This window comes from Lolium rigidum, chromosome 5, assembly GCF_022539505.1.
Source record: "Lolium rigidum isolate FL_2022 chromosome 5, APGP_CSIRO_Lrig_0.1, whole genome shotgun sequence".
Classification (NCBI taxonomy): domain Eukaryota; kingdom Viridiplantae; phylum Streptophyta; class Magnoliopsida; order Poales; family Poaceae; genus Lolium; species Lolium rigidum.
Genome location: NC_061512.1, coordinates 30,826,113 through 30,898,201, shown reverse-complemented (window position 1 = coordinate 30,898,201; position 72,089 = coordinate 30,826,113). Strand labels below are relative to the sequence as shown.

Genomic DNA, 72,089 nt, shown 5'->3' with positions numbered 1-72,089 from the left:
CATCTCTTTCTTCCTCCACTTGTTCTACTTGCTGTAGCACTTTTGTTTTGCAAAGTTCCTTAGTTAATTAGAAATTTCAAAATCTTTTTCTGCCCAGTAATAATAAATTTTGACACCCAGAAATGTGCATTTTTCAAAGTTTTCAAAAATTCACAAAAATTATACCATTGGTCCTATTTTTCGACGAGGCACCTGGGAACACCTGGGGATGACTAGTGGGGCACCCCAGGGTGGCACCCCACAGGCCGGCACGGCCAGCAAGGGGGGCGCGCCACCCTGTTGTGTGGGTCCCTCCTTGCCCCACCACTTCATCTCTTCCTCCCATTCTCTTCTCTCTCCCGAAAAAACTCGCACCAGGTTCCCCTCACTCGCGTTTCTGCTCAAGAGCTCCAGATTTATCGATCTCTTTGCTCAGCCCAGATTTCTGTCTGAAATTTGGCACATTTGCTCTCCGGTATGTGACTCCTCCGATTATCCAAGTAGAATTTTGTTTGGTGGAGTATATCTTGAATATTTTGCTGTTGTAGGTAACATGTTTAGTGAGCTTGCATGCTTGTTCGAAGTGGTAGAAACTAGTTTTGATGCATGTTTAGTACTCTAGCAAGTTCATATAGTAGTTCCCCTCAATTATATGTCACCAAATCAAATTTTATAATGTTTGTTGAAAAATTTCAGAAAATGGAGTGGAATAAGCACCAACTCAACCAACAAGAATTGGAGGTGCAACAGGTTATGAGAGTTCACCGCGAAGAAGGAGTGTACCCCTCTTACTACCCGTGCGTTGATTTTATGGGAAGTGCAGGAATCTTGCGAGATGTTCAGAATCTAATCTCTCGTGCAGGGTTGGATGATTTTGTTGTTGGTGAACCATGCCAATATGCAAAATTGACTATGTCTGTAGTGCAGGATTTTGAATTCAATTGGTCGCAATCTAACCCCATGGTTCGGTACAAAATTTATAATAAAACTGTCAACTTGCCATTCGATGACTTTTGTGCAGCAATTAGAGTGCCGCAATGGGGATCATGCGAGAAGATAAGGGGATCGCCGCAAGAGCTCTTGAACCTCTTCAAGATGATTTGTCATGGAAGAAGCTACTCAGAGGATGGTGGTAAAATAAATAGTATTCAACTCCCAGCTATTCGTTACTTTGCTTATTTCATCACCAAGTGTGGTCTTGCTAGAAAGAATGCAAGAAGGATTGGTCAGTCACGGAAGGTGAACTGAATGCATACATAGAGGGAGACGGCCATCATGCAAGGGACGAAACGGAGGAGGCCGAGGAACGCCTCGACTCATCCGATGCAGCAAGTTCTTCGCATCAACAAGTTGGGCATGAGGAGCCTTCACCCTTTTCTTCTGCACCGGGACCTTATTATGACTACGCCATGTATGATCCACCGGCGTGGAACCCTGACCCTCGCTGGGGTTGATCTCCACTTAGGCCAAAAGCCTAAGCTTGGGGGGAGGTATACCGTCATCACTCATTCTTTGCATATTATGGTTGCTGGATACTTGTATATACTTGTTTAGTTTCTTGGAGTGGTTTTCTAATAAGAGGAAGATGATATTTGGGGAAGTGCTGATTGAAAACAGATTCTGGACTGTTACCAAAAAAATTCCCAAAAACAGCCAGAGCTTTATTTTGCGAAGCCAATTTTTGTGCATGTTCCCCAGGTTGTTATCTAACTTTCATTAGTTGAACACTTTTCGAGCTGAGCAGCGGAAGAATTTCTTAAAAATCGATTACTGTACTGGTGTCAAGTTTGACGAATTTCTGCTGCTTTGTGTTTATGTGACTCTTTTAGTTTTCATTTTCTTGTTTTTGCTTTGTTTCTTTCCCAAAACACAAAAAGACCAAAAATATTTCTGTTGTTTCTCTTCACCACTTGTTTACTTTAGTTTCTTGCTTTTATTTTGCTTTATTTGCTATCGTTGGTTTGCTATAAGAAAATCCAAAAAGATTCTGCTTTGTTTGCTTGTTTCCTTTTGTTCTTGTTTCCAATTCGAAAACACCAAAAATATTTGCTGTTCTTATTTGGTTTTGTAAAGTTCATTATGAGTTCAATGGTCTTCGGTGGCTGGAGCGTGGTTTTCATTCCATATTATTCAAGCTACACAAGTGAAAAGGCAATAATGACGATCTACGACAATCCGATTGTGGTGAGAGGCTGGTATAAACTCTATTTGTTTTCATTTTTCTACATATACTCATCCATGTGAGCATGCTTAGTTGGTTCATGTGAGGTATATGTCATTTAAGAAAGTCTAGTAGTTCATGATCTCTCATGATTAGCTCCAATTTATTAATATGAGTAGCATGTCATAAATATTTGCTTGCATTGCTTTATTCATAGATAGGCATGACATTGTGGTATCCTCCTCTGAATAATTCTCTTGAATCAACTTGGCACATGCTCACGCATGCATATGACTGAACAAGAAGTCAATTAAGCCTCGATGATCTACTTTACCTCAGAGTTCTTGTATCACTTTTATGCCTCCGTTAATTTATTTTGTCGCAAGCATGATTATGACAAGTCATCGCTCTCTTGATTGTCGCTTCCCGAGCCTATTGCTAGCCTTCACTTGTACTGAGCGGGAACGCTGCTCGTGCTTCCAAACACCTGAAAACCAAGTTATTCCGGAGTGTCCACCATAAATACCTATGCATGGCATTTCAAACCATTCCAAGTAAATTCTCATGTGCTACCATTAAACCTTCAAAATGCTTCTCAATTTGTGTCAATGTTTTATAGCTCATGAGGAAATATGTGGTGTTTATCTTTCAATCTTGTCATTTACTCCTGACGGACTTTCATAATGGACTAGTGGCACATCCGCTTATCCAATAATTTTGCAAAAAGGGCTGGCAACGGGGTTCCCAGCTCCAATTAATCAACTTTCATTAATAATTCTCTTCACATGTTTTGCCCTGATTTATCAGTAAGCAACTTAAATTGCAAATAGACACTCCTCCATGGTATGAGATTGTTGGAAGGCACCCGGGGATTCGGTTAGTCATGGCTTGTGTAAGCAAAGGTTGGGGGGAGTGTCATCCATAATAAAACTAAAGTACGTGTGTAAACAAAAGAGAAGAGGGATGATTTACCTTGCTGGTAGAAATAACGTCCTTCATGGGGAGCCGCTCTTGAAAGTCTGGTTGACGAGGTAGTTAGAGTACCCACTATCATTCGTTGACAACAACAAACACCTCTCAAAATAATTTTACTCCTGTTTTACAAATGAAAAGCTCTAGCACATGTTAATCCCTGCTTCCCTCTGCGAAGGGTCAATCTTTTACTTTTACATTGAGTCTCCATCCTTTCTTCGAGCACTTTCTTGAGAGCATAGCTGTCATTCTTAGTATAATATGCTTGTCCCAAAATGTGATTAACTGTGGTATAACTTTGATGCTTTTATCTTTGATAATCTCTACTTCCAGTTTCCCATGAACTTCAAAGGTGCCCAAGCATTTATGTTTTGCTGTAAAATTACGGGCAAGCGAGATACCACTTTATCATATCATTCTATGAACATTGAATCCTGCTGATAGACATGATTCATGATGCTCATTATTAATTTATTGGTACCTTTTCCATGATTGACATAGCTATTAGATGATTTTATTCGCATGTATCTTATTATGAACTGCTTAAGTACTTGCCATATCATGAGAATATTTACATCATATGAACAAATGTGTTCGTGAAAGTTCTTTTATCGCACTCAGTTGTTAACTGAATTGCTTGAGGACAAGCAATAAGCTAAGCTTGGGGGAGTTGATACGTCCAAAACGTATCTACTTTCCCGAACACTTTTGCTATTGTTTTGCCTCTAATTTGTGTATTTTGGATGCAACTAACACGGACTAACGCTGTTTTCAGCAGAACTGCTCTGGTGTCTCGTTTTTGTGCAGAAATCCAACTTTCAAGAAAATCCTCGGAATTTATGCGAAAGGTCCTATTTTCTCAGAAGATTGACGGAGCCAGAAGGGCAAGCCAGGTGGAGGCCCGAGGGCCCCACACACTAGGCCGGCGCGGCCCAGGAGGGGGGCGCGCCGCCCTGTTGTGTGGCCGCCTCGGCTGGCCCCCGACGCCCTCCTTCGGACTACTTAACGCCTTCGACCTAAAAACGCACGGGGGTTAGAAGAAATCGCCGGAAACCATCCAAGTACGCCGCCACCGTCGCGAAACTCCGTCTCGGGACCCGTAAACTCCGTTCGGCACTCCGCCGGGTCGGGGAATTGGAGGAGATCATCGCCATCATCACCACCGACGCCTCTCCATCGACCAGCCATGTTTCCCCCATCCATGTGTGAGTAATTCCCCCGCTGTAGGCTGAAGGGGATGGTAGGGATTGGATGAGATTGGTCATGTAATAGCATAAGATTGTTAGGGCATAGTGCCTAGTGTCCGTAATTGGTACTTTTATGATATTGTTGCAACTTGTTATGCTTAATGCTTGTCACTAGGGCCCGAGTGCCATGATCTCAGATCTGAACATGTTATCAACTCATGATGATATTCATTGCTTTATGATCTTACATGCAAGTTGTATACACGTATTGTTGTCCGGAACCTAAGGCCCCAAAGTGACAGAAATTGGGACAACCGAAGGGGAAGGCGGTGATATGAGGATCACATGTGTTCACGGAGTGTTAATGCTTTGCTCCGGTGCTCTATTAAAAGGAGCACCTTAATTTCCACTAAATTCCCTAGAGGCCCGGCTGCCACTGGCTGGTAGGACAAAAGATGTTGTGCAAGTTTCTCATTGTGAGCACGTACGACTATATATGGAACACATGCCTATTGATTGATTAGTACTTGGATACCGTTTTATTATTATCTGCAAATGCCCTGCCTTGATTGTTACATGAGTTTCTCTCATCCATGCAACGCCCGTTCATCCATCCCTGTGCCTACATTATTTTAATTCTGCTGTTTACTATAATCACTACTGCTGTCTTTGTTACTCTGCTGCTGTTATTTCACTACTGCTACTGCTATAAAACTGTTACTACTGATAAACTCTTGTGAGCAAGTTTTTTTCCAGGTGCAGCTGAATTGAAAACTCCGCTGTTAAGGCTTACAAGTATTCTTTGTCTCCCCTTGTGTCGAATCAATAAATTGGGTTTTACTTCCCTCGAAGACTGTTGCGATCCCCTATACTTGTGGGTCATCACCGTTGAAATGCTTGCCTTTCTTTCTTACGTTATGATGTCGGTGAAGAAATCGACGATGCCCCAGGTATACGTTCTTCTTACAATTACCCAGATATACACTTTCAGTCTCATGTAAGCAGTGCATGCATGCATTGTATCCCTTATTTGTCTGTCCCGAAAGGTTACTAAGAGCATGCCAATCGTTGATGGTTACGAAAAGCAACGCTCGTAGGTCAAATTCCTCTTCTTTGTGCTCATCCCACACACGTACACCAGGTCTGGCCCACAACTGTAAAAGTTCATCAACTAATGGCCTTAGGTACACATCGATGTCATTGTCGGGTTGCTTCGGACCTTGGATGAGCACTGGCATCATAATGAACTTCCGCTTCATGAACAACCAAGGAGGAAGGTTGTAGATGCATAGAGTCACGGGCCAAGTGATATGGCTGGAGCTCTGCTCGCCAAAAAGATTCATGCCATCTGTACTTAGACCAAATCTTATGTTCCTTGAGTCAGCTGCAAAATCTTTGAACTCTCTGTTGATCTTTCTCCATTGCGTTCCATCAGCAGGGTGTCTCAGCTCCCCGTCCGACTTACGGTCCTCTTTGTGCCATCGCAACAACTTGGCATGCTCTTTGTTCCTGAACAGACGTTTCAACCGTGCTATTATAGGAGCATACCACATCACCTTGGCGGGAACCCTCTTCCTAGACTTCTCGCCCTCAACATCGTCACCAGGGTCATCGCCTCTGATCTTATAACGCAATGCAGTGCATATCGGGCATTCATTCAAATTCTCGTATTCACCGCGGTAGAGGATGCAGTCGTTAATGCATGCATGTATCTTCAGAACCTCTAAACCTAGAGGGCAGACAACCTTCTTTGCTTCGTACATACTGGCGGGCAACTCTTTATTGTTTGGAAACATATTCTTCATCATTTTTAGCAAATTTTTAAATCCCGAGTCAGATAGACCTTCCTGTGCCTTCCATTTCAGCAAATCCAGTGTGCAACCCAGCTTTTTCAAACCATTATCGCATCCTGGGAACAGCGACTTTTTGTGATCCTCTAACATCCGATCCAAATTCTTCCTCTCCTTTTCAGTTTCGCAGCCTCTCCGTGCATCAGCAATGGTCCGACCAAGATCATCAGCAGGCTCATCACGTGCCTCTTCTTCACCTTCCCCTTCACCTTTCCCTTCACCTTCCCCACCTTCAGCATCCTCCATGAAAGTACCACCGAAATGATCAGGATAGTTGTCATCGATGATATCATTCCCTTCTTCATCTTCTTCCATTCTAACCCCTCTTTCTCCAACAATTATAGCTTGGCATGAAATCCTGCCGAAGCAGGTGCTGGTGAACGTCTCTTGAGGAAGAGTAACCCTTCTGATTCTTACAGGCAGCACATGGACATATAACAAAACCCTCATGCTTGTTCGCATTAGCCACTACGAGGAAATCTTTCAAACCCGTAATGAACTCACCGGAGAGTCGGTTACCGTACATCCATTACCGATTCATCTGCATTATTATTATATAAAGTATATAATTAACCATCATGCATTTGTTAAACTAACTAGCTACAAATAATAGAAATTAAACAATGAACTACACACATGCATATTTTATCAATGACACATGAAAGGTTCAAGTTGCTAACCGCGATCGAGGAGGAAAAAATAAATGAGAAAGCTCAAGTGTGGCTCGGACATTTCATATCATGTTTGTTTCATGCTCTCGGACATTTCATCGAACACCTTGTGTGCATAAGAGGAACCAAAAGCAAACCCACCACCCCCTTGTGAAGATTGTGAAGAGAAGTGACACCAAATAACTAAGTGAAGTGTGTTGAGCTGCATTTATAAGGATGGGCCTTTAGTCGCGGTTGGCCTGGCCAACCGCGACTAAAGGCCTTCGAGCCAGGCCTGAGGACCTTTAGTCGCGGTTAGCCTGGCCAACCGCGACTAAAGCCCCTCCCGTCCCCCAGCTGTCAACCGAACCCGCTGGCTCTAGACCTTTGATCGCGGTCGCCTCCCGAACCGCGACTAAAGACCCCTTTAATCGCGGTTCGAATATTTTGGAGACTAATAGAGGTGGATGAAAGCCTCTTTTTCTACTAGTGTTATCTAGGTCAGCTACATGCATGACCCATGCGTGTGATACTCCAGTACTCCACGCAGCCACGCTACAGTTCCATCTTGTCGCTGCTTCGGATGGGATATGCTGCGCTGCAACCATACGTCGTAACTCCAGGATGCGGTGGAGGAAAAGAGGATTTTGGCTCAGCAGCAGTATCAGACAAGGACGGCCCAGAAGAACTGGCCGGTTGGGTTGGTGATGCAGTAGTGCCCGGGACGGCCCAGCCTGGGAGGCCAACCCAGTTGTAATTGTACCGGTAGCAGGCAACGGGGGAGACGGACCGCGCGACAGGGTGTAGATTTACCACGCGAGTCATCCTCATGTGCATGGTTGCTATCCCCAAGGCCATGTTTTTGATTGACGTGAATGTCGCATGTGATCGATCGACGTCAGGAGGAGTTCGAGTCTCGTCCGAAAGGAGCCCTAGATGAGCACCTATGCCCACACCTGCATGGTGATTAGCAAGAAGAGACGGAGTATATGCAACATCAACAAATGACAAATTTGTTGATGTTGTTTCCGTGAAGTGAGCTGTAGTCAAGAAACACAGACTATTTAGAATGTGTGTCATGTCAATTTTTCGTTTAATATATGGACGGAGGTGAGGCCAACACGCACAACAAAAAACTTAAATAATATATAATTAGGAACTTTACCTATGAGACATTCAATGGGAGTTTGCGTCGAGATGACACGACTAGGTAGTCGATTAATAAGAAAGCACACGGCAATGAAGATATTACTCCAAAAATGAAAGGGGACTGAGGCATGTGCTAAAAGCGTTAACCCCGTTTCAACAATGTGGCGATGTTTACGCTCATCAGTACCATTTTTTTGTGTGTCCAATATCAGAAAAGGATTTGTTGAGTCTATGATACTCACCACCCCAGACAGCTTGAACATGGATAATCTTTCTACTAAAGAGACGTTCAACATGTTGTTGAAACTGAAGAAAAACTTGGAACACATCACATTTATGTTAAGGAGGTAAAGCCATGTAAACCGACTAAACATCAACAAAACTCATATAAAATTGTTGTTCATTAATAGAGGTTTGGACAGGACCCCAAACATCACAAATGTCAGTAACACGATTAGAAAGAGACACTGTCAGTTGACGAATCTTGCCTTGGTGACAAGCATCACAAATTACAGCTTCATTAACTCACACCGAGGGAAGCTCATAGCGATGCAAAACATGCTGAACTATTTGGGTAGTTGGATGACCTAGGTGTGAGTGTCACTGCTCATGTGACACCTTGATACTTCTGAAAACTTGCTTGATAGACGAAACATTGAGATTATAAAGACCTCCAAGACATCTAAGAAGAACCACCCTTGAATGCCCATCCTTGACAAGAAAATACTAAGGGTGAAATTCAAAGAACACATTATTTTCATAAGAGATTTTTTTTAACAGAAAGGAGATTGCGTGTGACAAAGGGAACATGGAGAACATTTTTAAGATGCAGTGGATGTGATCGAAGTTAATGTGCACCATCTCTAGATGGCAATCGTCTTCTGTCCTGAAACGATGAATCAAGTTTCATGTCGATGCAACGGAACACCACATCGATGACTTTGGTGATGTGATGGGTAATAAGGATAGTGGAAAGCTGCAATGACAATTTGACATTCACTGGATTCCACTTTCATGTTTTGTGTTCATTTCTTGCTACATTTGGGGCGAGCAACTAGATTTCAGATAGTCGATCATCTATTCATGTGGTTTTTAGATTTAATTGTTTTGTGAGACCAGCTAGATTTTTCATTGTGCAAGCTGTTGAGGTTGTATCAATGATGATGATTTTTTTGCGGGCAAAAGTGGTTTTATATTAAGCAATCGGACTTACAACAAGGTCTTGGTCGAGAAACAGAGACAAAACCTCCATCCCTGAGCCAAACCAAGACAACCGTGCACAATCCTGTCCTTGCAAAGTTTGCTAGACAGTGACCAGCCCTATTTTGCGAGCGATCCACTTTTACAAAAGAAATATGTCTACCACCATTAGCTAAAAATTTAATCTCATCGATCAAATGCGCGAGGGACGAGCGATCTTGGAGCTTCCCATTAATTGCTGAGACCAAACACAAGCAATCCGATTCCACCTCAATTGGTAACTCACTTTGCTGTAAAGCCAAAGTTAAACCTTCTTCGCATGGTCTTGCCTCAACTTCCAAAGGATCAATACATTTAAACAACTGACAACAAGCAGAGAAAATAACTTCGCCATCATCATCTCGAAGCACCATTCCAGCACCCGCTGTGCCATCCTCAAGTTTAAAGGAACCATCAAAATTGAATTTCACCCAGCCAGAGAAGGCTTGAGCCACCACTTGTCCTTTCGGTTTTCTAAGAGTGCCTCTTCAACAAACGCAGGAGCACCCGTTCTCAATATTTGCTTTCCGTGTACATGACTTTGATATTTCTGATTGTATTTAAATAACTCACAAGGAAGCGCTAAGAGCTTTCAATGGATTGCAAAGGTTTGGGTACATGATGATGATTATTGATTGTAAATCTCTACTGCTGAGGTAATAATTCATTCCCTCCTCTGCTCTTTCTTGTTTAATACATGAGCAAGCCCATATGTATTCATATTTTTATTCAGAAGAGGACAAACATGCACACAAGCCATCACGAATAACACACGTTCACACAAGGGACCTTTTATTCATAGGTGGCCACATTTATCTTTCACATGGGCAGGTGATGTATATGTGAAAGTTTCGTGGCCGCTGACAGAGGCTACATCACCAGTAATAGCCAGTAGTAGGACTGGTAGGATGGAAGTCGCACTCGGGGCCCATGTTGCACTTGGTTGGGACGCTCTTCGCCCTCTGTATACGTTTGCCTATATCACCTCTCACAAAGCCCAACAAACCACCTAGCTCGCCCTGGACGGCTCCCCAGATGGCCTTGCAGCGGCACTGCTGTGCCACCTTGTTTAGCTGCTCGCAACACTGCTCCCGGACCTCGTGCTCGCATCCGCCCTTCCACCATTTCGACGGCCATGTCACCGGGAAGTCCTTCATGGTCATGCACCGCTCCATCACGTAGTCCTTGCAAGAGCTTAGCCTCACCTGCTGCTGCTCGCATTCGGCCCCTCCGCCGGCTTGGTCGGAATAGCCACCATATTGTGCGTACTGGTACTGCGCGTAGGCGGTGGTGCTCGCCGCGAGCGCGAGGAGAGCGATGAGCAATAAGGAGGTCTTCATATTGCTGGCCAATGTGGTTTTGGTGAAGGTGGAGATGAGTAGCTGAGATGAGGCCCGCCCTTCATTTATAGGGCATGCGACACAGGGTTTCCGTGTGCCATATATCGTGTGCTGTTGTTGTGGCTAGTTAGTACTAACAAATTTAGTTGGATACTACTAACTAAAGTTACTTTGCAAACGCACAAACGCTATGCTGGGTTGTTGAGATACTGATGCTTTACATGTGTCCTTTTCTTGAGATACACCACACAGAAATGTTTGGAACTTGATGCTTCTCTGTGGGCGCGCGGACATTATAGTGCTGTGCACGTTGTTGTTCGAGAAGAATCCCGACCAAAGTATAACAAATTTTGTTTTACAAGGTAGTAGGGCAAGCAATGTCTAAATGTCGTCCACTTCTAGCCATGGTTCTTTTTGTTTTATGTACAAATCATGTGGTGCTGAGACGGATAATCATTATTATTCTTTAAATATGAGCTGGTGCTGACGACGCATCCCCCTCCACCCCATTTCATGCTTAGTGTTACATATCTCATTGCTCACAAAAGAAACAATAATCTGATTGCTTAATTTGTTCCTTCCAGCCTTTTAACACGCCATCTCTCCTTTCTCCTCTTAAGTTCTTTTTTAGGAAAATCTTCTCTTTAGTTTGGCATCCCGTCCCTCCGGCGCCGCTACCAGGCTAAAGACTAGGCCATATAAGTTTTCTCTCTAATTTTACAAAGCATATAGTAGTATTTGAGCCTCAGTACCAGGCTAAAGCCTGAGCTGCCAGTATCACCTCTCCATGACCATGAATGGCGCTTCAGCCTCCTCATTGGCTGGTGTACTATGGATGCAATGACGATGACGATGATCACCTCATCGATCAACTCTATGGTGTTACACGAACCTGACTATAGCAGCGCCGCTTCCATCATTTCAGGCGTGTTTTTTTTGTGTGGTACACATGTGTTGGTTGTTGTGGCAGATGGTTCATTCATAAACTAGTAGGAAAATGTATATAGGTAGAATCTGACTATAGCAGCGCGGCCTAATAAGCATATGCTGCCCCTAACTGTGGTAGCGTGCCTGCGGCCCACGTGAGGAAGGGACCTTGGACCCGTCTCCTCCCCCGCTACAGTGTCGGAAGCGATTTCTTGGAAACACCTAGTCAATCCACATCGCCGGCGCCGATTCGCTGGTTCCCCTTCCCTCCACCGGCCGCTCCGGCAGCGGGAGGGTGAGGGAACCCCGGATCTCGTCGTGTACATAGTGTAGGCTTGAGTAGGGTGCTTGCCCGAGGCGTCTTGGAGGCGGAGGCGGAGGCGGTCGGTGTTTTGGGGTCGTCTTCTTCCTCTCTGGTGCGGGCGGTCTTCGGAGCTTCGGCATCAAGCAGGCATCTTCCCCCGTGCTCGCGGTCTTGGGTGTTTGCCGTGCGCGCTTGTTCCCCGGCTGGATCCCGGAGCGGCGGATCCAGATCTAGAAACCGGAGCTGCTGGTGTTGGAGTCCGGCGGTGGTGCTGGCTTGGCGAAGGATGGAGGCTCTCTGGAGTTCGAGTTTAGACAACTTCCCGTCCGTAGGGGATCATCTTCGTTCCAAGGTTTGGAAGATGCAGCGGGCGGCGCGTCGTCGATGCGTCTGGTTCCTCGCCGTCGTCACTGTGTTGCAGAAGGACCTGTGTGTTATTTCTATATTTGTGGGGTGTCTTTCTATAATTTCTGGACTTTAATATACGCAAAAAAAAAAAACAATGGTAGCGTGCCCAAACGAAGAGCGCTAGTAGCCTAGAAGTCCTAGGCGCACACTACTAGCTTGTGGGCAAGCTGCCCACGGGGACAGAACTTACCTGTGGCCTGCGCCATTGGACCTACGCTGCCGATAATAACAAACGTCTCAGAATTATGCGTTTCAGCATGTAAGAACAAAACATATGATGCCACATATTTCGACAAACTTGCTAGAGCAGGTGATGATTTGTTCAAGCACGAAAATCATGATAAAAAAAACCTGCTTAATATGCTTTCAAGGTGCTCATAAGTTGGGGTGCTTCTGAATAAGCAAAAAATAAGCTGTTTGGTATTTGGTTAGACTTTAGCTTATATATGAAAAAGAGAAAAAAACACACACACATAATTGCTGGTTTTGAGCTTGTTGGTTCTTATATAGTCCAAAGGATATGTTTTTTTCTCAACCAACTGAGATTTTAATTAAACTGAATTAGTTGACTGATAGTTTTTGACTTCAGAAAATATAGGTCGACCGCATAGGTTCCTAGCTAATAAACCGTAATCCAAGCTCCCAAGAAAAAATGAAATTTATTGCGAAACAAAAGGAGAAAAAATGAAGTTGTAAACAATGATATGGAATCGCTAATCCTTAACTGGTCGTGTGGGAGTAGCTGATCGGAATTCAAACAATTAAATGATTTAATCGGTCTGGTACTAATCGGTGCAACCTATATAAATTAGCTCTGAAAACACGTATATATAAGAAATAAATAGTACATCATGCTCTATTTTCCCGGCCCTACATTTCGAGAACCCAAAAGTTCGTTAAAAACATGTAGCTTCTCCTCCCTAACCTAATCTTCTAGGTTACGAGTGACTGAGGAGCCACCAGCTGCCACAACGTTCCTTTTTTATTCCGCTTCTTCTACTTCTTCTACTCTGGTTTTTCAAGTTTCTTTTCTCCCACCACCTACCCAAAGTACCACCTCACTTGCAACTCAACCACCGACCCTAATGAAGGCGGAATCAAGCACCTGGAGGAGCTTCTTAAGGCGGTCGAGCTCTTGGATCCAAGGTCTGGTGTCCAACAACGAGGAACTGGTCGGCGGTGGTGGGAATCAAGCTCATGGAGGCGGGAATCGAGTGGGAGTTTCACAAACCTACTTAATTTGAGCGGGGTAGCGGTTGGAAGGACGAAATGCATTGAAAATTTAGCAGTTTTTTTTTAAATGTAGTAGTTACTAGGTAACAAACCTAGTAATCGGGGCATTAATTAGAGCGATTAATCGGGCTACACGATTAACACGCCGATTAAAGGTATTCGACACGGGCTATTGTTTGAATAGTTATTGTAAGTAACAGTTACTCCGTTTTATTAAATAAGTCTTTTTTAATTTAGCAAATGTAAAGTTTGACCAAGGTTTTACAACAAATTATTAACCTGTAAAGTCGAAATCAATATCCTTAGATACATCATGAAATGTATTTTCATATGATATCTATATGATATTATAGTTACACTTTTTTCTAAAAGTTTATCAAACTTTTCTCTTTTCAGAAAAGTATATGCCTTAATTACTCATTAAACAGATGGAGTAATTTTTCATGGACATACACCGGTCTAGAAGGAAAGAAAAATCAGTCAACGACTGTTATGTCAAGAAGGAAATAAATAAATAAACAAACCCTAACGTACTTGATATAACCACGGATTCAAGTCCTGCCAGTTGACTATTGGGGACGCAAGTCGTGCAACAGAAAACAAGCAATATCTTGGGGATACGGCACCAAGTCGTCGGAGGGTCTCATGGCTGCACCGCATGGCGGCGGCGGCCCGGTACGCCGGCAAAAGTTCTTCAAGGTCCTCCTCCCCGGCAGCCCCTTCACGTCCACCTTGGTACGTACCACCCTGCATGATCGTCACAAACACCCCATCTGCAGTGTACAGATGAATCGATCTACAAACCGATTACTACCCTGCATGATCGATTGCAGAGCCTGCCGCCCAAGTTCGCGGCGCGCCTGGACATCCCGCCGGGCTTCGCCATGGCCACGCTGCGGGACCCCGCGGGGCGGTCGTGGCACGTGGACCTCGACCGGGACCGGCGCTGCTTCGTGGGCAGGGGGTGGCGCGGCTTCCTCGCCGGCACAGGCGCCGCCGCCGGCCACCTGCTCGTCTTCGAGCACCTCGGCGGCCTCTGCTTCGCCGTCGAGACCTTCGACGCCTCCGGATGCAGCCTCGATGCCCGGGTCGACACCACTGCTTCAAGGAGCCTTCGCGACAATCACGATCACGACGCCGACGTCGAGTCCCACAGCAACAACCGCTGGTCCCCGACGGCGCCAGACTCGCCCGTGACCAAGAAGAGGAAGCCCTCGCCGGCGCCGGCCACGGCATCGGCCGCCTGCTCCTGCGACCAGTCGTCGTCGCCCCAACGTGCCGGCGACGACGCGACGCTCCTGCAGTGCGTCATCGAGAGGCCGTTCCACCTGCAGTACCTGAACCTGACAAAGGCCCTGTGCGACCGCATGGGGTGGACCACGTCGCGCACCGCCGAGCTGGGCGTGGCAGGCGGCGGCGGCGAGCGGCGGTGGGAGGTGCGCGTCAAGGTGGGCGACAAGGGCGGCATGATCATGGCGGGGTGGGCAGGGTTCGCGCACGACAACGGCCTCCGGGTCTCGGACGCCTGCGTCTTCAGGCCGCTCCTCCTAGCCGACGGTACCGGCGATCAGCTGGTGCAAGTCCAAGTGATCAGGGGCACCCAGTGATTGTCATCTCTTGGAGCTAGGATGGTGTCATTGCTTAATTTGTAGGACGATCATCCAAGGCACAACAAGTTTGTTCAACAATAACTGTTTGTGTTACCGTGTTTCATGAAATTTGACAACCCTACTGAATATACGTTGTTTTGTTTGGACGCTTTCAACTATTTGGAATTCAATAATCGCCTAGCTAACAAAATAGGAGAAGTTTACAAGTAGCAAACCAATGTAAAATTAGTATTTTCAATGGTGCCGCATCTTCAAGTTTTCACACACGGTTATATGGACGCATTGCCAATTTGTGTCATGCACCGTGGTTGGGTGGCCTTATGCTTAAAGATATTGCCCAATCCATTTACAATCTTTTTGCCCACAAAAACTTCACGGCCCATAAGAGCACAAGTTTGTTCAGCAAATATCTGTGGTGTTACATGTTTCGCTTGTTTCATGAAATTTGACAACCCATACTGAATATAAGTTGTTTTGTTTGGATGCTTTCATAGGGGAATTTCACAAGTAGGAAACCCATGTAAAATTAGAATTTTCAATGGTGCCACATCTTCAAATTAATTTTCACACACGGTTATATGGGGGCCAATTTTTGTCATGCACTGTGGTTGGGTGGCCTTATGCTTAAAGATAATGCCCCATCCATTTACAATCTTTTAGCCCACAAAAACTTCACGGCCCATAAGAGCATTACCAACAAACATTTGGATTGCCAAAATCAACACCTTCAATGGGTTGTCCTTGCAAAACATCTTTGAGTTTGTAGACCTTTGGACACATATTGGTGTGGTGAATCTTGTTCAAGGCACGAATGATGACATCATTTGGAAATCAAAATCTTCAGGGATATACTCGGCGGCATCGGCGTACAAGGCACAATTCGAAGGCATGGCACGCTTTTATATGCCGGAGGCAGTTTGGAAGAATCGGGCTCCCACAAAATGCAAACTATTCGCTTGGCTTGTTGGGGATATGTCTAATAGGTATATACCCACGACATAGTCTGATTCCAACAAGTCTGAGTGATCCACAGATGATGGTTGGGCCTATGGCCTTACCCGGCGGCCCAATTATTGATTGACCTAGTTGGAGAGTCCAGATGAAGCTAGGCGGCTCCATATGATGTTACCCAGGCGGAACCGTTTACGTCCATGACAAGAAGTATTCCACATTAAGATAGAATTTGTAGAGTCCGGTTTGGACTCCTCCATGTAAACCCTAGATCCTAGCGCATTTATAATTCGGATCCTATGAGCCCTTGAGGTAGAATCAACTCTCATTGTAATCACACACTTGTTACCCTTATAGTGAATTATAGCAGCAATAGGATATTGTCGTCCTTGTGAGATTCGAAGCCAAGTAACTTGTCTCTCGCCACCCCGGTAACTTCCATTTTTTGCCCACCTCGCTCTCTACATGTCGTGAGGTACCCTCTATGGCGTTCTCATCGAACACGCAACGACACCTAGCGCCCACCATGGGTATTAGGTGCCTGCAGCGCGGATAGGGCGGGATCCGCCTTCGTAGGCATCGACGACACCACCACCATCGGGCACGTCTTATATGTCGACAACATCCCCATCTTCCCATGCAAGGAAACTTGGATTCCGGCTAGGAGAAGCCCTATCCACTTCACCATCGTTCCAACCAGTGGCATTCATATCTTCATCAACGAAATCGGTGATCAAGATGCCAACATGACGTCAAGACCCGCATGAATCGCCTCTGAGCTAGATATGTTCGTGCAAGATCGATCTAGGAAGGAATACCCCGAGGAGTTTTCCTTCCTAGATCTGAAAATTCAAGGCCCACCCAAACCGCCCTAGAACAGGAGTTTCCAGTGAAAGACCGATGCAGATTCGCCTTGGCTTGTCAGGTGTTCTAGAAGTTGAGGTACCACTTCATTGGTCAAATCATTTCTACTTCACCTTCTGGCTCCTGTGAAGGCGGATGCAACAACAAATCAATCATGGACTCTTGATCAAGGGCTAGATGACTCGGATGGGGACTTAATGACCGACGATGAACACATTAGAACATTCAACGAGCTCGATGTTGAGGAAAAAGGTGGATCTGCCACCCACCGCCTAACATGTCTATCTTTCCTACCATGACGGAGCTTGAAGTGGCTGTCACGAATCACATGAAAGCGGCACAAAAGCAGAAGAAACAGTAGGCCGGGAGGTTTAAGATCTGGCATACATGGCTAGGGTTATCCCGCCACCACTGCCAATTCAGCCTACCAGGTTGCAGGAGGAGGTTCCGCCTGGACCCTCAGCCGTTCCAAACGCTTTCACCACTCCCATAGATCAGATGTATGTCAGTCTGCTCGCAACTCCTATCACATTCAAGAGTGTTAAGGAAGTCATGAGACTCGGCGGGATGTGGAAGGAACTCCTTGAGGAGGCTAAATTCATCACGAAAGCAAGCGCCGATATGATTCAACAGAAGGCGGAAACCGATGCCACACTCAAGTGAGTCCAGAACCTCAAATCAGAGTATAAGGAGATGATCTTCGAGAAGAAGGGGCAGGTTTCCCAAGACCTAGAGTTACCCGGAACATCAACTTCAATGCGACCATGGTTGATAAACCTCCGACCAAGGTACGTCTGCACAATCCGCCATGCGTTGACATATCTAGAAAGTAGGTCATGGCGACACCCAAGGACAATATATCGGTCACAAAGAATATACCCAATGACATGGGTATACCCTCCGGGTACCCATTATTAGTATACCTGGCTCGGCTCGGCCCAATATGGAGAAGGCCCAACAAGTAACTCCTTTTTTTATGTGTACTCTCGCAATATTCGAGTTTAGAATTAGCATTCCAATGCATGCCTTGTAATACACTATTTGTATAGACGGAACTTGCAGCTCCTGATATGTATGCACATTTGTTTTGCCTTGTGGACAACACAATTCTCTCTATTATGACTATTTCTTAATCTTCAGAAAGCCTGCTGGACCAGATCTTAATAAATATACATAATTATCAGCCACCAACATTGATGTGCGAATAACTTAATTAAGTAAATGCAAAAAAATATGCAGTGTCTGTTTTCCCCCAAAAATGATGGAACATGAGAAATGGGGCAACAAAATTTGGGAGAAGATGAAAATGCATGCCTTGGGCAACTACAACGGTCCCTGTCAGCAGCCGCCGCAAGCTAGTTGTAAATTTAGTGAACATGTACTCGTAAAACACATGTTCTATTTGTTTATACTATAGCAGTTGCTTGGTGAGCCGGAGCAAATGGCGTGGATTGAGGCTGAGGTTGAGCGAAGAAGATTCTTGTTTTGTATGTCTCCCGCAGCAAAGCAATTTGTTTCTGCGAGATCACCATCAGGACGTGCCCTATTTAGGTGTGCACCACCTTGCTGCAACCAAGAAAGCCAGATTATTCAGTTATCTAATCGACTCGCAAGAGAGACAGACACCAACAAAGAGAGAGCGGAGTTACAGAAGAGAGAACCATGTTGACCAAAATTATGTAACCTCATCTGTGCGATTGGAAAATAATACAGTAGAAAGAAGCAAAGGAACTACATGTGCCTCTAGCAATCCAGATTGATTCCCGTGTGTTGCCAGTAGTAGATTCATTAATCAATCATGTTTGCTAGCTTGCGTCCAGGTTCGAGATAGCAAGTCGGCAGAAGCTTGTACAATGCTGTGTTCCAGCCAAAAGATCAATCGACATACCTGTTGTTGAGAAAGCACTTCGGCAAGATTGCATCAACTGTTGGGACCTACGCCAACACACAGACGGCCAAAAAGCTAAACCACGCAGATGAAATTGTAGTCCACTAACTAAAAATCAACCGAGCGGCCAAATCAGAGGAAACCACAATTAAACGAAGCAGAAACGACGGCAGAAACACCGAAGAATCAAACAAAGCCAGCGGACCACCAACAACTCTTTACGACAACCTTGCAAACAAAACAGCACACAATAAACCAAAAACACGATCAAGAGGAGACAACGCAGCAGGGAGGAACAAATTTATAATCAGTTGAAAGGACAAACAGTGAGCAAGAACTGAATAGCGAACATTCAGTTTCTAGCCCAGTAAGAACTCCAAGCAGCAGCAACGCCAGCACCGGCCAACGGCGAATCCGCCCGACCCAAGTGGCTGAACCAAGAGCATCGCCTAGGCCCTGGCCAAAACAGGAGCAGCGCACCATGTCGATGAATGGAACACTGACTGAGACCCCCAACGACGCAGGCAAGATCCAATCCCACGTGCAACAGGTGAAGCCGCGGAGTCGACAAGCACTCCATAGGGAGCGGGGTCGCGGCCGAGCACACGAACTCCTGGCGGTTGAGGCGAGTGGCGGAGGAAGATGCAAACGGTGACGACCGGAAACCCTAGGCGTGCTCGCCGGGGAAGGAGCAATGCGTGCTCGTCCTCGCCGGGGACGGGGAAGGAGCAATGCGCGTTCATCCGGAAGGATCTGGGGCGGCGCCCTCGATGGCGGCGTTCCGTCCGTGGGAGTTAAAGAGATAAATCTGGACGGCACCGTCCAAGATAGAGCGCGGGACAGCTGTTTCTCATGGAGGCCCCATTACCAGAGACCTAGGCCATCGCTCGGAGCGGCAGAGGCATGAGAATTCAGCGATTGCAACAGGCTTACTTGTTTTAAGTAATTTGACGACGACACCACGCCACTGCCCAAGTCACCTGATGAACCAGCAGCAAGGGTACGTATAGAGATTCAGTAACTGCACTCTGCTTCCTTCCTTCCTACCTATTCTTATTCCAAAACAATGGAAAACGATTGACTCACCATCACCGATCGAGTGGCCGGAGATCCCGTCCCCGCCGGCTGCCTCCTCATGTCTCGTTTTAAAACAAGACATCACTGCTGCTAGTACTATGATGACAAGCAGATTTTATCGACGCGAATCCTTGCCTCACCGGAGATGGGCTCGTCGACGGTTGGCCGAAGATCTAGTCGACGGCGAGCACATCTTGACGAGCATGGCGTCGGCTCCCCTCTCCACACGCGGTGGCTGACAATGGACTTGTATTTATAGAGAGGGAAGATAGGTTGGAGGGAATAGAGAATAGCAAGCGGGAAATTTTCAAAGCCACCCAGATTTTTGCTTCTTGGAAGATGATGGATTGGATGAGAACCGCAGACGGTCAAGATGATAAGCGACACACGGATCGATGAATGCATAGAGGAGGCAGGAAAAATGAACTCATCCCACTGCAATGATTTTTTTATAGCTATAATAACTGCAAGGTCCAGACTTCAAGGAATGGGTAGCACTGCTTTTCCCCTCTCTCATAACTCCCTTGCGTCTCTCCATATTTTGAGGAACCTAGCTAGCAGCAGGAGAAGATCCAGTGGTCTATCGCACATTTACTTCCAATGAAAACTAAAATAATCCATTGTTGGATTTCGTTTTCTATTGCTGTGGACGATGATAGGTATACCTTTTTATTTTTTTTCTGCAACGACGACATACGTTTTTTCTACCTCTCAAATAACATTGGGACAAGACAATTGTTGGCATCCCAAAGGGAGGCTAGCAGCGCATTCACGTATCCTATGTGTAGAAAATGAAAGGATCGGAATCGAAATGTAAGTTTGCTTTATGATGCACTGGCACACTTGGTCAGGAAAGAGATCACCTAGCAAGTATACACCCATACTCAGGACCCATGGGATGTGGTTTAGATGTTGCGAGTTCGGACACTTCGTTTTTGGTTGGTCGGTGTTGTAATAACCCGTCGCTGACTTTTATATATATAAACCTTTATTCTATCTAGTCAGATGTCAGCTTGACTGTCTTTGAACTAAAACAACAAAGGCTGCCAAGACGGAGACAATATTTCCATGACGGTTTTGTGCAAGGATTAAAATTTTCAAAGTGGAAGCATCTAGAGAACGTCTCCAATTCGCAAAAGGCTTTGCACCTGCTACATGTTACAGAATAATGGTGACACCATCTTTCCATCAGTTATACAATGGTATAGCACACAACCTTGAATTATTAATAATTGAGTTTACACAGCTACTAATATATAATTGTAACTGGTTGAAAGAGTCTAGACAAAATTTAGGCTATATTTTGCAAAATCTGCGACAAGTATATAAGGCTAGAGGTACTAGTATTATGGATATAAAAATATGACAACACGCAGCACCAGCTAGCACAAGAAGCCAGCATACATATGATTGCTTGAAAATCTACAATGCTCAGCTTCCATGATCCTTGGGATACGCCAACGGTTAATTAGATGGAGCACCAGATTTTTTTTGCGTCAACTCAAACTCTTTTTCTCAACATCCACAACACAAATCAAATTATCAACAGTAGTCTAACCACACTACAAAAAATAAATAGACGATGCAAGGTCAACATTACAAGCAAATTCAATAATAAATCACACTAGGGCCAGGCCATCACTGTAGCAGCACCACAGAAGCAGAGATGGATAGCCGGTATCAGCCATCTAGTCCTCTAGAATATCCTGGAACAGAAACATAATGGTCAGCAGACCAGTTTTGGGAACAACATCACCAGGACTTATGCAGGCCACCACACAATCAAAAAGAGCATGCACTTAAACAAAGCAAGTGGTTGATCTGATATGCCAAAATAAGCAAGCATGAGCCAACATAGACATCGTGGATAGCTACTAATGCGCCTATGAAGGATTAAAAGCTAGGATGCAATTTCATCTTAGGCAACATTAATTGTTTTGTATCAGTCACACACAGGTGCTAAAACATGACACTTACAGATCTGCTCCAGATCAGCTACAACAAGCTACAGATCAAGCCCACATGAAAAAACACCACTATACTAATGTAAAACACAATGGTCACTATGTACAATTGTAGCTTACAACAGTTCATGCAAGCATCTACTAGACAGCAGCTACCATTATAATATTCAGAATGAGAGATGTCACTATAATCTCCTAGCAAAGCTTCAGCAACATTGCAAAATTGCATCACATGTGAGTGTGAGGCGTTCGATTTGGGTTTTCTCACCCAACTGATTTGAGGCAACCACTTTTACTTGGCCCACATCTATGGTACCCGCTATCTCTCTAAATTATTTTGGTTCTTTTTTCTTGCGAGTTAATATTATTTCTGTTCCCATACAAATACTACTCTCTCATATGGCTGCCCAACTTGTTCCGCGAATCTTCTCCTAAATCTACCCAAATTCTAAATTGGACACCAATTTATTGTAGAATCTATCAAATATGCAAATCAGAAGCATAAATCCACCGCTCCATCCCGTTCCCTCGGTTGGATTTTGAGTACAAGCTCATCAGTTGGAGATCGGGCACGAGCCCAATGGGCATATAAGGCCTTTTTCTTTTTAGTGTTGCGTGGTCTGCCCTAAAAAGAAGCTACCTCAATCCGTCCCTAAGGCCCACCGACTAGACGCAGTTGCGCCAGCACCATGCATGGCCGCGCCGCCATGTGGCAAATAAATTTGTACCTCGGAACAGAAACCGTGGTCTTGGCACTGTAACTCAAAAGGAGGATATGATGTGTTCAAGCGTTCAAGCTTCCAATGTTCTTCCCAAACAAATCCACGAAAAGCTACCGGAACATCACTAGTTTCCAAAGCTACCCAAAATTACAGGATAAAAGAGTGGATAAATTCTCGATATCAACAATGGTCTGGTTCCACAAATAAACTCATCACTGGTTGGAAGTTTTACTTCACCATTAACATGAGTATATCAAAGATTCAAGCTAGTTTTTAATTGGAACAAGCTAGTTTACATGGTAGATGATAGAGCACACCAGAAACACGAAAAAAATGCCATCTTGAAATGGAGATGGAGGCAAGCTACCTTCTGGTCGGGCTGGATGTCACAGTGCAGCTGAGCTCGGTTCGGACCCAATGACATCGTCGAGCTGCGAGATGAATCCAGCTGCAGATGCCATCATCTAGTCCTTCTACCCGACATCCATACACAAGAATAACGCAAATGATGTCAGTTCTAAATGATACTTTGCAAGAATAAATTCGGAGGAGACTTAACCCACATGAGACGCCGCAGCACCCGTGTATCTACTACAGGATAGCAGGATTGTTTTCTCAAAAACAACACCCATGTGTAAAGTAAACATCACGGTTTTCTACTCCCAGGAGAGGATAAAGGAGAGGATCAAGAAACTCACCGAAAACGCGGAGGTGGAGAATAAGGCCACCGCTGCCCCTTTTGGGTCGCAACAGCAGGAGTCGAAGAGGAAGTACACGAGGTAATCGAACACACATGAGACAAAAAGACTAAACAACTAAATCCTAAGTTCATCTAGGCCCATCCATTAGTTTGACTACAACAGCTATCCTCGAACAAAAACATGATGGCAGCAGATTAGTTTTAGCAACAACAAATTCGAAAGACGGTTTCGACTTAAATCCAAAATACACGGCAGCACCAGGACCTCTACAGGTCCCCCACACAATCAAAAGAGCATGTATTTAAACAGGGAAAGTGCTAGATCAGAGAACACAAAACATTCAAACTGAGCATAATCTAAGTTCCAGTTTCAAAATATTAGACAAAGAAAAAGGAAACCCCGTTTCTTTCTTCTTGACAGTTAGCCATAATTTCAGGTACAGTAAGTGCATAATTTGTACCATACAAATAATATCCAAGAAGCCAAATCTCCGGTATTGTCACTCATTCCTGGAATAAATTTGAGCACTTATGGATACTATACATAGGCACATTACTCGTTTTCCAGTTCAAGTACTGTATGTAGACAATATAAGGACGTTGTACATGCAGCCAAAGCATACAACATAGCATTCTAGATGTTTGTATAGTATCCCCAATTACCTCAGTAGCAAATACCTTGCAATTTTACAAAAAAGAGTAACAATACCAAGCAAGTATCAGTATTTGTTTTAATTCTAGCCCGCCCAGTTCTAGCACTGGATTTGGCTAGGTTGCAAGTAATGATTCTAAGCCATCTTTGAATGTGACCTGCTTCCTGAAATTTGGCCAGGTTGCAAGGAAACTATCGATTGTGCACTTGATGTACATTATTGGGCATGCATGCTTTAAGTGGCTGTTAGAAGTATCTGGCATTTTTTCAATCTTGGATAGCAAGAAGGATATCTGTGATAGGATAATTCATTATTTTTTTTGTTTTATAAGGGTAGACACACGTCTTTTGCTGACCACTACCCAGCATATGTGGAATTTGAAGCCTTATGTTTGACACGGGCTTTCACTTAGAGTAATTTTCTTCAGTTCTACTTGTGTAGAGTAGCAAATATAACAACAGTTGCAGAGGGCAGCTGCAGGTGCATTCGGTCGGCCATGAATATATCATGCAAATGGTAAAAAGGAAACACATACACGTAAGGGAATGCACAAATTCCTGAAGCGCATCAGAAGTGAAGTCGATCTCATCATGAAGAACATGGTAATGTGTTGGCCTTGAGGTTCCCTGGCACACACAACAAACGCAAAGAAATTAGCCCGACGTAAATTGCAAGGTAACCTAAGAGACCTGCAAACTACCACCAACTTATTGGTATGTGGTAACGATAAACAGAGGAGAAAGCAGTGATTGCTTACAATCATGTTAGCATGTACAAGTCGAAATTCTTGGGATGGCAGACTTGCTTAGCCGCCACAGTACCTATAGAATGACATTAACACCTGTTTTTACCTCATTTCACAACAATTACATGACAAGGGCGATGTTTCACTTTATAAGGAAAATAGGATCAAAATAGAGTTTACCTAGAGGAACATTCTCTGGAGATCCAGTCGAAAAGGATCTGGTATGATGGTTTTTCTGGAAAAAAATAATGTAATCCTTTGAAGGTCTCGGCCAAGACCTCGAACATCAAACCGTGCAGAGAAATTAACCTACCACCTCTTGAAAAACAGGTCCGAAAGAAATTCTGAAACAAGAAAGAATCGTCAAATTAACAGAAGCTCCATTGATGATCAAGAAGTAATAAAGAAATGCTAGAAAGAGAAAACATGGTAACCTTGTTCACAAGATTCATATTGGCAAACTTACGTTTATGTTTATGTTTACGTTTATACGTTTACCAATAAGGCATGACTTGACATGTTAGAAACTTCGCTTGTTGCCTTACAACACCTCACATTGGACAAGATCTTTTATGAGTCTGGAAGAAAAGCTCTGTTCTTGGAGATCTAAAAACTGATGGAAGTGGTACAACTACTTTCTCATCCTTTTTGCACAACTTTTTTTTGCATCAACTGCCACCCTAAATCACTAAATCTTGCACTGGCTAAAATAGTGTCCACCAAATTTTCTCTACCAAGGATTGTACTGTTGGCTACTTAACATTCCCGAGAATTTCCATAAACTTGCACACAACACATACTGTATTTTCGCGTGTTCACTGTCCTCTGAACTTTTCATACCAAGAAATACAATGCCTTCCACCTACATTCCAGATTATCCTTCAGTTTCAACTCTCGATATTCTAGGCTGCTAGCCATTGTGCTATTTGGGGTGTGTTCAGGGCCATGTTTACCTGCCGTCAGGCATGTGCATGTCGGGGATGGCAGGAATGTCTCCTTCGAAATAGCAGCATGAGGATACTCCTGATGATTCTCTTCTCCCTGCAATACACACACATTTCTTAAACGTAGGGACCCAACTTAGCAAGTAAACCTTACTAGTACAATACAATACACTTGTAACTACTTGGAGACAATTATAAATTGATAACAGAGAAAATGCCTTAATTTATTTCCCTAAATAGAACAATTTGAAAACACTGCACAGGGAATGAAACGTAAACCGAGTCATTGTGCTTCCAGATAACACCACAGCATAACAGACTGCACAATGCATGATTCCAAAAAGAAACATCATCACATTGTACAGTCCTGGTAATCAATCATGATAGCAAGTAGAAATAAGAAATAGCTGCAAGACGCAACTAACCGGCTACATTTGCAAGAAACATCCATAAAACTAGCAGTCAATTGTATTTGTAAACATAAAAGGGCACTCAATTATGTTGAGATTGCACATAATTGTGTAAGCAGGTGAAAATTTATGGTAGAGACTCAGGGGCTCGAAACTGCACTTTTAGCTATACGAAAATTCAAGATAGCTAAATCTATCAGACTTATGCAAATGCAGGATCTCATCTAGTAAGACAAACAACTTAACTAGCATAGAAGCAAATTTGACAGTCCCAACATCATGCAGTACCACTTGGCAACTGGGCATTTCTTTGTTATATGGAGCAATCATAAATCACGTAGAGGATACAAGGGGAGAAACAAATACTCACCAAAACAATGAAGTGAGGGAGAAGGCAAAGCAGGAAGTAGTCGAAATGCAACTAGAAGAGAATGGGAAGAAGCTATCAATAGGGATAGCAATGTCCTATGCTCACAGGCTTCTAAAACCTGCAATTAAAAAAAACATCAAAATCAATAAAGGAAATGTTGTGAAGTTGCAAATTAGATCAATGTTACAAGTAGAATTGGGTTCCAAGCAAGAAAAATGAGTTGACAACAGTATAGCTCTAGTTACAACCTTGAGATGATATTCTAATCAAGATTTTAAGAATAAGGAGCCTCCTGTAGGCTAGCTCACTATTCTTCTGAAGTAGAATGCAAAAACAGGGGAGGAGTCACATATGCATCCAGTCATAAGAAATAGGCCACACTAACAAACCATCACGTACATAACCCAAGGTACAATTGTTTACACTGGGTATTCGAGCACATAGAAAATAGCATGGTTAAACAGACAAATAAATCACATAGAGCTTACGTAAACAATAAACAAACATGATTCACACCCGTCGATCAAATAACTCCCAGAAAAAAAATGTTTGCACAATGGAGCAAAAAGTTAACTCACTCATCTTGGCATGAGCAAAATAGACATTAGTTGAACATTGTTCCAAATTAGAATCACCAGAGCAGCATATTATGCGCTCTTAGCATCTAGAAGTATCAGAACAGATCAAGGAGAACAGTTTGGCATCCTATGCACAAACAAAAATATATTCCAGATATCTGTTACATCCAAAGCTTTGATTGCAAAACTAGGACAGCGGAGTCTTGGTGAACCCACAGAACAAATGACTTGCCTAAACACAGCCGATCAAATAATAAGCACAGATTTAAACATACAGACAACATCAACTGATTCATGTTGAACCAATAGAATCATCCCTCCAACAACTATCAAAATCAGAATTAACATACAACCCTTTCAAACCAACCCGGCAATGGTGGTTACCTCTATGCAGCCCCGGCGATGTCTCCCAGAGCGGATCTCCCTCTCATTCATTATATTTGACTTCCTTTACTGAAACTGCTAATCAAACTAGGGAGATCCTACAAGGAAATATGGGCATCATAAGGATATCCAGTTGGAAGTAAGTAATCAATAAAAAGATTGTGTATCACAAGATTGCCACATGTTCCTACAGAGTTAACATAATGCATTACGAAAATAAGATTCGAATATTCAGAAAATGGTGGCAGTTTGTCAAGCTCACCTAGTCACATATTTGTACATACTTATCAAGGTTAATTCTACAGCAAGGAATTACCATAACTAGTACGGAAAACTGCACAACATTTAACATAGTGTTCCAACAAGTATATCAAGTAAGGTTGTTATACCAGGCACTTAACATGGAAAAAATACTAGCTAATGTTCTAAATGGATTATGGTGGGCTTCACGTTGGTCTGCGTGCAAACCACCATCCCCGGGACTCGGCAAGAATGAAATGCCTCACATTCTTCAAACAAAGGTCCTTCTCTCTAGCTAGAGATAAAACCTTACAGGTGTGCCCACTACAATATGAGGGCAGCCAATAAATCCCTGTGTTTCTTTATGTAAAAGTAGAAGAACCTTCAATTCATAACACAAAAGCACTCATCAAATCAAGACCAGAATAAAGCAAATTCTTGCAATCACATGACCTGTTACGCAATAATCCAAATCAGAATTATCAAGAAAATATATGGGTGAGACATCTGCAGGTTAAAAATTAAGTTAAGCAATCCTTGTAATTGAGACATCTGCAGGTTAGAAATTAAGTTAAGAACATGAGCATGTAAGAATGGATGGTAGTCATTGCAAGACTGAACGATTCAGTCATATCATACGATAGAGTGAGATGCATACCGACGTTCAAGGAGAGGCCACTCTGTGTACCACAGAAACTTGAGTGAAATCTTCGGCACCCCCATCACACCACCGCCCAAGTCAACTAAGCTAGCAAGATTGTTGTGGAAAGATGACTAACGAACCAAAAGGATGCCCCTATGTATAGTCAGGAGAATCAACCACACTCGTGACATGCAAGTCATATAGAAGCCAAAGCACAGGGGAGTGCTTTGGAAGTTCAGTAAGACATTCACAAAGATGCATACTGTTTTGCAGAATGTTGCCTCGGTATGATATCAATAACTTGGAGCGCTTCGTGGAGTTTTTTGATTCTTGACCTCTAATGGCCAGAGCAATGGCAGCCACTGAGATTTTCACTGAAAAGCTCAACTGCACTTTGAAAGCAAGGGGTAAAAGAGAAGAAAATTAGTAGAAAACAGAAAACAAGATTATTTTCATAATAACAAACAAGATTCATGGATCATATATATTACTTTGTTTAAATGAAAGATGGAGGATAATGTATGCACTACGCAAATGCAGTATACTTTCCTCCTCGAAATAGGCTTTCGCCCCGCTATATTAATATAGCAACCACGATACATCAAGCATGCTGGGGCCGCAGCACAACCAAGCCCAAGGGAAACAACAGAGAAAGAAGAAAAAAGAAAAAGAATGCCAACACCGGCAGATCGACAAGAACGAGGACAACCCGCCACCGCAGCGCCTCCCGGAAAAGTCGTACCGCGCTCCTAGCACTCCAAACCACCGGTACCAAACAACACCTTCAACAAGGGGAACGACGATGACGCCGCTGCTGTCCGGACTAATCCTAGGGTTTCCCCCGGGACACGGAGGGGATTGGGCGGGGGGTACAACCGACGCCCTCCAGGAAGGCAAGGCGGCGCCCTCGGACGTCACCGCGACGGTGTCGGCAAAGCCAACATGGATTTCTCCCAACCCCCAACACCAACACCCCGTTCAGTCGAAGTGCTCCACCCAGCCATCCGCCCACCAGCACATGCCACCACGGTCTTGACGTCATCCTCACTGTCTCCCCGGTGGTCCTCGACGCAGGGCCTAAGATGAGGTGGCTGAAGATAGCAGGGCCGGGGGAAGCAGCACCGCAGCCAGCAGGAGGGAACTACCTCCACCGCAATCGCGGGAGCCGACCGGACATGGCAGCACGGGCGAACCAGGCCCGCCTGGCCCGGTAAACCCACGCCGCCAAGCTGCAGCTAGCCGGCCATAGCGCCGCCGCCACCCTACCACCACCACCCCAACACCACCAGATCCGCCGCCGCACAGGGGAAGCTACAGCCCGCCCAGCCCAGATGGGGCCCAAACTGGCCCAGATCTGAGCTGAACAGGATCCGCCGCCACCACCCCGGCCGCGCCGTGCCGCCGCCAATGGCGACGCCGCCGCACCTCCGACCACCCCGGCGCGCGGAAACCACGTCGCCGCGCCAGACCGCCGCCGCCTGAGTTCACTGCCACCGTCCCGAGGCCCCCGCGCCCCCGTCGTAGCCGCGGGTAGAGTCTGGCCCGACACCGCCGGCACCGCACGGGCAAGGCCCGGTGACGCACGCCGACGGCGGCGGCAGGGGAGAGGAGGGGAGGGGGAGCTAGCCGCGGAGGTGGAGACACGCGCCCGGCCGCCGCAGGGGGGCGGCGCGGGACGCGAGAGGGGAGGGGGTCTTTTTCGCGAGAGCCAATGCAGTATACTTTAGCAACTAAGGATCGAATATTTGTATTTTGATCATAATAATGAAATATGTGAATACTTACTCTAGCTTGAAACAAGGTTATACATTTTTCTTACCCTTGACCAAAATGTTAGGATATCTGGTATAAATCATATTAAAAAGTGTGCAAATTAGTATAAATTAATACTGTTGCTTCCAATAATATAATGCAAATATGAAGCAAATAAAATGCATCATTAAGTATAACAAAAGCACAGACAGCAGGTGTGATGCTCGCTTTGTCACAAACTAATAACACTGCCTAGTCTAGAGCATTTTTTCCATATTTCTATTTGTTCTATAAAAACAGAGATTCAAAGATTTATGCGTGGGAAGGCAAAAGAAGAAAAGACAGAATTTGGTAGTAAAAATCTTCACACTGAAGCAGGGAAAATCTTGCCAGAGAATCAAACATGAACCCAAGGAGAAGCTCACCCTTGTACAAAATAGAGCAAAACATATACCCAAATGAAGGGACTACAGGAATTAAGAGAGCTCTTGTTTAACTAGGATAACAAAAGTAAGTGAGCACAACGGAGCTATCCATTTACTGTTCTCTTTGAAAAAATATTTAAAAAACCCTTGACAAGAATATTAACTTTTTTTACAATAAAAATGAAGGATAAAGTATGCATGATGCCAATGTACTAGTATATTGTACAAAGTAGTGATGATATTTGTATTTGGATCATACAAAAATGGTTGATGTGAATATTTACTCCAGCTTGGAACAAGGTTATACATTTACTTTTACCCTAGACTAGAACATTAGGATATGTTTCATATATCTGATTAAAAAGTATGCAGATTAAAAATAAATTAATATTATTGCTTCCAATGATATACTGTAAATCTGTAAGTATGAAGCACATAAATCGCAGCATTGTGTATTACAGAGACACGGAGAGGTGTGGTGTTCACTGAACCAAATAAAATCTTCACAATGAACCACATAAGAGAAGACAAGACAGATTTTGCTAGCAAAAATCTTCACGGAACCCAAGAAAAACTTGCCAAGAATCCTACATGACACAAAAAGAAGAGGGAGAAGCTGTTTGCAAAACATACACTCACCCTTGTATAAAACAGAGAATAACATGTACCCTGATGAACCGTTTCCTTTTTATTTGCTCAGTCAAGCAAACAAAGTGGTTCAAAGATTTATGCTTGGGAAGTCGAGGAAAGAAAATTTTGGTTGTAAGAATTTTCACGCAGAACCAGAGAAAATCCTATCAAGAGTCCTCCGCGACACGAAAAGAGTAAGAAGCGAAGAAGAGGCTCACCATTGTACAAAACAGAGCAAAAACACGTACCCGAATGAAGGTAAAATTATAAGACGATCACATAAAATAAAATGTGAAGGGGCACAGGTGACAACATAAAGGCCACTAGTTGTCTACACAGCTGCTGCAAACTACAGAAAACATGTGCAGAACCTGAACATTGTGCAAACATGTACATACATCCACACTGGCCTCACGACATAGAATTTTCCTAGAAAGATTTCTTACGGAAATCCTGCTCTCTCCTAGACTCTTCGTTGCATTTGGCAAGAAAACAGAACATATCACCATCTGCACCAACCACGTATAGGAAACCTGTAGGGTGGAAGAGAGATGGACTACCTCATCACCATAGTTGATGCTGAGCAGGATGCAAGGACGGGACACTGGCATCACCCACATCGCCCCTCGTCCGATGCAAAGCAAGGTCACGACCAGTCTACTTCAGCGTGAGAGAAAAGTGGAAGGCTGGCTCCAGGGGTGCATCTGCCACCAATGTGGATGTCCAGCCAGAAAGCCCAGGTTTCTATAGGTAGCGCGAGAAGCCGCTGCCACGGGTAGCTGCAGTAAGTTAGTAAGGAAACCTTAGTGAAAACCGAAACGACTCGTGGAGGTAGCTTCAAACAAGAATGGCAGTTTCATCACCGCCTATGACTGATAAGCAGAAAACTTTGAAAGAATAAAAGAACCCATTCGTATACATGGTAAGGCGACAAAGTTTCTAATCGAGTGAAAACAGATTTCCCGGCATGTAGATATGGCATGCTTCTCTCTACCGCCTACCCATTCATCCATAAACAGGAAATAAAAGTAACAAAAATCAATCAAGGACATATGTGCGCGGCCAGGGCGGGCTTCAAAAATCTCGAGGCCTAACTTCCTCGGGAAACAAAGCACCTTCACAACACTTGAAGCTATGTGCTACTAGTAACAATATAGATACATATAAAATAAAAGGAATCAGCCAAAGCTTTCTTTCTTCTTTGGCAGGGAGTAAAAGGACATGTACCCAGATGAAGCGTTTTCCTTCTTTTTGTTTAGTCAAGAAAAACATTGGTTCAAATATTTATGCCTGGGAAGTCGAGAAAAGAAGACAAGACAGCTTCACGCAGAAAGAGCACGACGAGAAGAGAAGAGTAAGAAGCGAAGCTGAGAGGCTCGCCATTTTACAAAACAGAGCAAAACACGTACCGAAACGAAGGGGCTTAAGCCTCTACCAAAGACTACATGAATGAAGGTACATTTATAAGACGATCACATGACAATAAAATATGAATTAGCACATGTGACACCACAAAGGCTACTAGTTGTCTACACAGCTACTGCAAATTAGAGAAAACATGTGCGGAACCAAACATTGTGGAAACATTTAGATGCATCCACACTGGCCTCAAGACAAAGAATTTTCGTAGAAAGATTTCTTACGGAAATCTTGCTCTCTCCTAGCATCTTTCTTGCATTTGGTAAGAATACACAGCATATCACCATCTGCAGCAAGCAGCCAAGCATAGGAAACCTGAAGGGTTGAAGAGAGTGGGGCTACCTCATCGTCATAGTTGGTGCTGAGCAGGAAGGGAGGACAGGACAGCGTTGTCCTCTCTGGCGACGCCACATCAGCGCCCCTCATTCGCTGCCAAGCAAGGTCACCACAGGTCTACTTGGGCACAAGAGACAAGTGGAAGGCTGACTTAAGGGATGCATCCGGTGCCAATGTCGATGCCCAGCCAGAAACCCCAGGTTCCTATAGGCAGCGTGAGAAGTTGGAGCCACCACGTGTAGCTGCAACAAGTTAGTAAGGAAACCTTAGAGAAAACCAAAACGACTCGTGAAAACTGATAATTTCATCCCCGCCTATGAATGATAAGGAGAAAACTTTGAAATAATAAAAGAACGGAGCCGTATACATGATATAAGCTGACAAGTTTCTGATCGAGTGAAAACAGATTTCCCCGCTTCGATTCTAGACATGGCATGCTCTCTGTAAGGCCTACCCACTCATCCATAAATAGTAGGAAATAAAAGTAACAAAAATCAATCAAGGACGTATGCGCGCACGACCAAGACGGGCTTCACAAATCTCTAGGCCAACCTTGTCAGGAACCAAAGCACCTTCACAACACTTGAAGCTATGTGCTACTAGTGAACAGAATATGGATACATATAAAACGAAAGGCAGCAGCCAAAGTTTTCTTTTTTTCCCAGGAGAGAGTAAAACGACGTGTGATAGGACTGTTTTTTATTTTTCTGCATAAGATTGGCCAGCTAACAATCTGAGTAATCGTCGCTCATACATCGGGACCGAACTGTAATCGTCGAACATCAAGGTGGCCCCCATGTCATGCAGAGAGGGATTCAAGTGTCCTGTGTCCACGTACAGGTGTTAGGCATTCATTTAATGTGATAGAAATGAACGGGATTTAGACTGGACTAGATGGACCCAGCGCGCCTTGCTGCGCCGTTTTCCACAAATGTCGTTCAAATGTTGTGTGACGGGTCTGGACGGGTTTCGACATATGTAGGGCCTGTGTTGGAGACTGTCTAGCGAGCGGCCCATCTTCCCATTAGCACCAGGCAAGTCTTAACAACCTCAAAATCTCTTGTAACATTGCAAAAACATGAAAAAATGTAACACAATAGAAAAATACGTGTGACTCAACTAAAGAAGACATCTAATATTTTTATCTACTTATTCTGCTAAATGGGATGAGCATCCAAACAAAAAAAGTTTCTGATCAAAGACAGACATCAAGCATCTAGCAAGACATGACATCATAATTATTATTTTTCAAAAATGTTGTATCACCCTAGCATGGATGCATCTGAACATAATGTCTATATACATGTACATGTACAATTGTCAATGCACTCAATAAAAATGAATGACTGGGCACCAGATATAGTCTTCAACTATAACTCGTGAAATATTAGCAACATTTTGAGACAATCAATAGAAATTGGAACTATATATTTGCAGCATTAAGAAAATAATGGAAATATACCTACACCTTCATGGTCCTTTCTTTGTAGGAATACATGAAAGCATACACCGAAATCTGTACGATAGCTATGACAAAGGATCTTTTCTTTACAGACTAAGAGAACTACCACTGGACCAAAAGCTCAAGTATATGAAGCAAGGAATCCTCTATTTTTTCCAATGCACAAGCTAATCCGGTCTATCTATTTGCTGAATAGATGTAAAAAACTTTGTGATCATGTTGCTCTTACAATTGGAAGCAGTAAGAAAATTAGCTAAAAAATGACTCTACCAAACAGGGTCTGCAGATAAAGATTGGTTACTAATTGTTGCAGCTTCAGAATCAACCCTTGCCACACACACACCCCTAATCAACACTCCGAACATAAGCAAGCACATATTTTGGAACTGATGCTTGAATATAAGCAACCACATGTGTATTATAATATGTTTACTAAAAGTTACAAAAATAATTCATAAATACATAGATATCAAAATAACATATGGAACTGCATCTTTTTTCTAAACATGAATCCTTCCTTTGATGACATATGTGCATTAGAACGGCAGTAATCTCACAAAAAATTTGAAAAGGAAAATCAAATGCATTATCACTTACTCGATTCCATGAGTCTGTCAATCAAGCGTTAGAACTATTGGACACTCAACTGTTATCCATCTTTACTGTATCTACGGGACACTCAACTTGTATTTCGAAATGCATAAATAAGAATGGCAAGTTAGGTTACATTTTAAGGCATATCCGCAGCGATGTGGTATCAATAAACAAATAATGCATTCTAACTTTGCACTTTCACATGAAGCTAACCCCGTGGACCAAAATAAAGAATAATTTCAACATTTTGATTTTACTCATGGTTCTGAAATTATGATTATTATTATCTTGATAAAGCTGCCAATTAATTAACACTCCTGACAAAGTGGGGCTACAAATATACATGAAAGGAACGGTCCTACTCTGATTGCTTTCCTTCCTATCCCTCCGCGCAAATGGCCGGCCAGGGGAGGCAATAAAGTGGAGGAAGGGGATCAGCAGTGCATACATGATACTTAGTTTTTCTAAGATTCTCATGGTGCGAATATGAGATCAAATGGTAATATGATCATTTTCGGATTTTATTTAAGGACATGTCACAAACAAAGAGCTTACAGAAAAACAATGAAAACATGTAGAGCCAATCAAGATATGCAACTAACGTATCATGCCATTGACTTGTTTTCTGTGATCACACAACATGATGAGATAAGCATCATCTAACTTAGTAAAGCGGTAAAAGTATAATTCCACTTACATGGAGATCCTTTAACTTTCAAGAATAAACTGGACTTCAGAACTGAAGATCAAATCGTAGTCATGATCTTGTAGGCAAGATTCGCCTTTACAATGTCAGTACTCTGGATCGTTCAATGCCTGCAGAAATAGATATAATCACGTCAATTTCAGTACAGAAAAATTCTTATGAGGGAAACACCAAACATTTTATACAAACAGATAGGCTCTAGGCGTGTTTATATGCGCATTTAAAACCCTAGAAAGTATCCCAAAGCTGGCAATACTCTTGAAATGATTAAATCAATAATGCCCTCATGGCTTCCTGATATCCCACCAGAGCAAACTAATCCAATGTTTTATCTATCATGCAATAGATCACAAGCAACTTTAGAACATAGCATGGCTTTCTCATACACAATCGTGAGATTAAACGTAACATGTGAGATTAAACGTGCATGCCTCTCTCATATACAATCCTGATATTAAACGGCTGGGTGTGTTGTTACACATACATGCAGATGTCCAGGCATTCCCCGCACTGAAGTTGGTAAATCACAACAACAATCAACAGCCAACAGAAAAGCACTATCCCCAATCCTAATCATAAACAAAAACACAGAGAGTAATGCACGCAAACCCCTCCCAATTCCCAAACCAGGCGTGAGCCACCCAGGAACCCACCCGCACTCGATGAGCACGCCGCATGACAATGTGAGACACCAGAAAATCGCCAACGAAAAAACCACAACTGACACAGCCAACCGCCAAAATCTCTCCATGCCAAGCCACAAATAACCATGGCGGCCAGTGTGCTCCTCCCACAATCCACAGTGGAACGTGCCAGCAAACACCCCCAAATCCTCAACAGAGCACACCAATTGTGGAGCTTCAAACAAAAAATTGGTCGGGCCAAGCTAGAGCAAAGCCTTCTGTAGGCCTGAATATATCTCTCAAGCAAAATAAACCGTACATGGGTTCGATTTGACCATCTGGCATGGAGTTGCATGCTAGAAAATCAGCTTTCCGATCGAATATGCTTTGAAATCTTCAATGCCATCTCCATACATGTATTTCTTCAGAATTCTCTACTGAGAATTTGAGTTTTGAGATGATACGTGAATTGAAATTGGATGAAAGTAAGTTTCAGTCGCAGTAAAATTAGAGGAGTTCGGTGTGCCATGCTCCTTCCCTATGGGCTGGGTCGCCGGCTCGCCGCTGCTAGTGGTTAGCTGCCTACTGTCTTCGGTTTGGGGGCTGGTACTAGACATGCTCGTCGGGTCGCCACCGCTAATCGCTGCTGGAGGCTCGCCCTTAACCAGATCGAGGCTGTTGGTGCAGTATTGCTGAACCGCCGTGCTGTTGACCCATCTCCCGGCGATCTGGCGCACACTACAGAAAACTAAAAACGACGCAAGCACAGAGCGACAGCAGCCGGTGACCCGCGACACTGCAACCCTCCTCCACAATAACATTGAAGAAAGATGCAAAAATAAAAGACAGGGAACGAACCAGAGGGGGGAACAGGGAGATCCCAGCCAGCCCAGACGGCCGCGGCGGGCATGCCACCGGCGAGGCACAGCGAGAACGACCGAGCAACAGAGAGGCAGGCGGCCGAGCAGGGAGAAATCAGCGCAAGGCTGAAGGGAAACCGCCGCCACAGTCGACGCCTCCACCCCACAACTGAAACCACGAGGTGAATAATAGTTCAATCAGCCAGCCCGACGGTCAACGACACAAGCAAACCGACCTAAGAATTAGGCTGACAGGTAGCCCAACAAAAAACGCCACACAACACGATGCGCGCCCAACGAGCGCCACGTCTGGAGCGCCAAGCACGAACGCAACGATCCACACGTAGGGCCTGCGATAGTGACATGCCGAACGCCCACAGGCGCTGGCAATCCTGGGAGCTTAGAGCTCTTAGGAACTAGTTGCTTGTTTGGCCGCACTGAATTTGGGAAGAAAAAAAAAGAAACTGGAACTAATTTGAACTCTTGTGACAAAACCTGGCAATGGCAGAGGAGAAATCAAATTGTTGGAGCCGATTTTGACAAGTCACCACAGTTGTGTTGCCAAGCAAAGACATCTACACATAGCTCATCTGCAGACTAGCATATATAAACGCCCGCCGGTTTTGAGTTCGTGAGAAAAATAAGGCATCGCTAGCAGATTCATATCCAACCTCGTCCCAATCTCATCACAATGTGAATGCTAGTGCGCGCTAAATCTCCTTTTTTTTGTTGTTGTCCTTAACCTATCGTGGAGGAGGACGGGGAGAGGGAGCTCACTGGAGGTGCAGCAGGACGGGGAGGGGGGTGGCGTCCAGATCGGGCAGCGGGTCCAGTGGTCGCCGGCTGCAGCAGCCCGGCCAGGCCACCACCATGCCTTCCGGCCGTCGACCCCCTGGCTTTCCTATGGGCAGCTAGCCGTCGGCACCAACAGCCACGGTCTCGCTCGCGCCCTTGTTGTCCTCATCCATGGCTCGGGCGGCCGGCCAGCACCAGGATCCCCGTCGAGGAGGAATTGAGGGAGCGGTGGAGGGTGGCCGGCGAGGGACTGTGCCTTCCGGCGGCGAGATGGAGAGCGGATAGGAGACGTCGGGGAGAAATTAAGGGGATTGAGTCAGTACTGTGGCTCTTTTTTCATTGGAAATGTTCCATCTTGGATTACTACTACTACTTTACTACTGTAGTGGAGTATCATTTTTAGGGAAGCAACGCAATTAGTGTTTGTTGTTAGGAATTAGGGTGGGTAGGTAGGAAGCAACGCAATTAGTGTGTGCGTCTCCTCTCCTCGGGAGCTGATATAAATCAGGGAACGTCCAAATTCCAGACCAAAAGTTAAGAGCCGGAACCACGAAATAAAACTTTTCGATTGTATGATTATTATCAACATGTGCCAACATACCATATGCCGTACATGCATGCTACCTAGGAAACTATACTAGTAGCCATGATACTTGCATATTTCAACTAAAACACTTTAGCTCGAGTTCTAGCTTCTTCTCCTAAGACGGATTTTTTCATAGAAATTTGTACTTGGACAATACATAAAAGAGTGGAACATATTTAAATTCTATGGAAAATATATTTGTAGAGACACTAAGGTGAACCTAGCCCGTTAGTCGTGGTATCTCGGGTGCAAAATGTCACCGCTAGCAGTCTTGACTTGTTTTGGTATGCAACGGCTACGGTTGGAAGTAGAGCCCCCGCACGTACAATTCGTTGTGTTCTCGCGACGTGATGCGGTTGGAACATGTCAATACTAGAGGGTTCATGCAATCCTTCATAAAACCCTAGATATGGTCATTATTTATCGTCTCTAATTCCTCCTAGTAAACTCCCTAGAAGCTAGCAATTTATGTGTTAATAAACAAAGCTATGTACGCATAGAGTCGAGAACAACTCGTCGCTCCCTAGATGATGCTTGGGGTGAACCCTAGCATCATCGCTAGCAGTCGTCCCGCGTCACCCCCTTACCGCCATTGTTGTCGCCCTCTAGTGCATTGTCATTATGCGTGGATTTCTGAAGGTGTACGTGTGAGGGTCGTCCATGCTTGATGTTGGTGGTGGCCGGTTCGTCTGGACCATAATCAAGGTTCATGCAATCCTTCATGAAATAGATGTGGCCCTCGACTATCCGATCCACCTTAATGTTGTTTAGTAGCAAGACTCCGTGCCTTGGCATATTCTTTTCTAGCCGGCACTCATTCACCTCCCGCCTCCTCGCCTTGATTCCCCCCACCTCCATGAGCATCAAGGAGGTCAGTCTCCACCATGAGAAACTAGATCCTCATCGGAGAATCGGACCATGCATAGTGCAACCACAAACACGGTCTCGGGCTTGGACCACATGATGATCATGTCTACCACCACCTCTAGCTTGTGTTGTCTATGTCTCGAGGAAGTCCATCAAAATGTTGGATCCAGGGGCGAAGTTGAAGGTAAATATCATTGGGGTCAGCTATGCTAGCTAGTTATGCTATGATCTCACATTAATAAGCTAAGTGAGAGACTAAATTAGTGAAGGTTCGCTGAAATTTGTTGGGTTCATCTGAACACAACTCTTGTGTACCAGCTCCACCACTAGTTGGATCGATAATAAACCACATGGCAACTAGACGTGGTTGAGGACGAGTGGACGACCTAGATTTGCTACGGTTCCTAGATGTTAGCACACGATCTAGATTTAGTGGTCGACCTAAATTAGTAGTGGATGTCGAGTTCCATCGGAGTACAACAATGAGCTTGGTACGGCTACATTCAACATACTAGTGCATCACGTTGCATGCAATTATGCGAAATGAGTGGGAAACATATATGTATAAGAAATTGAAAATAAAAGGAAAATCGCAGCCTGAGGCGAAATTGGGTGCGACCCATAGCAAAATTGGCCCAACCTCCTGCACCTAGGCCCTTTATGCTCGACGAAACAAAACCAGCCGCACCCAGTCCAGTCCCAAACCCTAACTACCCATTTTCCTCTCCCCTCCCAGTTGTGTTCGCTCCCACCAACGAGACAGGCGGCGCCCCGCCACGATGGCCGGAACCGGCCATATCAGCGCGGTCGGACTGTTAGCCAGCGCACACGTGCAGCGATGTGCGGCACTCCGCCGAGCTCGCCGGACCGTGTCGGGCACGTAGCCGAGGCGAGGGGCATGCCGGCCATCATAGCTACAATGCATCTCCTTCCACAAGTTTCATAAGTTTCTACGATTGATTATAGCGTGAAGTACCGGGAGGTGGTGGCGAATGCCATCGACTTCTTCCACATGTGCACCGTAGAGGTTCTCGTGGCTGCGGATCGGGTCTGCAGCTGGGAGGTCTAAACCCTTCATCCACTCCACCATCGCCTTGGCGAAGCCCGGGGAGTCGATGGGGTCGTCGTTGCTTCACATCTTCGCCTGGTGGAGGATCGCGACGGCGCTAGGTCGAGCTTCATGTGGTCGAAGGAGCCCCTACCACTGCCCCTGGATCCGCGTGACGATGAGGACCGCGATGGCGCTGGATCGAGCTTCATGTGGGCGAAGGAGCCCCTATTGTCGCCCACGGATCTGCGTGACGACCAGGACCGCGATGACGATGGCTCGAGCTTCATGGCGACAAAGGAGCTCCTGCCGCCGCCGCCCCGATCAGCGTGAGGACGAGGCGGTACGCGCCGGCCTCAGAGCGTCTGGGTGTCAAACGGGTTAGTGACTGGGAGATGTAGAACGCCCACCGCGACTCCAGGGGACGCGCTGCCGGGCCTGTAGCTGAGCCTGGCCAGGACCGCGAACGAACAGCGGTGCCCAGAATGCGTTGTCTTCCACGTAGCTAGGGTCCGCTGCCAGCGCACATACTCTGCGTGGGTGCGGGAGCGGTGCCACGACGTACCGCTATGCGAGACCTTCCACCCCGACGTGAGGCGCCAGGCCCGTCTCGTAGAGCACGCGTGCCTCCGCGATGGTGATGTTGCGGGTGCGCTCCTCGTCCTCGTCGCGCATGCCTCGTCTCCCTTTGGGGACGCTCCCGCCTGCTTTATAATTGTTGGCTATATATGGCTGTGGATTGCGGCGGCTAGGCCGGGTTTTCCGGCTGGAGTAGAGGGGAAATGTGGTGGGTAATAGTGGATGAGGGGGGTGAGAGGGTGATCGAGTGTAGATCATTTTCGCGCTCGAATTAAATCTTGAGATGGTTTACTCGTGCTGGACCTTGATCCACCTCCTTAAGAAAACGAAGCTACTCACACCCAAAACGACAAAGGACAAATGGAGTACTTAGCAAAGACAAGTAGCCAAATAACTCGAAAACACACCCAAAACGACGCGTGTTGCTTGGGAACCGGCCGGCCGAGGTATTAAAATTCGCGTCGAAAACGCGCGATGGCTGCAAACGAAGCGTCATGGCAAGGCTGCGGCATGTGACAGCCAATTACTACTTAATAAGATGAAAAAGAAAATAAATACTATTGAGAATTGAGATGGTCCGTCTCGTTTGTCATCCCAAAGACGTCTAAATATCCGTCTCACTTGTTTCGTCTCCCCTTGGTATATTATAATTCGCGGCCGCGGGCGATGAGAAATTCCGGCTTTTTTTTCCGAGCGAGCGGATCGTGCCGGCTAGTATTTATTGGAGCTAGCGCGCGCGACCAGATGACATCCCGACGGGCTTCGCCATGACCACGCTGCAGGACCCCGCGGGGCACGTGGACCTCGACCGGGAACGGCGCTGCTTCGTGGGCAGGGGGTGGCGCGGCTTCCTCGCCGGCACCGGCGCCGCCGCCGGCCACCTGCTCGTCTTCGAGCACCTCGGCGGCCTCTGCTTCGCCGTCGAGACCTTCGACGCCTCCGGGTGCAGCCTCGATGCCCGCGTCGACACCACTGCTTCAAGGAGCCTTCGTGACGACCACGACCACGACGCCGACGTGGAGTCCCACAGCAACAACCGCTGGTCCCCGACGGCGCCAGACTCGCCCGTGACCAAGAAGAGGAAGCCCTCGCCGGCGCCGGCGACGGCATCGGCCGACTGCTCCTGCGACCAATCGTCATCGCAACGGGGCGACGAGGCGACGCTCCGGCAGTGCATCATCGAGAGGCCGTTCCACCTGCAGTACCTGAACCTGACAAAGGCCCTGTGCGACCGCATGGGATGGACCACGTCGCGCGCCGCCGAGCTGGGCGTGGCAGGCGGCGGCGGCGAGCGGCGGTGGGAGGTGCGCGTCAAGGTGGGCGACAAGGGCGGCATGATCATGGCGGGGTGGGCAGGGTTCGCGCACGACAACGGCCTCCGGGTCTCGGACGCCTGCGTCTTCAGGCCGCTCCTCCTAGCCGACGGTACCGGCGATCAGCTGGTGCAAGTCCAAGTGATCAGGGGCACCCAGTGATTGTCATCTCTTGGAGCTAGGATGGTGTCATTGCTTAATTTGTAGGACGATCATCCAAGGCACAAGTTTGTTCAGCAAATATCTGTGGTGTTACCATGTTTGCTTGTTTCATGAAATTTGACAACCCATACTGAATATAAGTTGTTTTGTTTGGATGCTTTCAACTGTTTGGAATTCAATAATTGCCTAGCTAACAAAATAGGGGGATTTCACAAGTAGGAAACCCATGTAAAATTAGAATTTTCAATGGTGCCACATCTTCAAATTAATTTTCACACACGGTTATATGGGCGCCAATTTTTGTCATGCACCTTGGTTGGGTGGCCTTATGCTTAAAGATATTGCCCCATCCATTTACAATCTTTTAGCCCACAAAAACTTCACGGCCCATAAGAGCATTACCAACAAACATTTGGATTGCCAAAATCAACACCTTCAATGGGTTGTCCTTGCAAAACATCTTTGAGTTTGTAGACCTTTGGACACATATTGGTGTGGTGAATCTTGTTCAAGGCACGAATGATGACATCATTTGGAAATCAAAATCTTCGAGGGATATACTCGGCGGCATCGGTGTACAAGGCACAATTCGAAGGCATGGCACGCTCTTATATGCCGGAGGCAGTTTGGAAGAATCGGGCTCCCACAAAATGCAAACTATTCCCTTGGCTTGTTGGGGATATGTCTAATAGGTATATACCCACGACATAGTATGATTCCAGCAAGTCTGAGTGATCCACGAGATGATGGTTGGGCCTATGGCCTTACCGGGCGGCCCAATTACTGATTGACCTAGGTGGAGAGTCCAGATGAAGCTAGGCGGCTCCATATGATGTTACCCAGGCGGAACCGTTTACGTGCATGACAAGAAGTATTCCACATTAAGATAGAATTTGTAGAGTCCGGTTTGGACTCCTCCATGTAAACCCTAGATCCTAGCGCATTTATAAGCCGGATCCTATGAGCCCTTGAGGTAGAATCAACTCTCATTGTAATCACACACTTGTTACCCTTATAGTGAATTATAGCAACGAATAGGATATTGTCGTCCTTGTGAGATCCGAAGCCAAGTAACTTGTCTCTCGCCGCCCCGGTAACTTCCATTTTTTGCCCACCTCGCTCTCTACATGTCGTGAGGTACCCTCTATGGCGTTCTCATCGAACACGCAACGACACCTAGCGCCCACCTTGGGTATTAGGTGCCTGCAGCGCGGATAGAGCGGGATCCGCCTTCGCGAGCATCGACGACACCACCACCATCGGGCACGTCTTATATGTCGACAACATCCCCATCTTCCCATGCAAGGAAACTTGGATTCCGGCTAGGAGAAGCCCTATCCACTTCACCATCGTTCCAACCGATGGCATTCATATCTTCATCAACGAAATCGGTGATCAAGATGCCAACATGACGTCAAGACCCGCATGAATCGCCTCCGAGCTAGATATGTTCGTGCAAGATCGATCTAGGAAGGAATACCCCGAGGAGTTTTCTGTCAACACCCGGATTTTTAAGTCCAGATGCCTATTATGCCATTCATCGCAATCCCAGGAATATTGTTTTTGCGAGACATAATAGATTGATATCACAACACATCATTCATTACAACACATAATCGTCTTACAACAAAGGATCACATGATCCAGTCTTAATACAACATAGTGGATCTAGAGATCCTATTACAAAACACATAGCGGAAGCGAAGTAGTAGCGGTCGTGGTCCATCTATTCCACGAGCAACCGTTGACGTCAGGAGTGGTCCTAGTTGTCGTAGACGTCCTGCTGTCCTTCTTCCGGGTTCTGGTACTCCTCTTCATAGTCTGGCCATTTGAATAGCCAGGGACAAAGCCGTGAGTACTTTAAAGTACTCGCAAACTAATACTATTGTAAGTACTAACATTGCTATTGAGAGTGTTCTAAGCTCTAAGGTTATTTGCGTAAAGCCAGTTTTATTTCATAAGCACTTTAGTAAGCAAAACCTCTTCTTTTGCCTAACTTACTCAAGTGGGAACATTAGTGTCATTCCCACAACTCAGTTGTGATTCAAAGTCAAAGTCACCTTTCAATTCAAGTCACCATTCACCGTTCATATTTTTAGAAAAATTCTGATGACGGAACAGTATGGCCTTTCCAACTGTCCATGACCGCGGACGCGGCTATTCGAATAGGTTAAACTCTGCGGAGGTTGTACGCTTGTGCCACAACTTTTGATTACATCCGTCAGGGGTAACCCTGAATAATCGTAACTCAGTACGCGGATCATCAACCATAACCTTTTACTTACATATCCTAGTATAGGTACCTCTCCCCATGAGCTTGGCCTCCCAGTGAAGACCAACTGTCAACCTGGGAACTGCACAGGGCTTGGGCCGGACATTCACCTCATCTTTAACGTCGTTTCTTTTGTGGTGGAGGCAGCTTTCGGCATAACCCCGATGACGCTTGTTTAGAGGGAACCCATACTAAGACACATAAACTTCCAGTTAAGCCCTACCCATAATCAGGTATTGTGGGGGTACTTGTAAATTGGAATGGTATCGCATCCGAACCCAACCATCAGTTTTGGTAAAAACTCACCAAGTCATTCACAAGTCATATTCACCTTCAAAATCTTTCAATAGAATGAATCATCATTCCAAGGTTTTCAAAATCATTTCATTTCACAAGTTCCCATCTAGAGTAGTCAATTTTATTTGTTAGCACTAGCACTAGTCATGAGGGGCGCTAACTAGATTATAGCTTTCTAGGCTAAGTTTGATGCTCTTGTACTACTCCATAACTAAACCAAGTGACTCATGAATCAAAAATAAACTTTGGTAAATAAAGCCAAAAGCTTGTAAGGTAAAAACTTGGGATAGGATCATTAAGCATAAAGTAAAAAGTAATGGTGCCTTGCTCTCGAGGAGCTTTGCACTTGGGTAGTCTTGCAAGAATATTAGCTTGCCTTGAGTGGTGTACTGATCAAAGTGGTCTTCCTCTTCCTGGAAGTAGATCTCCTCCTCCTCTTGATACTCCTCGGTACTAGCGTCTAAAATACGAATACGAGGATACAATCACCAAACAATTCATTGGCTATTCCAAACATCACATATATTCACACAAACTATTCTATTCACACAATTAATACAATTTGGTGCATTGGTGGTATTGCTTTGAGGAAGAATAATTTCCTCTCATTTTATATGTAAATGATAGTTTCCAAATAGTTTTTGAGGAATAATTTCCTCTTATTGAATCTTCTTTAAGATTTAATTTCTCAAATCATCACACATGAATTTATGTTGACCTAAGTCAACCATTCATCATCATCATTTGAGAAAATGATTTAAATGAGGCAAGGATACCTCATACCATTTAATAAATGCCTATTATGATTTAATATCTCCAAGTATTTCATGTGAGAGTATTGGACCAGGGGTTCAAACTTCATATGAAAGCACTTGGGACAAGATTTCAATGAAGTGAAACACCTCATATAATTTACACAAGTAAACTAGCACCACTCATAACTATTAAGTGGGTAAAGGTGTTGTTTTCTTATTTAGGAAAATAATTTCCTCACATACTAAATAAGGTGTTACTTTTGATTACTTAGAGAAATAATTTCCTCTCATTATCTTATTAAGATTTAATTTCTCTTATGAATAATATATGACCTAGGTTGACCAAAGTCAACCTCTTCACACTTATCATTCAAGAAAATGATTTAAATGAGGTGAACACGCTGTTTCTCATGGAGGCCCCATTACCAGAGACCTAGGCCATCGCTCGGAGCGGCAGAGGCATGAGAATTCAGCGATTGCAACAGGCTTACTTGTTTTAAGTAATTTGACGACGACACCACGCCACTGCCCAAGTCACCTGATGAACCAGCAGCAAGGGTACGTATAGAGATTCAGTAACTGCACTCTGCTTCCTTCCTTCCTACCTATTCTTATTCCAAACCAAAGAAAAACAATTGACTCACCATCACCGATCGAGTGGCCGGAGATCCCGTCCCCGCCGGCTGCCTCCTCATGTCTCCTTTTAAAACAAGACACCACTAGTGCTAATACTGTGATGACAAGCAGATTTTATCGACGCGAATCCTTGCCTCACCGGAGATGGGCTCGTTGACGGTTGGCCGAAGATCTAGTCGACGGCGAGCACATCTTGACGAGCATGGCGTCGGCTCCCCTCTCCTCTCCTCGACAAAGTCAAAGTCTAAGTCATAGTCACACGCGCAATCCACACGCGGTGGCTGTCAATGGACTTGTATTTATAGAGAGGGAAGATAGGTTGGAGGGAATAGAGAATAGCAAGCCGGAAATTTTCAAAGCCACCCAGATTGTTGCTTCTTGGGAGATGATGGATTGGATGAGAACCACAGACGGTCAAGATGATAAGCGACACGGATCGATGCATGCATAGAGGAGGCAGGAAAAATGAACCCATCCCACTGCAATGATTTTTTATAGCTAATAATAACTGCAAGGTCCAGACTTCAAGGAATGGGTAGCACTGCTTTTCCCCTCGCTCATAACTCCCTCGCGTCTCTCCATATTTTGAGGAACCTAGCAGCAGGAGAACGATCCAGTGCTCTATCGCACATTTATTTCCAATGGCAACTAAAATAATCCGTCGTTGGTTTCTATTGCCATGGATGACCTCTTTATTTGTTTTCTGCAGCGACGACAGACTTTTTTCTCCCTCTCAAATAACTGTGGGACAAGACAATTGTGGGCATCCCAAAGGGAGGCTAGCGGCACATTCACGTATGCTATGTGGGGAAAATGAAAGGATCGTGTAACTTTGCTTTCTGATGCACTGGCACACTTGGTCAGGAAAGAGATCGCCTAGCAAGCATACACCCATACTCAGGACCCATGGGATGTTGTTTAGATGTTGCGAGTTCGGACACTTCGTTTTTGGTTGGTCGGTATTGTAATAACCCGTCGCTGACTTGACTGTCTTTGAACTAAAACAACAAAGGCTGCCAAGACGGAGACAATATTTCCATGACGGTTTTGTGCAAGGATTAAAATTTTGAAAGTGAAAGCATCTAGAGAACGTCTCCAATTAGCAAAAGGCTTTGCACCTGCTACATGTTACAGAATAATGGTGACACCATCTTTCCATTAGTTATACAATGGTATAGCACACAACCTTGAATTATTAATAATTGAGTTTACACAGCTACTAATATATAATTGTAACTGGTTGAGAGAGTCTCACTACGGCCAGTTACCGGCGACGGAGCTCACCGTCGGCACAGCATGGCCGTCGGCACAACGCACGGTACACCGACGGTCACCCTCGGCGCAACCGCGGCCGTCGGCACAGCTAGGTGGAGCCCGAAGGTCACCGTCGGCACATCTGAGCTATCTCTCCCGTTCCTTGCAGAGTTTCACTCGGTTCATGATGACTGGAGTGCGAGAGGAACCACTCCCAGAGCCACCTCATCCGGGGCCGACGCCAGTGTTCCCGTCCAAGGAGGAGTTCTATTGCATGTACAAGCGTCAGCGTCAGTTGACCCCGGTAAGTTGCTAACTTGGCTAAGTTGCTAACTTGGTGTGACATGGCTAAGTTGCTAACTCCCTCCAACATGTAGGGATTGGGAGAATCCGGGAACGACACTCCTTGTGGTACGCCGATGCACCCCGGTCGTCATTCTCCTGGTGCTTCTGCCGAACCTCAGCATGGTTCTGCTTCCGGTGGCTCTCGTCGTGGTTCTACCTCCCCGAGCACCGTCGAAGTAGTGCGGCCTCGCTTCACCCGGTCGGAGCTAGATCGGTACTCGGGTCCGCCGGGTGGTGCACCACCATAGTTTCTACATTGTACTAGCACATGATGACACGCTCCATCTTTGTAGTGGATCCCGTGTATGTACCATGGTCTTGTATGCTATATTTGTGCTATTTGTGAGATTTGATGCTATATTTGTGAGATTTGGTGCTATACGGTGATATGTTTGTGCTCTATGGTGCTATATATGTTATTGGACATTCAATGTTATAATATGTGCATTTTGTGCGATTTTCTGAGCAAATTGAGCCAAAATGGCAAAAATCTGAAAAAACTGGGCCGGCTGTGCCAACGGTGTCACCGTCGGCACAGGCCCATAGCTGCGCCAAATGGCAAGGTCTGTGCCGACGGTGACACCGTCGGCACGGCTGGCCCAGGTCGCGCGTTTTTTCCAGCTCGAACGGCCACGTGTTTGGCGCCAAATCTGGAGAAAAAACGGTGCCGACGGTAACACCGTCGGCACAGCCGTGGCAGCTAACGGCCGGCGCGTCACGGCGAGATGTCTGTGCCGACGCCGGTAACGGCCGACGGCCACCGTCCAGCCGTCGGTACACGTCTGTGCCGACGGTGCCGTCCTGTGCCGACGGTGGGTGCCCCGTCCCCGACGCGAACTATGCCGACGCTCAGACGCCGACGGTCACCGTCTGCAGAGAAGGTGCCGACGGTGGAAGAACCTGTGCCGACGGTGCGGGGCCGTCGGCCGACGGCGTCTCTCCCGTAGTGTCTAGACAAAATTTAGGCTATATTTTGCAAAATCTGCGACAAGTATATAAGGCTAGAGGTACTAGTATTATGGATATAAAAATATGAGAACACGCAGCACCACAGCCAGCGCAAGAAGCCAGCATACATATATGATTGCTTGAAAATCTACAATGCTCAGCTTCCATGATTCTTGGGATACGCCAACGGTTAATTAGATGGAGCACCAGATTTTTTTTGCGTCAACTCAAACTCTTTTTCTCAGCATCCACAACACAGATCAAATTATCAACAGTAGTCTAACCACACTACAAAAAATAAATAGACGATGCAAGGTCAACATTACAAGCAAATTCAATAATAAATCACACAAGAGCCAGGCCAGCACTGTAGCAGCCATCTAGTCCTTAGAATATCCTAGAACAGAAACATGATGGTCAGCAGACCAGTTTTGGGAACAACATCACCAGGACTTATGCAGGCCACCACAAAATCAAAAAGAGCATGCATTTAAACAAAGCAAGTGGTTGATCTGATATGCAAAAATAAGCAAGCATGAGCCAACATAGACATCGTGGATAGCTACTAATGCGCCTGTGAAGGATTAAAAGCTAGGATGCAATTTCATCTTAGGCAACATTAATTGTTTTGTATCAGTCACACACAGGTGCTAAAACATGACACTTTACAGATCTGCTCCAGATCAGCTACAACAAGCTACAGATCAAGCCCACATGAAAAAACACCACTATACTAATGTAAAACACCATGGTCACTATGTACAATTGTAGCTTACAATAGTTCAGGCAAGCATCTACTAGATAGCGAGTATTAGACAGCAGCTACCATTATAATATTCAGAATAAGAGATGTCACTATAATCTCCTAGCAAAGCCTGAGCAACATTGCAAAATTGCATCACATGTGAGTGTGAGGCGTTGGATTTGGGTTTTCTCACCCAACTGATTTGAGGCAACCACTTTTACTTGGCCCACTTCTATGGTACCCGCTATCTCTCTAAATTATTTTGGTTCTTTTTTCTTGCGAGTTAATATTATTTCTGTTCCCATACATATACTACTCTCCCATATGGCTGCCCAACTTGTTCCGCGAATCTTCTCTCCTAAATCTACCCAAATTCTAAATTGGACACCAATTTATTGTAGAATCTATTAAATATGCAAATCAGAAGCATAAATCCACCACTCCACCCCGTTCCCTTGGTTGGATTTTGAGTACAAGCTCATCAGTTGGAGATCGGGCATGAGCAGGACAGTGCTCGTCCACTTTCAGCACGAGCCAATGGGCATATAAGGCCTTTTTCTTTTTAGTGTTGCGTGGTCTGCCCTAAAAAAAGGCTACCTCAATCCGTCCCTAAGGCCCACCGACCAGACGCAGTTGCGCCAGCACCATGCATGGCCGCGCCGCCATGTGGCAAATAAACTTGTACCTCAGAACGGAAACCGTGGTCTTGGCACTGTAACTCAAAAGGAGGATATGATGTGTTCAAGCGTTCAAGCTTCCAATGTTCTTCCCAAACAAATCCACGAAAAGCTACCGAACATCACTAATTTCCAATGCTACCCAAAATTACAGGATAAAAGAATGGATAAATTCTCGATATCAACAATGGTATGGTTCCACAAATAAACGCATCCCTGGTTTGAAGTTTTACTTCACCATTAACATGAGTATATCAAAGGTTCAAGCTAGTTTGTAATTGGAACAAGCTAGTTTACATGGTAGATGATAGAGCACAACAGAAACACGAAAAAAAAGGCCATCTTGAAATGGAGATGGAGGCAAGCTACCTTCTGGTCGGGCTGGATGTCACAGTGCAGCTGAGCTCGGTTCGGACCCAATGACATCATCGAGCTGCGAGATGAATCCAGCTGCAGATGCCATCATCTAGTCCTTCTACCCGACATCCATACACAAGAATAACGCAAATGATGTCAGTTCTAAATGACACTTTGCAAGAATAAATTCGGAGGAGACTTAACCCACATGAGACGCCGCAGCACCCATGTATCTACTACAGGATAGCAGGTTTGTTTTCTCAAAAACATCACCCATGTGTTAAGTAAACATCACGGTTTTATACTCCCAGGAGAGGATAAAGGAGAGGATCAAGAAACTCACCGAAAACGTAGAGGTGGAGAATAAGGCCACCACTGCCCCTTTTGGGTCGCAGCAGCAGGAGTCGAAGAGGAAGTACACGAGGTAATTGAACACAAATGCCATCCAGGATTAAAACCGTGCATTATGCGCAAGAGGCGACGGCAAGCACCACTGTAGAACATGCAACTGCACTCCTTCCTGCACAAGTAGATTACACAAATATGATTTTAACTGAAATCTGATTAAAAAGCAAGGTATACTGTAGCTGCAGCAAGATAAGACAAAAAGACTAAACAACTAAATCCTATGTTCATCTAGGCCCATCCATTAGTTTGACTACAACAGCTATCCTCGAACAAAAACATGATGGCAGCAGATTAGTTTTAGCAACAACAAATTCGAAAGACGGTTTCGACTTAAATCCAAAATACACGGCAGCACCAGGACCTCTACAGGTCCCCCACACAATCAAAAGAGCATGTATTTAAACAGGGAAAGTGATAGATCAGAGAACACAAAATATTCAAACTGAGCATAATCTAAGTTCCAGTTCAAAAATATTAGACAAAGAAAAAGGAAACCCCGTTTCTTTCTTCTTGACAGTTAGCCATAATTTCAGGTACAGTGAGTGCATAATTTGTACCATACAAATAATATCCAAGAGGCCAAATCTCCGGTATTGTCACTCATTCCTGGAATAAATTTGAGCACTTATGGATACTATACATAGGCACATTACTCGTTTTCCAGTTCAAGTACTGTATATAGACAATATAAGGACGTTGTACGTGCAACCAAAGCATACAACATAGCATTCTAGATGTTTGTATAGTATCCCGAGTTACCTCAGTAGCAAATACCTTGCAATTTTACAAAAAAGAGTAACAATACCAAGAAAGTATCAGTACTTGTTTTAATTCCAGACCGCGCCAGTTCTAGCACTGGATTTGGCTAGGTTGCAAGTAATGATTCTAAGCCAACTTTGAATGTGACCTGCTTCCTGAAATTTGGCCAGGTTGCAAGGAAACTGTCGATTGTGCACTTGATGTACATTATTGGGCATGCATGCTTTAAGTGGCCGTTAGAAGTATCTGGCATTTTTTCAATCTTGGATAGCAAGAAGGATATCTGTGATAGGATAATTCATTATTGTTTTTAGTTTTATACGGGTAGTCACACGTCTTTTGCTGACCACTACCCAGCATCTGTGGAATTTGAAGCCTTATGTTTGACACGGGCTTTCACTTAGAGTAATTTTCTTCAGTTCTACTTGTGTAGAGTAGCAAATATAACAACAGTTGGAGAGGGCAGCTGCAGGTGCATTCGGTCGGCCATGATCATATCATGCAAATGGTAAAAAGGAAACACGTACACGTAAGGGAATGCACAAATTCCTGAAGCGCATCAGAAGTGAAGCCGATCTCATCATGAAGAACATGGTAATGTGTTGGCCTTGAGGTTCCCTGACACACACAACAAACACAAAGAAATTAGCCCGACGTAAATTGCAAGGTAACCTAAGAGACCTGCAAACTACCACCAACCTATTGGTATGTGGTAACGATAAACAAAGGAGAAAGCAGCGATTGCTTACAATCATGTTAGCATGTACAAGTCAAAATTCTTGGGATGGCAGACTTGCTTAGCCACCACAGTACCTACAGAATGACATTAACACCCGTTTTTACCTCATTTCACAACAATTACATGACAAGGTCGATGTTTCACTCTATAACGAAAGTAGGATCGAAATAGAGTTTACCTGGAGGAACATTCTCTGGACATCCAGTCGGAAAGGATCTGGTATGATGGTTTTAATGGAAAAAAAATAATGTAATCCATTGAAGGTCTCGGCCAAGACCTCGAACATCACACCGTGCAGAGAAATTAACCGACCACCTCTTGACAAAACAGGTCCAAAAGAAATTCTGAAACAAGAAAGAATCATCAAATTAACAGAAGCTCCATTGATGATCAAGAAGTAATAAAGAAATGCTAGAAAGAGAAAACATGGTAACCTTGTTCACACGATTCACATTGGCAAACGTTTATGTTTATACGTTTACCAATAAGGCATGACTTGATATGTTAGAAACTTCGCTTGTTGCCTTACAACACCTCACATTGGACAAGATCTTTGATGAGTCTGGAAGAAAAGCTCTGTTCTTGGAGATCTAAAAACTGATGGAAGTGGTACAACTACTTTCTCATCCTTTTTGCACAACTTTTTTTTTGCATCAACTGCCACCCTAAATCACTAAATCTTGCACTGGCTAAAATAATGTCCACCAAATTTTCTCTACCAAGGACTGTACTGTTGGCTACTCAACATTCCCGAGAATTTCCATAAACTTGCACACAACACGTACTGTATTTTCGCGTGTTCACTGTCCTCTGAAATTTTCATACCAAGAAATACAATGCCTTCCACCTGCATTCCAGATTATCCTTCCGTTTCAACTCTATATTCTAGGCTGCTAGCCATTGTGCTATTTGGGGTGTGTTTAGGGCCATGTTTACCTGCCGTCAGGCATGTGCATGTCGGGGATGGCAGGCAAGTCTCCTTCGACCAAGCCGTAGCGTGGAAGGTGCTTGGCGAGGATAGAATATGTACACCACGCCTATGAAATAGCAACATGAGGACAGTCCTGATGATTCTCTTCTCCCTGCAATACACACATTTCTTAAACGTATGGACCCAACTTAGCAAGTAAACCTTACTAGTACAATACAATACACTTGTAACTACTTGGATAGAATTATAAATTGATAACAGAGAAAATGCTTTAATTTATTTCCCTAAATAGAACAATTTGAAAACACTGCACAGGGAATGAAACGTAAATCGAGTCATTGTGCTTCCACATAACACCATAGCATAACAGACTGCACAATGCATGATTCTAAAAAGAAACATCGTCACATTGTACAGTTCTGGTAATCAATCATGATAGCAAGTAGAAATAAGAAATAGCTGCAAGACGCAACTAACCGGCTACATTTGCAAGAAACATCCATAAAACAAGCAGTCAATTGTCTTTGTAAACATAAAAGGGCTCTCAATTATGTTGAGATTGCACATAATTGATAATTGTGTAAGCAGGTGAAAATTTATGGCAGAGATTCAGGGGCGCGAAACTGCACTTTCAGCTATACGAAAATTCAAGATAGCTAAACCTATCAGACTTATGCAAATGCAGGATCTCATCTAGTAAGACAAACAACTTTACTAGCATAGAAGCAAATTTGAAAGTCCCAACATCATGCAGTACCACTCGGCAACTGGGCATTTCTTTGTTATATGGAGCAATCATAAATCACGTAGAGGATACAAGGGGAGAAACAAATACTCACCAAAACAATGAAGTGAGGGCGAAGACAAAGCAGGAAGTAGTCGAAATGCAACTAGAAGAAAATGGGAAGAAGCTATCACTGGGGACAGCAATGTCGTATGCTCACAGGCTTCTAAAACCTGCAATTAAAAAAACATCAAAATCAGTAAAGGAAATGTTGTGGAGTTGCAAATTAGATCAATGTTACAAGTAGAATTGGGTTCCAAGCAAGAAAAATGAGTTGACAATAGTATAGCTCTAGTTACAACCTTGAGATGATAGTTCTAATCAGGATTTTAAGAATAAGGAGCCTCCTGTAGGCTAGATCGCTATTCTTCTGAAGTAGAATGCAAAAACAGGGGTGGAGTCACATATGCATCCAGTCATAAGAAATAGGCCACACTAACAAACCATCACGTACATAACCCGAGGTACAATTGTTTACACTGGGTATTCGAGCACATAGAAAATAGCATGGCTAAACAGACAAAAAATCACATAGAGCTTACGTAAACAATAAACAAACATGATTCACACCAGTCGATCAAATAAATCCCAGAAAAAAAAATGTTTGCACAATGGAGCAAAAAGTTAACTCACTCATCTTGGTATGAGCAAAATAGACATTAGTTGAACATTGTTCCAAATTAGAATCACCAGAGCAGCATATTATGCGCTCTTAGCATCTAGAAGTATCAGAATTCAGAACAGGTCAAGGAGAACAGTTTGGCATCCTATGCACACACAAAAAAATATCCCAGATATATGTTACATCCAAAGCTTTGATTGCAAAACAAGGACAGCGGAGTCTTGGTGGACCCAGAGAACAAATGACTTGCCTAAACACATCCGATCCAATAATAAGCACAGATTTAAACAGACAGACAACATCAACTGATTCATGTTGAACCAATAGAATCATCCCTCCAAAAGCTATCAAAATCAGAATTAACATACAACCCTTTCAAACCAACCCGGCAATGGTGGTCACCTCTATCCAGCCCCGGCGATGTCTCCCAGAGCAGATCTCCCTCTCACTCATTATATTTGACTTCCTTTACTGAAACTGCTAGTGAAACTAGGGAGATCCTACAAGGAAATATGTGCATCATAAGGATATCCAGTTGGCAGTAAGTAATCAATAAAAAGATTGTGTATCACAAGATTGCCCACATGTTCCTACAGAGTTAACATAATGCATTACGAAAAGAAGATTCGAATATTCAGAAAATGGTGACATTTTGTCAAGCTCACCTAGTCACATATTTTTACATACTTATCAAGGTTAATTCTACAGCAAGGAATTACCATACCAAGTACGGAAAATTGCACATCATTTAACATAGTGTTCCAACAAGTATATAAAGTAAGGTTGTTATACCAGGCACTTAACATGGAAAAAATACTAGCTAATGGTCTAAATGGATTATGGTGGGCTTCACGTTGGTATGCGTGCGAACCACCATCCCCGGGACTCAGCAAGAATGAAATGCCTCACATTATTCAAACAAAGGTCCTTCTCTCTAGCTAGAGATAAAACCTTACAGGTGTGTCCACTACAATATGAGGGCAGCCAATAAATCCCTGTGTTTTTTTATGTAAAAGTAGAAGAACCTTCAATTCATAACACAAAAGCACTGAGCAAATCAAGACCAGAATAAAGCAAATTCTTGCAATCACATGACCTGTTACGCAATAATCCAAATCAGAATTATCAAGAAAATATATGGTTGAGTAAATTTTCACGCAATATTATGAAGAACAAATGCAACTTACCTTTTGTCAGTCAACCCTGTCAGGGCGATCAACTTTCTGGTTAGCAAGAAGAAAATTGGTAACATGACCAGGTTTAGCAATCCTTGTAACTGAGACATCTGCAGGTTAAAAATAAGTTAAGAACATGAACATCTGCAGGCTAGCAAGATTGTTGGGGAGAGATGACTAACGAACCAAAAGGATGCCCCTATGTATAGTCAGGAGAATCAACCACACTCGTGACATGCAAGTCATATAGAAGCCAAAGCACAGGGGAGTGCTTTGGAAGTTCAGTAAGACATTCACAAAGATACATACAGTTTTGCAGAATGTTGCCTCAGTATGATATCAATAACTTGGAGCGCTTCATGGAGTTTTCTGATTCTTGACCTCTAATGGCGTGCGCAATGGCAGCCACTGAGATTTTCACCGAAAAGCACAACTGCACTTTGAAAGCAAGGGGTAAAAGAGAAGAAGATTAGTAGAAAACAGAAAACAAGATTAATTTCATAATAACAAACAAGAGTCATGGATCATATATATTACTTTGTTTAAATCAAAGATGGAGGATAATGTATGCACTACGCAAATGCAGTATACCTTAGCAACTAAGGAAGGAATATTTGTATTTTGATCATAATAATGAAATATTTGAATACTTACTCTATCTTGAAACAAGGTTATACATTTTTCTTACCCTTGACCAAAATGTTAGGATATCTGGTATAAATCATATTAAAAAGTGTGCAAATTAGTATAAATTAATAATGTTGCTTCCAATAATATAACGCAAATATGAAGCAAATAAAATGCATCATTAAGTATAACAAAAGCACAGACAGCAGGTGTGGTGCTCGCTTTCTCACAAACTAATAACACTACCTAGTCTAGAGCATTTTTTCCATATTTCTATTTGTTCTATAAAAACAGAGATTCAAACATTTATGCGTGGGAAGGCAAAAGAAGAAAAGACAGAATTTTGTAGTAAAAATCTTCACACTGAAGCGCGGAAAATCTTCCCAGAGAATCAAACATGAACCCAAGGAGAAGCTCACCCTTGTACAAAATAGAGCAAAACATATACCCAAATGAAGGGACTACATGAATTAAGGGAGCTCTTGTTTAACTAGGAATAGAAAAGTAAGTGAGCACAACGGAGCTATCCATTTATTGTTCTCTTTGAAAAAATATTTAAAAAATCCTTGACAAGAATATTAACTTTGTTTACAGAAAGTTGAAGGATAAAGTATGCATTATGCCAATATACTAGTATATTGTACAAAGTAGTGATGATATTTGTATTTGGATCATACAAAAATGGTTGATGTGAATATTTACTCCAGCTTGGAACAAGGTTATACATTTACCTTTACCATAGACCAGAACATCAGGATATGTTTCCTCTATCTGATTAAAAAGTATGCAGATTAAAATAAATTAATATTATTGCTTCCAATGATATACTGTAACTCTGTAACTCTGTAAGTATGTTTCATATATCGCAGCATTGTGTATTACAGAGACGCGGAGAGGTGTGGTGTTCACTTGGTCAGAAACAAATAAAAGTGGCATTTTTCCTTATATTCATTTATCCTAAAATAACGGTGATCCGAATTTTTCCTTATTTTCATTAATCCTAAAATAACGGTGATCCAAATATATGCCTGAGAAGGCAAGTGAAGAAGCAAAGACAAGCTTTGGTTGTAAGAATCTTCACACTTAACCAAATAAAATCTTCACAATGAACCACATAAGAGAAGACAAGACAGATTTTGCTAGCAAAAATCTTCACGGAACCCAAGAAAATCTTGCCAAGAATCCTCCATGACACAAAAAGAAGAGGGAGAACATGTTTGCAAAACATACACTCACCCTTGTATAAAACAGAGAATAACATGTATCCAGATGAACCGTTTTCCTTTTTATTTGCTCAGTCAAGCAAACAAGTGGTTCAAAGATTTATGCCTGGGAAATTGAGAAAAGAAGATTTTGGTCGTAAGAATTTTCACGCAGAACCAGAGAAAATCCTATCAAGTGTCCTCCACGACACGAAAGGAAGAGTAAGAAGCGAAGAAGAGGCTCACCATTGTACAAAACAGAGCAAAAACACGTACCCGAATGAAGGTACAATTATAAGACGATCACATAAAATAAAATATGAAGGAGCACAGGTGACAACACAAAGGCCACTAGTTGTCTACACAGCTGCTGCAAACTACAGAAAACATGCGCAGAACCTGAACATTGTGCAAACATGTACATACATCCACACTGGCCTCACGACATAGAATTTTCCTAAAAAGATTTCTTACGGAAATCCTGCTCTCTCCTAGACTCTTCCCTGCATTTGGCAAGAACACAGAACATATCATCATCTGCACCAACCACGCATAGGAAACTTGTAGGGTGGAAGAGAGATGGACTACCTCATCATCATAGTTGATGCTGAGCAGGACGCAAGGACGGGACACTGGCGTCACCCGCATCGCCCCTCATCTGATGCAAAGCAAGGTCACGACCAGTCTACTTCAGCATGAGAGAAAAGTGGAAGGCTGGCTCCAGGGGTGCATCTGCCACCAATGTGGATGCCCAACCAGAAAGCCCAGGTTTCTATAGGTAGCGCGAGAAGCCGCCGCCACGGGTAGCTGCAGTAAGTTAGTAAGGAAACCTTTGTGAAAACCGAAACGACTCGTGGAGGTAGCTTCAAACAAGAATGGCAGTTTCATCACCGCCTGTGACTGATAAGCAGAAAACTTTGAAAGAATAAAAGAACCAATTCGTATACATGGTAAGGCGACAAAGTTTCTAATCGAGTGAAAACAGATTTCCCGGCATGTAGATATGGCATGCTTCTCTCTACCGCCTACCCATTCATCCATCAACAGGAAATAAAAGTAACAAAAATCAATCAAGGACATATGTGCGCGACCAGGGTGGGCTTCAAAAATCTCGAGGCCTACCTTCCTCGGGAAACAAAGCACCTTCACAACACTTGAAGCTATGTGCTACTAGTAACAATATGGATACATATAAATTAAAAGGAATCAGCCAAAGCTTTCTTTCTTTTTCTTTCGCAGGGCATTTTCCTTCTTTTTGTTTAGTCAAGAAAAACATTGGTTCAAAGATTTATGCCTGGGAAGTCGAGAAAAGAAGACAAGACAGTTTCACGCATAACCAGCACGATGAGAAGAGAAGAGTAAGAAGCGAAGCTGAGAGGCTCGCCATTTTACAAAACAGAGCAAAACACGTACCGGAATGAAGGGGCTTAAGCCTCTACCCAAGACTACATGAATGAAGGTACATTTATAAGATGATCACATGACAATAAAATATGAATTAGCACATGTGACACCACAAAGGCTACTAGTTGTCTACACAGCTACTGCAAATTAGAGAAAACATGTGCGGAACCAAAACATTTACATGCATCCACACTGGCCTCAAGACACAGAATTTTCGTAGAAAGATTTCTTACGGAAATCCTGCTCTCTCCTAGCATCTTTCTTGCATTTGGTAAGAATACACAGCAGATCACCATCAGCAGCAAGTAGCCATGCATAGGAAACCTGAAGGGTTGAAGAGAGTGGGACTACCTCATCGGCATAGTTGGTGCTGAGCAGGACGGGAGGATAGGACAGCGGTGTCCTCTCTGGCGACGCCACATCAGCGCCCCTCATTCGCTGCCAAGCAAGGTCACCATAGGTCTACTTGGGCACAAGAGACAAGTGGAAGGCTGACTTGAGGGATGCATCCAGCGCCAATGTCGATGCCCAGCCAGAAACCCCAGGTTTCTATAGGCTGCGTGAGAAGCTGGAGCCACCACGTGTAGCTGCAACAAGTTAGTAAGGAAACCTTAGAGAAAACCGAAACGACTCGTGAAAACTGATAATTTCATCCCCGCCTATGAATGATAATGAGAAAACTTTGAAATAATAAAAGAACCGAGCCGTATACATGATATAAGCTGCCAAGTTTCTGATCGAGTGAAAACAGATTTCCCCGCTTCGATTCTAGACATGGCATGCTTCTCTGTAACGCCTACCCACTCATCCATCAATAGTAGGAAATAAAAGTAACAAAAATCAATCAAGGACGTATGCGCGCACGACCAAGACGGGCTTCACAAATCTCTAGGCCAACCTTGTCAGGAACCAAAGCACCTTCACAACACTTGAAGCTATGTGCTAGTAGTGACCAGAATATGGATACATATAAAACGAAAGGCAGCAGCCAAAGATTTCTTTTTTTCCCAGGAGCGAGTAAAACGACGTGTGCTAGGAGTGTTTTTTATTTTCCTGCATAAGATTGGCCGGCTAACAATCTGAGTAATCGTCGCTCATACATCGGGACCGAACTGTAATCGTCGAACATCAGGGTGGCCCCCCATGTCATGCAGAGAGGGATTCATGTGTTCTGTGTCCACGTACAGGTGTTAGGCATTCATTCAATGTGATAGAAAGGAACGGGATTTAGACTGGACTAGTTGTTTGTTTGGCCGCACTGAATTTGGGAAGAAAAAAAAGAAACTGGAATTAATTTTAACTCTTGTGACAAAACCTGGCAATGGCAGAGGAGAAATCAAATTGTTGGAGCCGATTTTGACAAGTCACCGCAGTTGTGTTGCCAAGCAAAGACATCCACACATAGCTCAGCTGCAGACTAGCATATATAAACGCCCGCCGGTTTTGAGTTCGTGAGCAAAATAAGGCATCGCCAGCAGATTCATATCCAACCTCGTCCCAATCTCATCACAATGTGAATGCTAGTGCGCGCTAAATCTCCTTTTTTTTTTGTTGTTGTCCTTAACCTATCGTGGAGGAGGACGGGGAGAGGGAGCTCACTGGAGGTGAAGAAGGACGGGGAGGGGGGTGGCGTCCAGATCGGGCAGCGGGTCCAGTGGTCGCCGGCTGCAGCAGCCCGGCCAGGCCACCACCAGGCCTTCCGGCCGTCGACCCCCTGGCTTTCCTATGGGCAGCTAGCCGTCGGCACCAACAGCCATGGTCTTGCTCGCGCCCTTGTTGTCCTCATCCATGGCTCGGGCGGCCGGCCAGCACCAGGATCCCCGTCGAGGAGGAATTGAGGGAGCGGTGGAGGGTGGCCGGCGAGGGACTGTGCCTGCCGGCGGCGAGATGGAGAAGGGATTGAGTCAGTATTGTGGCTCTTTTTTCATTGGAAATGTTCCATCTTGGATTACTACTACTCCGTACTTTACTACTGTAGTGGAGTATCTTTTTTAGGGAAGCAACGCAATTAGTGTTTGTTGTTAGGAATTGGGGTGGGTAGGTAGCAAGCAACGCAATTAGTGTGTGCCTCTCCTCTCGAGCTGATATAAATCAGGGAACGCCCCAAATTCCAGACCAAAAGTTAGAGCCGGAAGCACGAAATAAAACTTTTCGGTTGTATGATTATTATCAACATGTGCCAACATACCATATGCCGTACATGCATGCTACCTAGAAAACTATACTAGTAGCAATGATACTTGCATATTTCAACTAAAACACTTTAGCTCGAGTTCTAGCTTCTTCTCCTAAGACGGATTTTTTCATAGAAATTTGTACTTGGAGAATACATAAAAGAGTGGAACATATTTAAATTCTATTGAAAATATATTTGTAGAGACACTAAGGTGAACCTAGCCCGTTAGTTGTGGCATCTCGGGTGCAAAATGTCACCGCTAGCCGTCTTGACTTGTTTTGGTATGCAACGGCTACGATTGGAACTAGAACCCCCGCACGTACAATTCGCTGGTTTGTCGCGACGCCGATGCGGTTGGAACATGTCAATACTAGAGGGTTCATGCAATCCTTCATAAAACCCTAGATATGGTCATTATTTATCGTCTCTATTCCTCCTAGTAAACTCCCTAGAAGCTTGCAATTTATGTGTTAATAAACAAAGCTATGTACGCATACAGTCGAGAACAACTCGTCGCTCCCTAGATTGTGCTTTGGGCGAACCCTAGCATCATCACTAGCATCCGTCCCGCGTCACCCCCTTATCGCCATTCTCGTCGCCCTCTAGTGCATTCTCATTATGCGCGGATTTCCGAAGGTGTACGTGTGAGGGTCGTCCATGCTTGATGTTGGTGGTGGCCGGTTCGTCTGGATCATGATCAAGGTTCATGCAATCCTTCATGAAATAGATGTGGCCCTCGACTATCCGATCCACCTTAATGTTGTTTAATAGCAAGACTCCGTGCCTTGGCATATTCTTTTCTAGCCGGCACTCATTCACCTCCCGCCTCCTCGCCAGGATTCCCCCCACCTCCATGCGCATCGAGGAGGTCAGTCTCCACCATGAGAAACTAGATCCTCATCGGAGAATCAGGCCATGCATAGTGCAACCACAAACAAGGTCTTGGGCTTGGACCACATGAAGATCATGTCTACCACCACCGCCAGCTTGTGTTGTCTATGTCTCGAGGAAGTCCATCAAAATGTTGGGTCCAGGGGCGAAGTTGAAGGTAAATATCATTGGGGTCAGCTATGCTCAACTAGCCGCGGTTGAGGATGAGTGGACGACCTAGATTTGCTCCGGTTCCTAGTTGTTAGCACACGACCTATATTTAGTGGACGACCTAAATTAGTAGTGGATGTCGAGTTCCATCGGAGTACAACAATGAGCTTGGTACGGCTACATTCAACATACTGGTGCATCACGTTGCATGCAATTATGGAACCGGCCATATATCGGCGCGACCGGCCTGTTAGCCGGCCCGCACGTGCAGCGATGTGCGGCACTCCGCTGAGCTCGCCAGACCGTACCGCGTCGGGCACGTAGCTGAGCCCGGCCAGGACCGCGGACGAACAGCGGCGCCCAGAATGCGTTGTCTTTCACGTAGCTAGGGTCCGCTGCCAGCGCACATACTCTGCGTGGTGGCACGACATACCCGCTATGCGAGACCTTCCACCCCGACGTGAGGCGCCATGCCCGTCTCGCAGAGCACGCGTGCCTTCGCGATGGTGATGTTGCGGGTGCGCTCCTCGTCCTCGTCGCGCCTGCCTCGTCTCCCTCCGGCGACGCTCCCGTCTGCTTTATAATTGTTGGCTATATATGGCTGTGGATTGCGGCGGCTAGGGTTTTCCGGCTGGAGTAGAGGGGAAATGTGGTGGGCAATAGTGGGTGAGGGGGGTGAGAGGGTGATCGAGTGTAGATCATTTTTCGCGCTCGAAAGCTTGAGATGGTTTACTCGTGCTGGACCTTGATCGATCAGCAATTCAGCATACGTATACCCGTCATGTTTTCCTGATCCACCTCCTTAAAGAAAACGAAGCTACTTAGCAAAGACAAGTAGCCAAATAACTGGAAAACACACCCAAAACGACGCGTGTTGCTTGGGAACCGGATGGCCGAGGTATTAATTCGCGTCGAAAACGCGCGATGGCTGCGAACGAAGCGTCGCGGCGAAATGGGTTCCCGCGTCATGTGAGGGCATCTCCAACTCGGAGACCCAAACCCAAAAACGGACGCCACTTTCGTCCGTTTGGGTAAAAACTGCTTCCAACGCGCGGACCTAAACTAAAAACGGACTGCGATGTCCGGCACGACCCAAAGCCGGACTAAATTTGAGACCAATTTGGGGCGAGCTGGACGCGTGCGGACGTCTCTGTTCATCCGCGCGTGTCCTCCCAAACCCCACATGGCAGCCTCACTAGTTAATCCACCCGGACTCCCACAGCCTTCTCTCTCTGTCTTTCTCTTTCTTTTTCTGCCATGGATGTTGGCTTCGCTCCCCACCGGAATAGGGCTCGCCGGCCAACCGCCGCCGTCGAGCTCGCGTGGAGGCTCCCCGCTAAACACGATACCTTTTTTTCGTTCATGCCGGAGGTCGCCGCGGCCAAAACGGAGTACACTCAGCCTGGCCGTGCCGCCGCCGCGGCCGAGCCGAGCCGCCGGGAAGCTCCGCCGCCCGCGGCCGAGCCGGGCCGCGCCACAAGCACGGGCCACGCCCCGCTCGCCCGCGCGCACGGCGCCCCGCCCGCACTCGCCGTGTAGCCGGGCGCTCGCCGCGCCCGTGGCCGTGGAGCCGGCCGGCCGCCCGCGCGCTGCGGCTCCGCCGGCTCCGGGGCCGCACCACAAGCACGGGCCACGCCCCGCTCGCCCGCGCGCACGGCTCCCTCGCCCCGCTCGCCCGCCCCCGTGCACGTCCTCGGCCCGCGCGGCGGCGGCGTAGTCAAGGCAGCGGCGGAGGGTCGGGGCTGCGCGAGCCGGCCCGCGTGGAAGGCGGCGCGAAGACGTCGACGCGGCGTCCGCCCGGCGGTCCATGGCGGCGAGCTGGTCCCGCGCGGCCGCGCGGAGGGGACCGGGAAGCGGATGCCGAGAATATGCGAGCGCGACGCGTCGGGGAGGTCCGAGATGCGGTCCACATCCGCTCCATCATCCTCGCCCTACCGGCCGGCGAGGCGGCCGCATCCGGCGGGATTCGGAAGAAGGGGACCGGATGGGGGCGTGCCGGCCGGGCCGGGGACGGCGAGGTGAGGGCGGAGACGTGTGGAGGTGTCTCGCCGGTGCGGTGCGGAGCATCGCGGGCGCGGCCTCGTGGCGCAGCCTGCCCTGCAGCGGTCTGAGGCGCGGCGCGGAGCTTCCTCGCGGCGGCGCGGGCGCGGCTTCCTCCGGCGTGGCGCAGCGCGAGCGTGACCTCCGGCGAGGCAGGCACAGGCGCGGCACGGCATCCCCGGCCTCGGCCTCCGGCGTGGCGCAGCGCGAGCGCGGCGTGGCCCAGGTTGGCAACTAGTACTACTAGAAAGAAAGAGGAGAAACAATTATTTGGGTCACAGCGTTAGACGTATGGTGCGATCCAAACGGACAGCCGGACGCGAAACGCTGTCCGCGGGTCCGCGCGGCGACCCAAACGACCCAAACGGTCGCTGCGTTGGAGATGCCCTGACAGCCAATTACTAAGTACTTAATAAGATGAAAAAGAAAAAAAAATGGAGTACTACTATCCGTCTCGTTTGTCGTCCCTGGAAAACACACCGGCCCAAAGGCGTCTAAATATCCGTCTCACTTGTTTCGTCTCCTATCCTGCTCGGTATATTATAAGTAGCTAAGTGCTCGCGCGTTCCTGCGGAGTTTCCATCTCTAAAATTTAAAAGTTAACTTTGCAGAATGTAGAAAAATGTACACGTTAAAAGACAATGATTTATTTTCTTCTCTCCTTCATTCTGGTTTTATATTAATTTCATTCTGAAAAATGGAAACAACCCATTTGTACATTCTTAATCTTATGTGGTGCTTCCCTGTGCACCTCACTCATTGCAAAGTGGTAGTGTCTTCCCTAAGAAATTATAATTTCTGGAAAGTTAACGCCACCCGATCGTCTTCAAAGGATAAAATGTACTGTATTTCCGGCGTCTCTATTGGGCTCGAAGACGGCGACGCTTTTTGAAACGTGCCGGTGTGACCTATTTTAGCCACCGACCCCCAAAAAGCTATCGGGGCCACCGGTGAAGATGCTCTAACAAGTCTATTTAGTGTTTAAGAAAAATCATGTAGAGAGCACACACCGTCTTCGAGTAGTAGCCAAAGTACACAAGCTTCATATGGACACATACACTTGTATTGGCCAAACGTGGACAGAGCCCAACCATGCCTCACAGAGTACTTTAAGCCTAAGCCAACCGTCCCAACTCCCAACATCAGACCATTATCCTTATCCCCAACTGCTCCATTACTTCACTTGATGCACCATTGAGCAGAAATTCCCCACACGATAGCCGTATAACACACGGCATCGATCTCCTGAGAAATCCTCTTGCCTCTCCCAAACAAAAATCAAATGCAATCCATTACAATTGCACGGCGGGAGAGGGAGCTTCAACACGGCCGCTGCGGTGAACAGGGCCTAGGGTGGAGATGGGCAGATGGCAGGGATTCTAGAGGGTGAGGCCGTCAAGAGATGGAGAAAGCTGCCGCGATGGCGTCCCCTGCCTCTCGTCGCACCATGACTACAGCGGCAGCAGATTCCCATGCCCCTCGTCGGCTCATCGCACCACCCCTGTAGAGCGAGTCAACGCCCTGGGCGGAGCTTCTAGGCGCCAGCAGGAAGAGTAGATGGTCGGGCTTGTCCGGCGGACCGGTGCGCTGGTCTTGGATCGCCTAAACACGGAGGACTGCGGGTTGATTTGTAGATTTGTGAGGGGTCAAAATAAAACATTGCTAGTGACGTACGTACCAACGAGTTCAGATTTAATAGTAAAGAAGATTCGCGGCCGCGCGGGCGCGATGAGAAATTCCTTCTCGGATCCTCTCCTGTCCTGACATCCCGACGGGCTTCGCCATGACCACGCTGCAGGACCCCGCGGGGCGGTCGTGCCACGTGGACCTCGACCGGGACCGGCGCAGCTTCGCGGGCAGGGGGTGGCGCGGCTTCCTCGCCGGCACCGGCGCCGCCGCCGGCCACCTGCTCGTCTTCGAGCACCTCGGCGGCCTCTGCTTCGCTGTCGAGACCTTCGACGCCTCCGGATGCAGCCTCGATGCCCGCGTCGACACCACTGCTTCAAGGACCCTTCGTGACGACCACGACCACGACGCCGACGTGGAGTCGCACAGCAACAACCGCTGGTCCCCGACGGCGCCAGACTCGCCCGTGACCAAGAAGAGGAAGCCCTCGCCGGCGCCGGCGACGGCATCGGCGGCCTGCTCCTGCGACCAATCGTCATCGCAACGGGGCGACGAGGCGACGCTCCTGCAGTGCGTCATCGAGAGGCCGTTCCACCTGCAGTACCTGAACCTGACAAAGGCCCTGTGCGACCGCATGGGGTGGACCACGTCGCGCGCCGCCGAGCTGAGCGTGGCAGGCGGCGGCGGCGAGCGGCGGTGGGAGGTGCGCGTCAAGGTGGGCGACAAGGGCGGCATGATCATGGCGGGGTGGGCAGGGTTCGCGCACGACAACGGCCTCCGGGTCTCGGACGCCTGCGTCTTCAGGCCGCTCCTCCTAGCCGACGGTACCGGCGATCAGCTGGTGCAAGTCCAAGTGATCAGGGGCACCCAGTGATTGTCATCTCTTGGAGCTAGGATGGTGTCATTGCTTAATTTGTAGGACGATCATCCAAGGCACAAGTTTGTTCAGCAAATATCTGTGGTGTTACCATGTTTGCTTGTTTCATGAAATTTGACAACCCATACTGAATATAAGTTGTTTTGTTTGGATGCTTTCAACTGTTTGGAATTCAATAATTGCCTAGCTAACAAAATAGGGGGATTTCACAAGTAGGAAACCCATGTAAAATTAGAATTTTCAATGGTGCCACATCTTCAAATTAATTTTCACACACGGTTATATGGGCGCCAATTTTTGTCATGCACCTTGGTTGGGTGGCCTTATGCTTAAAGATATTGCCCCATCCATTTACAATCTTTTAGCCCACAAAAACTTCACGGCCCATAAGAGCATTACCAACAAACATTTGGATTGCCAAAATCAACACCTTCAATGGGTTGTCCTTGCAAAACATCTTTGAGTTTGTAGACCTTTGGACACATATTGGTGTGGTGAATCTTGTTCAAGGCACGAATGATGACATCATTTGGAAATCAAAATCTTCGGGGATATACTCGGCGGCATCGGCGTACAAGGCACAATTCGAAGGCATGGCACACTCTTATATGCCGGAGGCAGTTTGGAAGAATCGGGCTCCCACAAAATGCAAACTATTCGCTTGGCTTGTTGGGGATATGTCTAATAGGTATATATACCCACGACATAGTCTGATTCCAGCAAGTCTGAGTGATCCACAGATGATGGTTGGGCCTATGGCCTTACCGGGCGGCCCAATTATTGATTGACCTAGGTGGAGAGTCCAGATGAAGCTAGGCGGCTCCATATGATGTTACCCAGGCGGAACCGTTTACGTGCATGACAAGAAGTATTCCACATTAAGATAGAATTTGTAGAGTCTGGTTTGGACTCCTCCATGTAAACCCTAGATCCTAGCGCATTTATAAGTCGGATCCTATGAGCCCTTGAGGTAGAATCAACTCTCATTGTAATCACACACTTGTTACCCTTATAGTGAATTATAGCAGCAATAGGATATTGTCGTCCTTGTGAGATCCGAAGCCTAGTAACTTGTCTCTCGCCGCCCCGGTAACTTCCATTTTTTGCCCACCTCGCTCTCTACATGTCGTGTGGTACCCTCTATGGCGTTCTCATCGAACACGCAACGACACCTAGCGCCCACCATGTGTATTAGGTGCCTGCAGCGCGGATAGGGCGGGATCCGCCTTCGTAGGCATCGACGACACCACCACCATCGGGCACGTCTTATATGTCGACAACATCCCCATCTTCCCATGCAAGGAAACTTGGATTCCGGCTAGGAGAAGCCATATCCACTTCACCATCGTTCCAACCGAGTGGCATTCATATCTTCATCAACGAAATCGGTGATCAAGATGCCAACATGACGTCAAGACCCGCATGAATCGCCTCTGAGCTAGATATGTTCGTGCAAGATCGATCTAGGAAGGAATACCCCGAGGAGTTTTCCTTCCTAGATCTGAAAATTCAAGTCCCACCCAAACCGCCCTAGAACAGGATGGTGTCATTGCTTACATTCAGGCTTTGTAGGACGATCATCCAAGGCACAAGTTTGTTCAGCAAGTATTTGTGGTGTTACCATGTTTCGCTTGTTTCATGAAATTTGACAACCCATACTGAATATAAGTTGTTTTGTTTGGATGCTTTCATAGGGGAATTTCACAAGTAGGAAACCCATGTAAAATTAGAATTTTCAATGGTGCCACATCTTCAAATTAATTTTCACACACGGTTATATGGGCGCCAATTTTTGTCATGCACTGTGGTTGGGTGGCCTTATGCTTAAAGATAATGCCCCATCCATTTACAATCTTTTAGCCCACAAAAACTTCACGGCCCATAAGGGCATTACCAACAAACATTTGGATTGCCAAAATCAACACCTTCAATGGGTTGTCCTTGCAAAACATCTTTGAGTTTGTAGACCTTTGGACACATATTGGTGTGGTGAATCTTGTTCAAGGCACGAATGATGACATCATTTGGAAATCAAAATCTTCAGGGATATACTCGGCGGCATCGGCGTACAAGGCACAATTCGAAGGCATGGCACGCTCTTATATGCCGGAGGCAGTTTGGAAGAATCGGGCTCCCACAAAATGCAAACTATTTGCTTGGCTTGTTAGGGATATGTCTAATAGCTATATACCCACGACATAATCTCATTTCGACAACTCCGAGTGGTCCACATATGATGGTTGGGCCTATATGGCCTTAACGGGCGGCCTAGTTAGTGATTGGCCTAGGTGGAGAGTCCAAACTAGATGAAGCTAGGCGGCTCCATATGATATAACCCATGCGGATTCCTCTACGTTCCCGACAAGAAGTATTCCACATTAAGATAGAATTTGTAGAGTCCGGTTTGGACTCCTCCATGTAAACCCTAGATCCTAGCGCATTTGTAAGCCGGATCCTATGAGCCCTTGAGGTAGAATCAACTCTCATTGTAATCACACACCTGTTAACCTTATAGTGAATTATAGCAGCAATAGGATATTGTCATCCTTGTGAGATCCGAAGCCAAGTAACTTGTCTCTTGCCGCCCCGGTAACTTCCATTTTTTGCTCTGGGAGGAGAGCTGTGGGAGGAGAATGGGGATTAGGGTTTTGGTATGGTGTTTTGTTCTGGGATCACCACAAAAAGGGCCTGCTGGGCATGCTGGGACTCTCGCTCCGCTTGGCCCAATTCTAAAATCGTTAGACAAAATCCAGCGCGGGAAATATTTCACGCTGCACAGCGCGGGAAATCCACTTGTTTGGCTTGGACTAGCTGTCTACCATTCTAGTTCAGTGAGTATACATGCTACCTCCGTTAAGAACTTTAGATGAACAAGTTTTATAAATGTAGTCAGAACTTACTAAGTTGACCAAATGTGAAGAAGAAAAAGAATAAACATCTATAACATGAAATTAATAGGTAATGATATTTTTACACTGAATCTACCAATATTGATTTGGTATCGTCAATTTTCATATTTTTATCTATAAATTTGGTTAAACCTAGAGAGTGTTGACTTTTCACTAAATTTATAATCCTTATTTATTGGAACGGAGGAATAATAATTTCATTTGGTAGAGGGAAATTAACAATGCAGTATATGTCCCTCAAAATAGAAAGACACGTAGCAAATACTTCTCTCTCCCTTGTAGCATCGGAGACTAAATAGACCTCAGTTTATTTCTCCTGAAAAAGTCAATGAATCGGGATGGTCGAGGGTGCCCTTGTGTCTCGCCGCCGTGAATAATGGTCAAATAGTGGATCGGGTAGAAGGGGCTCAGTTGAGGTAGTACCATGACAGTGGCATAAGGAGTAGGCCACTTAGCGCATGGTAAACACGATAAATCGGTGGAATAAAAAATTTCTATAAGTTAGATGAGATACATAGGAGGAGGTTGGTGCCAAGAATTGCACTCGTTCTTACCGACTGCGATGGGCTTAAGCAAAGAATTTTTGAATCGAGCTTGGTCATAGGCATCGTCGAGATAGTGGCACTCTGGAGTTGGTTAGATGTATTCTGTCGGATCGCAGCAAGCCGCTAATGTTCGATGTTGTCTCCGTCAGTGAAGGACACGATGAGAACAAGTCTTATATATAGCACGACAAGGGCCGGCAGCGGCGCCACAGCTCGCTACAAAAGTATTGTGTCCCTTCGAAATCAACATTATTTCTCGAAAACTATTTTAAGACTATTCAGTCCAAACTTTTATCAAATTTAAATGAATGTTAACTATGTTCAGATTTTACATCAAAGATAGTTCTAAATTTTGAGATAGTTATATTTTCCTAGATCATGGAAATTCAGTCAAAATGTGGTTCAAACCGTGTACCCTAGCTAGTACTACTACTACTCACTAGCTAACCAGGAAGAGGTGAAGACGCACAGGCCTATACCTAGTATTCAATATGGGCATGCATCACCCACGTCCATACCAGCTGCTGATATAGTCATATGCATGGATCGTATTCTACACTTTGACTAGCAAGTAACGTAGCTCTATATTACTACTAGTACGATACTACCCCTTTGCATCGATCAGTTCATTTGTGAGGGTTTCTTTTAATTATAAGCAAAATGCACAACTGGACCAAAAGAATGTTTAACACATGGTTTTGTGGTTTCAATTATTTCTTTCAAAATAGTTATTTAGAAACGACCCAAAGAAGAGGAAACTATAATCGGTATAGAGTACAAAAGTAGGCGTGAAACATTGAGATGGTGTCCCACTGGACTAGCTAGTTCAGTTAGTTTCCTAGCTAGATGGAGTCGTACGTTTTGTTAACTTACATGTACGTGTGCTGGATAAGTTTGACTTATCTCCAAACGTGAGCCATTGTGGTTGGCTATGCGAGTGTGTATATACGAGGCACAAGGGAGCCAAATCGATGGGCAAGAGATTGCAACTTGAGATACAGAGTGCTGAAAGATCAACTTACATGCAACACACACATCAAGAAACAAGGTTCCAAGAAACATAGCTTGAAGGCCGAGGCTCTCGTCCATCCGAACGATTAGAGAATTGGAGAAGACATGTCGAGAAGGTACACTATCGAAGAGTGACCTAGCCTTCATTAGCACATGGTTCACCATGGATGTAGAGTCATCCGCCTACACCTCCTACGAAGGCCCCTACTTTCTTGTCGTGACCGAAGGGCACCACGCCTTTGTGAGGCAGAGTAGCTCCTCAAAGAGCACGAAAGACTCACAAGACATATTGCCTAGGGAAAGAACCAACACGGACACCACATCAAGGAAACCCGCAGACATCATCGTTGATCGCCAAACCGACCACTCGTCAAGACGCAAGCATTAGACTGAGATCGCTGAAAGAAGACACACCGAGAAGAATGGCAAACCAAACACCATGAAAGGCAAGGCCATGCCTCTGCCTCATGGTAGTTAGCATGACCATGCCGTTGAAGAAGAGATCCCCATTCCATCCCGTCTAGGATCGGGGGTGTTTCACCACCGGCGGACACAAACCACACTAGGGCACGATAGGCAAAGAACACCGACCAAACACGGTGCCACGTAGCCTCAACAGAATTACTGC

The 72,089-nt window shown here is 45.4% G+C and overlaps 1 protein-coding gene and 3 long non-coding RNA genes across 6 annotated transcripts; all 4 read right to left on the bottom strand.

Moving 5' to 3' along the window:
- Positions 1–10,062: 10,062 nt before the first annotated feature.
- LOC124657307 (puroindoline-B-like) lies at positions 10,063–10,527 on the bottom strand. Its single transcript, XM_047195878.1, has one exon. The coding sequence runs from the start codon at positions 10,525–10,527 to the stop codon at positions 10,063–10,065; it is 465 nt and encodes a 154-aa protein (XP_047051834.1).
- Positions 10,528–20,918: 10,391 nt separating this feature from the next.
- Positions 20,919–23,271, bottom strand: LOC124651128. The gene is made up of 3 exons (XR_006987286.1): positions 23,174–23,271; positions 22,843–22,948; positions 20,919–21,495 (listed from the first exon to the last, which is right to left on the bottom strand). It is a non-coding gene; the product is annotated as an uncharacterized LOC124651128 (long non-coding RNA).
- A 1,065-nt stretch (positions 23,272–24,336) lies between these two features.
- Positions 24,337–24,890, bottom strand: LOC124654066. Its single transcript, XR_006988186.1, has 3 exons — positions 24,754–24,890; positions 24,586–24,649; positions 24,337–24,454 (listed from the first exon to the last, which is right to left on the bottom strand). It is a non-coding gene; the product is annotated as an uncharacterized LOC124654066 (long non-coding RNA).
- A 678-nt stretch (positions 24,891–25,568) lies between these two features.
- Positions 25,569–37,838, bottom strand: LOC124654067. Of its 3 annotated transcripts, none has more exons than XR_006988188.1 (8): positions 37,727–37,838; positions 32,711–32,946; positions 31,510–31,728; positions 28,406–28,534; positions 28,158–28,295; positions 27,260–27,357; positions 26,298–26,415; positions 25,569–25,614 (listed from the first exon to the last, which is right to left on the bottom strand). It is a non-coding gene; the product is annotated as an uncharacterized LOC124654067 (long non-coding RNA). The 3 variants fall into 3 exon arrangements; XR_006988187.1 differs by having other exon boundaries at positions 28,406–28,529; XR_006988189.1 differs by having other exon boundaries at positions 28,406–28,529; positions 31,510–31,715.
- Positions 37,839–72,089: the final 34,251 nt, after the last annotated feature.

What these genes read in the sequence shown, in the direction of transcription:
- LOC124657307 (XM_047195878.1), bottom strand. Translation starts at nt 10,527, where the DNA reads ATGAAGACCTCCTTATTGCTCATCGCTCTCCTCGCGCTCGCGGCGAGC.